The sequence below is a fragment of the Microtus oregoni genome, unplaced genomic scaffold (assembly GCF_018167655.1).
Source record: "Microtus oregoni isolate MIOR12 unplaced genomic scaffold, Mior012 000173F_ref0000288, whole genome shotgun sequence".
NCBI lineage: Eukaryota > Metazoa > Chordata > Mammalia > Rodentia > Cricetidae > Microtus > Microtus oregoni.
Genome location: NW_024544829.1, coordinates 422611 through 494365, shown reverse-complemented (window position 1 = coordinate 494365; position 71755 = coordinate 422611). Strand labels below are relative to the sequence as shown.

Here is a 71755-nt window from a genome sequence, read left to right as displayed (position 1 = left end):
TGAGAATTACTACAGAACAACATATTTACTATTTACCTACTAATGTTCTCACAAAAAAGACCACAAGAACTAAAAAGGTACTCTTTCCTCTAATTTCAAGATTACCCCTTTTATTTACTTATTATTTTTATTGACCTGCAACTCACTAGGTAGAACATGCTGGCCTTGAACTCAGATACCAAGATACCAGCCTGCTTCTGGCTCCCAGCTGTGCACCACTATGCCAGGTTAAAATTACTTAAAAAGAAATTTTACTGCCAGGCGGTGGTGGCGCACGCCTTTAATCCCAGCACTCGGGAGGCAGAGGCAGGCGGATCTCTGTGAGTTTGAGGCCAGCCTGGTCTACAGGAGCTAGTTCTAGGACATGCTTGATAGCTACTGCAAAACCCTGTCTCAAAAAAAAAATTACCTTTTGGTTTATTTGAGCCTGGTCTCTCTGTAGCCCTGGCTGTCCTGGAACTCATACTGTAGACCAGGCTGGCCTCAAACTCAAGAGATCCACCTGCCTCTGCCTCCCAAATGTTTGGTGTGCATCACTACACTCAGCTTTTCTTTTCCCCAGTGGAAAAAACTGATATAGAGGAGACAGATGGCTCAACAGTTAATAAGCACTTGGTGCTCTTGAAGAGGATCAGAGTTCAGTTCCCAGCAGCCACATGGTAGCTCACAGCCATCTCTAACTCCAGTTTCAGGGGACCAACACCCTCTTCTGGCCTCCATGGACACATGCATATTCGGAGACAAAATACCCTTAAGTATAAAATAAAAAAATCCAAAAAGTTTTAAAAATCAGATGAACTTAACTGTTGCAATTTACTAAGTAAACCTGTTATTATATAAAACACACTCCACCTTCACTAGAGAACTCTAAGTTTAGAGGTCAGACAGCTTCCAAAGACAAAAACAAATCTGTATCCAATACCTGACAACATGAAGAAACATTTTTTAACTGGGTGTAGTGGTGCAGACCTTCAGTTCCAGCACTCTGGGAGGCAGAGGCAAGGGAATCTCTAAGTTCGAGGCCAGCATGCTTAAGACAAGTGCGGGCTGATGAGCTGGCCCAGAGGGTAAAGGTGCTCACCACCATGTCTGAGTTCCATCCCAAGGAGCCACTAGACGGAAGGAGTCAAGCCCTGAAAAGTTGACTTGCTTCCACCTAGGTACTGTAGCACTCGTATATCCACACACAAAACAAACAAATACACAGCGCGACAATTCCAAGCCAGTGTACCTTTAAGACTCCTTTCAGAATACTACCACCAGCTACACCTCCCTTAAGGTCATCAACTTCACAGCCAGGTTTGTTGACATCAAATGACCTGATAACTAGAAAAAAAAAAATGAACACAAATTAAATCCATTTCTCTTTATTTTAGATTCAGAAGACACATTCTTTTAAAACTTAACTTTTCTTAAAAAAAATCTAGTATTATTGCTTTAATGCTTATTGAAGCCTTACTTGTGAGAGTAAAAAAATGGAAATAGGCCGGGCAGTGGTGGCGCACGCCTTTAATCCCAGCACTCGGGAGGCAGAGGCAGGCGGATCTCTGTGAGTTCAAGACCAGCCTGGTCTACAAGAGCTAGTTCCAGGACAGGCTCCAAAACCACAGAGAAACCCTGTCTCGAAAAAAACCAAAAACCAAAAACCAAAAAAAAAAAAAAAAAATTGAAATAGCCTGAAAGTACATTAAGAGCAAAAGTATTTATGTAATGAGCACAAAAGTCTTTTCTTTCTTTTTGGTGAGGGTCATCATCTCCTATGTCTCATAACTATTTACACAGCGTTTACAATAAATTAGCTATTATGACTTAAGGCATATACAGGACTGGGAGTGTAGATCAGTGGTAAGCCCTTGCCTTGTAGCAGCATCAAAAAAGTCAATCAAGTGCACAGGAGACTGTACATAGACACTCGCAGTACGCCACTTATCTTGTGCTTCTGAGAGGGTGTCTGACTTTGTAGCCCTGGCTGTCCTGGAACTCACTCTGAAGACCAGGCTAGCCTTGAACTCACAGATCCATTTGCCTCTGCCTCCCAAGAGCTGGGATTACAAGTGCACCACCATGCTTGGATTTTTATATATAGGATTTCTGTATTATATGACTTCTACCATACAAAATAACTTTTAAAAAATTATAAAAAGCAATTCTAAGGTCACCCAAGAGAACGTTCCCCAATAATCACACAAACAGCTCCAAATGAAGGCCTGGAAGGGCCCAAACCTGCTTTAAAAGTGTTCCTATATCTTTGAGCATTAACCACAGCCCAGTGAAATTGAACTTAGTGGTTTTTCAGTAATGGTACAATGTCATCATTTGTATGGAACTGTAATGCCCCAACATGATGTACTTCCCTAGAAACTACGGTATTATTCCATGTTGGCTACTTAAAATACCATATATAAAAGCACAAAGAATTTCTTTTGTACTCAAGGCTCTGTCACCCAGCAATATAAGACATTATTTCAAATAGGTTTTATGGATTTATCACCTCTGCAGAAAGAGAAAGTATTAATAAACAGCCTTGAAGGAGAAGCACTAATGTCGAAGAGTTCAGTTAAATGTGACTCCTGTCACTTACCAATGAGACGGGGCTCTGAAGTAAAGTCTCTTGGGGGCACCGGTATTTTCTTCACTATGTACTCACAGACAACTTCAATATTGTATTTCAGCTGAGCAGAGATTGGAATAATTGGCGCTCCTTCTGCCACTGTTCCTACATTAACAAATTTCAGAAAGAACAAAATCCTTGGGTCTTACAAAACTTGGTCTATACAGCTGCTGGATAAAGTAATTAGAGCTAACAGAGGAATAAGCATTCCCACACAAATGCCAGTCAGCAAGTAGAAAGTAGTCTATAGAAATATGACAATATTTATCTTTAACTCCCCAAAATGAATTCATTGTCCTCTAAGGGGACAACTGCTAAAATTCTATCAATGGGTATATTTAACAGAGGCAAATGCTATGTTTAAAGGAATAAAATATGAACACTTCGGGGAAGGAGCTCTTTACAAGCTCAAAGAATTCTAACATGCAATTAACCTTTCCATAAATGCCAAGAGTAAATTACAGACTCCTTGCTGATCAAAGACTGCCTGGCATATATCACATTTAAAAAAATTAATCATATGTCAGACAAACTGGTCAAAGAAATAGACCAAAATAATTAGATTTTAATCAAAATGAATTATTTTTTATGCTGAAATTAAGTTCCCAACATGAAAAGGCTAAAATAATTAAATGTCAACAGTAATATGCATCATGTCTTCTCTGAAAGTGAAACACGCCATGGTATTAGAGAAAGGAACCCTGCAAAAAGAGGCAGGGTCTCTCTATGCAGTCCTCGCTGGCCTGGAACCAGCTATACACACCAACAAGCTGCCCTTGAACTCAGAAGTCTGTGCACACCTGTGCCTCTAGGGTCCTGGGATTAAAGGCATGTGCCGTGAGGCCCAGAAGAAAGATTGTTTTTGAAATGTTTTTATTCATTTGTCACTAAGGATTGATTGGGAGGCAATGATGTGAACTCAGTACCCTGTGTATGCCAGATAGGCCCTCTACCATTGAGCGCTACTCTAAATCCTTGGGATTTAAAAAACTTAATCTGGTAGCACTTCCCAACTTCAGTTTTAATTTTGTACATTAAATTCAGAAATAGATATTTATAGTCTTATCAGGACACTGTATCAAATCACTAACTAGTAGCAGGTAGAAAAAAAGAGAACATTTATGATACCTAAATTGACTTTGTTTTAGATGATGTGCTATATTACCTTTCAAAGTGATCCTCTGATTTAAGTTATTATAGCTTCTTACCTTGTACAAATGCAAGAATCTGCTCATATTGTTCCTTAGCCTGACTTTCTTTTACCAGATCAATTTTATTCTGTAAGATCAAAATATGCTTGAGTTTCATGATTTCTATGGCAGCCAGGTGTTCAGAAGTCTGAGGCTGAGGGCATGATTCATTACCAGCTAGTTGACAGAGGATAAAAAAAGATACATAAGATTAACTAGAAATATCTAGACCATGCAATTTCAAAAATAGAAGATTGTTGGTTGTGAGGAGCTGGAGGGAGTGCAATCGGGCAATGACTTCTTAACAGGCATCACTTTTGTGATGATGAAATTCTGAATGTACTTCCATTCACTGAGTTGTCCCCTTTAAGTAATAAATGGAAAGCTTTATATTATGCACAAATTCTACCAACTTTGCTTTCACCCTTTATCTGCGCTTACTACAACCTCCCATTCTCGGTTCTAAGCAAGAAGTTTCCAATGAACAAATCTGGCTTCAAGAGCTCTTTTGTTTAGGCCTTCTAGCTCAGTCTAGTCTAGGTATGTTCTGGCACAGTCAAGCTCCTAGGAGGCTCAACCTCCTGAGATTAAGGTTATTCCTTAACCAAGAAGAGCACTGTGAAGACAAGCAACAGTGCTCACCATGCTAGCCATCACTTTGCCCAGCCTGTTCATGTGTCCTGTATTATATCCTCTCGCATGCCTAAAAGCACCATATCCATACCTATCAAATCTCTTATTAGCTCACATAAGGAGGCACAACTAACTTTGGAAACAGCCATGTTGTACTACATCACGGCAATTACTGTGAATAACAATCACACCTCTACATGAAGGAACAACACACAACATACATATATGCCTTTTTGGATATTGTCCGACTTCTCAGAAGCCATAACCCCAGGACTCTTTTGCTGAGTATTTTGGCTGTAGAAGGAAATGTCATTCTGGATGACACATTCCTAGTAATGCCTCACTTAGATAATGGACATAGCCTCCAAAGGATTTAGTTCTTCCTCACATAGTCTACCCAAATTAGTTCTTTATTGGTTTGTCCAGATCAGTTCTGATGATTTTACCTATCAACAGAAGAGCTGCATCCATCACTGCTGCGCCGTTCAACATTGTAGCCATCAAAATATCATGGCCAGGACAGTCAACAAAGGAAACATGCCTAACAGTTGAGAAACAACAATCAGCCTTAAAACCAATCAAAACTAAAAGCAAGGCCAGGTGGTGGTGGCGCACACCTTTACTCCCAGCTCACAACTGTCTGGAACACACAGTGAATCCGGCACCTTCCCACAGAGACACATGCAGCAAAACACCAACGCACACACACAAATTAAATAAATAAATAAATAAATAAATGCCAGGTGTTGGTGGCACACACCTTTAATCCCCGCACTAGGGAGACAGAAGTAAGAGGATCTTTGTGAATTTGAGGCCAATTTGGTCTACAGAGCAAGTTCCAGGGCTGGTTCCATAACTCCTAGGAAACCCTGTCTCACAAACAACAACAAAAACCACCACCACCACCAGCAACAACAAAATGATCACATTAAAGTATTTATCCTGATTATTGAGATTTCTTGACTTCTCCTCCATCTTAAATTTTGGGCCTGGGATGAAGATATGACTCTACCCCAATCTAAAATGGTCTTATGGACTTGCAATCCCCAAAGACATTAGTAACCAGATACCAGCACCCTCTGGTAAAAGACCAACATGTGTGATCATATTCAGAAAACTGTTGGGAAGCTCAGTGGTGGTGGTGCATGCCTTTAATCCCAGCACTCGGGAGGCACAGGCAGGCGGATCTCTGTGAGTTTGAGGCCAGCCTGGTCAATAAGAGAGTTCCAGGACAGGCTCCAAAAAGCTACAGAGAAACCCTGTCTCGAAAAACCAAAAAAGAAAGAAAAAAAACAGTTTGGAAACGAGTCTATTTATTTTAAAGAAGTAATTTCAAAACTGGCTTCATTCTTTCTAATCTAGCAAACAAATGACACTGTTGAAATTCAGTAAGCTGTATTTTCTCTCCCTTCCTTTTTTGCTTGTGCAATACTTGCCTTAAAAAAAAAAAGAATTAAAAAAAATTTATTTTTATTTTACGTGAGTAAGTGTTATTTCTGGTACCCCCAGAGGCCAGGAGAGGGTGTGGGATTTCCTGGAAGAGGTGTTGGAGATGGCTGTGAGCCACCAAGTAGATGCTGGGAATTGAACCTGGGTCCTCTGCAAGAGCAGCCAGTGCATTCAACAGCTGAACCCTCTCCAGCTCCCTCATGCAACTTTTCAGTTTGTAGAACTTTTTTCTAAGTATTTAAAATTAATTGAAAAAAATATTTCAATTGTCATCATTACATAAAATAACATGAAATAATAGAAAAACAATGAAACCATTCTGCAATTAAGTTTATAAAAGCACAAAACGGAGATTTAAAAAGCATAAAGTACCTTTTAACATAAAAGTTACCTGACTAATTTGAAGTTCCCTTTGGTCCCAGGAATGTCTGTGGGAAACTCATCCGGTGTACTACTGCCACATGACCTGTAACATTCTGGTCTAGGACAACTTGGGTCATCAAGTTTATAAATCTAAAAGTTTCAATGTAAAAGAGAAAAGAAAACTGGATTTGTTACCTATGCAACAACCAAAGTTAAATGGTTTCTAGTTTCATGGTCCATAGATCACCTTGGCATTGGCATATCCAAGCTTGATGGTAATGTTTCTTTCTAGTTCATTTTTGAATCTGACGGTGTGCACTCCAGAAATAGCCTTTACTACAGTGGACTTCCCATGAGCTACATGGCCAATTGTACCTATTGACAAAGCACAACAAAATTACCTTCTGCACGCAAGTACAAACATTTCTTCAAATAGCACTGAGTAGAAAACAAAAAAAAAAAACCCCGGCCAGGCGGTGGGGGCACATACCTTTAATCCCAGCACTCAGGAGGCAGAGGCAGGCGGATCTCTGTGGGTTTGAGGCCAGCCTGGTTTACAAAGTTAGTTCCAGGACAGCTAGGCTAACAACAAGAAACCCTGTCTTGGGGGGAGGGAGGAAGGAAACCAGAAAACTAAAAACGGTAACCATAGATATCAAAGTAAAACCAACAGTGATAGAGCTAGTGACATGGCTCAGCAGGTAAAAGCACTTGTCACAAAAGCCCCAAGGCCTGAGTCACCAGAATGGAGAGAAGTAGCTCCTGAAAGTTCTCCTGACTTCCACACATGTGCATGGGGACACGGACACGGACACACACAGACACACACTAATAATAATCACAATGGAGCCAGGCGATGGTGGCGCACGCCTTTAATCCCAGCACTCGGGAGGCAGAGGCAGGAGGATCTCTGTGAGTTCGAGACCAGCCTGGTCTACAGAGCTAGTTCCAGGACAGGAACCAAAACCACAGAGAAACCCTGTCTCGAAAAAACAAAACAAACAAACAAAAAAAATCACAATGGAAATAAAACTGTTTAACGAGAATTCAATTTTTCCCTATCTGCTCTTTCCTATTATAAATTTCTTCTCAGACTAATTTTAGTATATGTACTTGAGAGGAAGAAACAGGGTGGACAGTTTGAGGCTAGCCTGGACAATGTAGGAAGACCCTGCTATAAAACTTTAAGAAAGAAAAATACTCAAAATCTTGCTTATCAAGAGCCAGGGGCATGGTGGATCTCTGAGTTCAAGGCCTGCCTGGTCTACAGAGAGTTCCAAGACAGCCAGGGCTATAAAGAGAAACCCTGTCTCAAAAAACAAAACAAAAAAATCTTAACTATCAAGAAACATTGAAGCTTACCCAGTTAATATGACAAACTCCTGCACAACAAAAAAAGAACACACTCATAATCATAGTAATTCAGAAGTCTGAGGCAAGGGGATTGCCTTGAGTTAAGAGGTCAGCTTGGGCTATACAGTGACTATCAAGCTAGCCAGGGTTGCATAGCAAGTGTTAATCCCAATGGCGAGAATTAAACCACTACCACACTTGAGCCAAATTCAAAGCAAGCTTGCCTCTTATTGGGGTGCATCCAAGAGCTGGCCAGCAACTGCTCCAAAGTTGGTTAGAGAGCAGTCCTGCCAGGCGGTGGTGGCACATACCTTTAATCCCAGCACTTGGGAGACAGAAGCAGGTGGATCTGTGAGTTTGAAGTCAGCCTAGTCTACAAGAGCTAGTTCCAGGACAGCAAGGACTGTTACACAGAGAAAACCTGTCTCAAAAAAACCAAAAAAAGAACAGCCACGAATCCTCTTTTAAGGAGCAAAAATCCCGGAGTAGTTTTACAAAAGGGAGATAATGGGGCAGTAAGGAAATACAAATAAATAAATAAAAAATAAAAAAATTAAAAAAACCATGTGGTCACCCACCATGAGATTAGGAGGGGTCAAGGAGGGTCTGGATGGGTCAGGGTATTCTCAAAATAAATCAAGGCCATGGGTTGGGGAAGGTTAGGTTCTAGGAAACAGAGCTACAAAACTCTCACAGTGAACAGAAAGTTATTTTTAAAAACACATAATGGCTCCTGCCTTTAAAACAGAGTCAGGCAGGTTCCTCACAAGTCTGACTCCAAACTAAAAAAAAAAGGAAAAAACCAGACCACACCACATTTATACTCAAGCAATATGCCTCAACAGTTCTAGGTGCCAATTGGGGGGGGGAATTCTTCTTAATTATAGCCTATATATCAAATAAAACTTCTATAAACTGTCCTTGTATGACAACGCATTTTCACTTCAAACTTGTACTACCGTATGATTACACACTGCTGAGTACTAGTTTACTGTCGTAAACTTTTCATACATATATCTCCAAAAAAAAATGAAGTAACCCTTTGTTCACAAGGGGTCCACAGCTTTCTTTGTGTTACTGTCCTACTCAGGCCAACCTCTAAGGAAATGCCCACATTCTTCAAGTAACTTCAGAAAAGAAGACATTAAAATTACTTTTAAGTCAAGTGTCCGAGCTATCTTACCAATATTAATTGTAGCTTGTCTGCTGATAACTTCATGTGAAAGTGGTGTCAACTTGGTGACGTCCTGCAATGGAACAGTTCAAAACACAAAATCAATATAAACTAGAAAATCTTCCTTGACTTGATAGTCCCCAGACCTAACTCTGTCCTGTATAAGCAGCACTTTTCTCCTGCTGAAGTGCTTTGTCCCTTAATGGCTAAGATTGGGAACCTTAGGAGCCCTTCACTGTCGCAAGACAACACCGTTCACTAAGAGAGGTCTGGAGATAAGAGGCCATCTAATCCTGGGGCCTCAGCAAGTCCTCAAGGGTCCAGCACAGTGGGCAGTGTAATCCGGTTTCCAACTCTTTACAGACTTAATGACAATCTCGTGTAGGCCTCCAGCTTGATAGGTAGCCAAAAATAATCTTTAACTTCTGATCTTCCTATTGGAATCTCTTAAGTACTAGGAATTACTAGCGTGCGCTTATGCACTTCTGGAGATGGAACTCCGGGATTGGCGCCTGCTAAGTATGAACTCTACACAGGGAGATGCAACCCCATACTCCTTAATTATATTTATCATCAAAGCTTAGCCACACACTCTAGGAGTTCCAAGTCTCACAATCGTTCACCAGTTTGGGGACTAGGCAAGGTACTGGCGGCGGAAATGGCACGCCTTAGCCTTAGAGGGTCCAGCCTTAGGATGGCTCCTCTCTCCCGCGCTCCAGACACCAGGGCGGTGTCTCTTCGCCACGCCCTCCGAGAGTCCATGACCTCCCCCGAGCTCAGGGTGCATTCCCGCCGCAAATCGAGAACTCACCAATGTGGCGAGATCCTGTCGGGAAAGATGTGGCTGCCCGAGAGTCACTCCAACCTCACCCCCAGCCATCTTGCTCAGAGAGGAAGGAAACTGTTCGGCAACAGCCTGATTTAACGCAGGTCCCCTTGGGCGGAGCGAAGAAGGAGCGGCGGGAAGGTGGACTACGGCCCAGACCTGGTAAAAAAGATGGCAAATGCAGCACTGATCTCACTGCTTGGACTTTTCTGTTTGAATTTGCACAGGAACTACCCGCACCCTTACTCACAAACACGATACAATGTTTTGGAATGTATTCCTTGCAGTCCTGTTAGATTTTTTTGTGCAGGCAAAACTGAGGACAGCTCCAGGTTAGCGCACCTCCTGCTCCCCCCTCCTTGAGGGGAGGGTTATTAGTGCGACACAGCGCGCTGGACAGAGAAGCCATTTCCGTTTCCTTTTGGTGCCGGGCGGAAGAATTTCGCGGCATCTGGGTTTCTCGCCTGTGCTGTAAAGTCAGAAAGTGGAAATTTCTCTTTTATTTTATTTCATTAATTTATTCACTCGTTTTTTCCTATTTCTGTAACCTAATAAAGGAATATCAGCTTGGAATCCTCTTCCGCCTTGCTGGGGCTCTGGGTCCAGAGGATGACACCGCGTGGTGAGCTCGCCACGCTCAAGCCTCGTGGTCCCTAGGGAGCTCGGACAGAGCGCCCTCGCGCGGAGGCCTGGGGCTCAGGGGCGTACCGTTGGAGGGAAAAAGTCCCTCCCTTGTTCCTTGGGAGAAGTTTCTAGGGATGGTGAGGTGATGTTAGTCTCATCCGCATAAATTTAGCTTCTGGAAGCCAGCTGTCAAAAGAGCGTCCGCACTTTTTTTTTTTTAAGCTGAACCTAGGAAACCCTCTTTTTTTGCATCTGTATTTAAAATTTTAAATATCTTCGAGATCTTACTTTCATCGTCTGTTTAAAAAGAAATGATATTTTCTGTGAATGCTGGCGCCCACGTAATCTCTGCACTCGGGGAGGCAGAATCAGGAATTTATGAGCTCGAGGCCAACCTGTGTCATGTACAGAGACCCTGTCTTAAAAAAGGGAGGTGGGGGTGGGGTTAAGAACATAGTTTTGGCAGAAAGTGGTTTCCCTGGCATGTCTGATGCTCTAGGTTCACCACTAAAAAGAAAACGATCTTTTAAAATTCTCTCATTGTTTTTCTTTTGAGACAGGCAGGCTCTTATATATCCCAGCTGGTCATGAACTTGCTTTGAGTCACAGGATGACCTCGAACTTCTGCCTCTCCTGCCTTCTCCTCCTCAATACTGTGATTACAGACTTTGATGATGTGCCTGGTTCATTGGGTTTTGGGGATTGAACTGAGAACCTCATCCATGCTGGGTAAGCATTCTATTAACTGAGCTACACCCCCCAGCCCCATCTTGTTTTTTTTTGTTTTTGTTTTTTTTTTTTCGAGACAGAGTTTCTCTGTGTAGCTTTGGAGCTTGTCCTGGAACTCGTAGACCAGGCTGGTCTCGAACTCACAGAGACCCACCTGTCTCTGCCTCCCAAGTGCTGGGATTAAAGGCGTGTATCACCACTGTTATGGATTTGCTGCAGGTTGCTGTGGGGTCGAGACTACAGGGCAGGTCCACAAACTAAAGTGGCGGCTGGCTGGTCCTGGTGAGCAGTGTGGGCAGGCGGTGGGTGGGAGGCACAGATGCTATGAGTCTCCAGGACTGCTGGGGACTCGAAAGCAGCCAGGCCCAGAGACCACATGGCTGGGAAGGTGGCTGGTCTTCCGGCAACAACAGATAGGCAGCGGGTGGTAGACACAGAGATAGGCACATCGTGTAGAGTAAAGTTGGAAATTTATTAGGTGGGTTATGGAGGGAAAGGAAAAAGGGGGAAGGAGGGAAGAGAGAGGAGAAGAGTAGAGAGGGACAGAGAAGGGGGAGTGGAGGCGTGGGAGAGAGGGACAGGAAGGAGAACTCAGGCTGCAAGCAGAAAGGAAGACCAGCCGGCCTCAGGGGATGGGGGAGGGAGTGGGCGTGGCTTGTCTCTTAAAGAGACAGAACAGCCTTTACTACCACCGCCCAGCTCCCATTTTGCCATCTTGTATTCTGAACAAGTTTCTGTTTATAAACTCACCCTCCCTTATCTTTTTCCTTTTTTTTTTAGTCAGTGGCTATTTGTAACCCCAAATAACTTATTTTTTTTCTTTTTGGTTTTGGTTTTTCGAGACGTTTCTCTGTGTCGCTTTGGAGCTGTCCTGGAACTCGCTCTGTAGACCAGGCTGACCTCGAACTCACAGAGATCCTGCCCTGCCTCCCGAGTTCTGGGATTAAAGACGTGCGCCACCACCTCTCGGCCCAAATAAATTTTTTTAAGATTATTTATTTTGTTTATAGATCTGCCTGCACATTTGCCTAAATGCCAAAAGAGGGCACCAGATCTCATTATAGCCTATATGGTTGGAGAGATGGGTTAGCAGTTAAGAGCACTGGCTGCTCTTCCAGAGGTCCTGAGTTCAATTTCCAGCAACCATGCGGTGGCTCACAGCCATCTATAATAAGATATGGTGCCCTCTTCTGGCCTGCAGGCACACATGCAGGTAGAACTCTATATACATAATAAATAAATAAATCTTAAAGAGAGAAAAGGAGGAGGGAAGGAAGCACCACAGGGCAACCAGGCATGGTGCTGCATGCCTTTAATTCTAGCACTTGGACCATGCAGTTGAAAGCCTTTCTTGGTTAAGTAGAATTTGAGGGCAGCCTGGGCCACATGTAACCTGTCTCAAAAAGACCAAGCATGATGATTAAGTGTGAAAGCTCGGGGTAGAGTGCTCTCCTGGCATGCATGAAGCCCTGGATTCATTTCCCCGTGACAGCTGTGGTGACACTCCCCTTAAACCCAGCACTCAGGAGGCAGAAACAGGGAGATCTCTGAGTTCCAGATCCTGTCTCAAAAAAAAAAAAAAACAACCCAACCACAATCCTAGCACTCAGGAAGCAGGGGCAGACAAATCTCTGTGAGTTTGAGTCCAGCCTGGTCTACAGAGTTAGTTCTAAGCCAGCCAAGGCTAAACAGAGAGATCCTGTCTCAAAACAACAAAACAAACAACAACCAAACAGCAGAGCATAACATCTATTAATAAAATATTAAAACCCTTATTAAAAGGATGAAGCAGGCTGGGTGGTGGCGGCTCACACCTCTAATCTCAGAGCTCCCAGGGAGAAGCAGGCAGATCTCTATGAGTTCGAGGCTAGCCTGGTCTTCTGAGTGAGCTCCAGGATAGCTGAGGTTACCCAGGGGAACACTGTCTCGAAAACAAAAGGAAAAAAGAAGGCTGAAACAGGAGCACCACAGTCTTGAAATGAAATGTCCCCAACTAAACACTATTTTTGTTTTATGTGTATGGATGATTTTTCCCGCATGACCTTCTTACTACGTGCAAACCCAGTACCAGTGTTGTACAGAAGAGAGGGGGTCAGATCCCTTGAAACTGGAGTTTCAGTTGTATGCCGCACCAGCCACATGGGTGGGAAACCTGGGTCCTCTTCAAGAGCAGTAAGTGTTCTTAACTACTGAATTATCTATCACTCTGGCCCCACGGTTTTAATTTGCATTTTTCCTGGTTTTTCGAGACAGGGTTTCTCTGTAGCTTTAGAGCCTGACCTGGAACTAGCTCCTGTAGACCAGGCTGGTCTCGAACTCACAGAGATCCGCCTGCCCCTGCCTCCTGAGTGCTGGGATTAAAGGTGTGTGCCACCACCACCCGGCCGTCATCACACTTATATAGCAAGTACTTTTTACCGCTGGGCCATCTCCCCACCTTGGATCCTAACTTTTAATGTTTGTATATATACTTGTGAGTGTGGGTATAGGTCATGAAACTAGAAAAGAAACCACAAGGGAGAGAAAAGAGCTATTGAGGAAGGGAAGAGGAAAATAGGACCCATGTGGCATGCAAGTGAAAAAAGAAGCCACAGAGATGGAAGGGTACAAGGGACAAGGGCAGTGGATGGGGAAGAAGAGCAGGGAGGAGGATCAATAAGAGCAAAATATGTTTGAAAATACCATAATGGGCCTGTAAGATGGCTCAGCTGGTAAAGGAGCTTGCTGCCAAGCCTGACCACCTGAGTTCAATCCTCAGATCCCACACAGTAGAAGGAAAGAACTGACTCGCCCCAAGTTGTCCTTTGACCCCCCCCCACAGGCACACACAGACACATGCATGCAAACACACACTAAATACATACATGCATGCATACATACATACATACATACATACATAAACTAGAGCTGGAGAGATGAATTAGTAGTTAAGAGTACTTGCTGTTCTTCAAGAGGACCTGAGTTCAGTTCCAAGCACTCAAGTTGGGTGGTTCTCCCAAAAGTCCCATGTATACCTCCTGCTTAGCTATTGGTCAATTAGCTTTTTACCACAGAAATCACAGTAAATACATCTTCACACAGTGTATAAATATCCCACAACAGATCTCTATGAATTCCAGGCCAACCTGATCTATGAGTTCCAGGCTAGCCAAGGCCCCATGGTGAGACCTTGTCTTGGGCTGAGGATGTAGTTCAGTGGTAGAATGTGTGGTTAGTATGCCCCAAGGTTGTGGGTTTGATCTCTGGTGCCACATTTTTTGACACAGTTTTTTAAAGCATCCACATTGGCTAGAATCAGCCTATGAGAGAGAACATTTGAGTAAGTGTGCAATATAGTAGTGTTAACTATATACATATTGTTGTGCAACTGATTGATGAAACCTTTGCTTTTCCATCCTTCAAAACAGGAACTTTATACCCACGATTACAGGGCTTTCTTGTTTTCTGAGACAGGCTTTTGCTATGCTGTCCAGATTGGCCTGGAATTTGTTGTGCAGTCCAGCGTGGCCTTGGACTCGTGACCTTCTACCTCAGCCTCCCTAGGGCTGGAATTACAGGTACGTGCTCTCTCTCACACACAGCTTGCCTAGCTTTTTCCTCTTCCTCTCCTTTGTCTCTTCTCCCTCTTTCTCTAGGCTAGTGACTTAACCTAGAGCCTCGTGAGTGGCCAAGCACTCACTGGACCGCTAAGCTACACAGCCTCGGCCTGGTTGAGACTGGCTTGAATCTGTATATCAACTTGGGAAGAATTGGAATCTGACAGTATGGAGACTTCCAATTGCTTCTGGGATTTGCTTCACCCATGCTTAGCATTCTGTCATCTGTCACTAAGGCAGTACTCCCCACATCTCTAGGCAACATGAAGTCAGTGCTCCTGGAGGCCAAGTCTGAGCCCAGTGTTTATATATAAGTGATGTTGTGACTCTTTCTCTGTCCTGCCTACCAGCTCCCATATCACAACACAGAGACTTATTATTCATTATGAAAGCTCGGCAGAGAGTTTCGGCTTGTTTCTAACTAGCTCTTCTAGCTCAAATTAACCCGTTTCTGTTCATTTGCGTGCTGCCGTGTGGCTCATGGCGTGATACCTCATCTCCTACATGTCATGCCTCCTCTGCATCGCCTCGGAACTCTGCCTTCTTCTCAGAGGCCTCTGAACCTACAAATCCTACCTAGCTGTTGGGCATTCAGCTTTTTATTAAACCAATCACAGTGACATATCTTCACATATTGGAAAGGTACCCTGTTTTCTTCTAGTCAGCAACCCAATTCAAAGCTGAGGGGGCCAGAAATGTTTTAGGTTTTCTCTGCCCTGTAAACTACAAAGTTTGGTGTTGAGATAGTTATACAATCACTGGTTTTTAATTTTCTTTCTTCTTCTTCTTCTTCTTCTTCTTCTTCTTCTTCTTCTTCTTCTTCTTCTTCTTCTTCTTCTTCTTCTTCTTCTTCTTCATTTTGTTTGGTTTTTCGAGTCAGGGTTTCTCTGTAGCTTTGAATCCCGTCCTAGAACTAGCTTTGTAGACCAGGCTGGCCTTGAACTCTCAGAGATCCTCCTGCCTCTGCCTCCCGAGTGTTGGGAATAAAGACATGTGCCACTACCAGCCAACTGGCTTTTAGTTTGTTAAGCACTTATTTGTGCGTGTGTAAGTGTGTGTGGATGAGTGTGTGTAGCTCAGAGGAGACTTGGTAAGAGTTGGCTCACACTGTGAGTTTGAGGCCTGCCTGGTCTACAAACCTAGTTCCAGGACAGACTCCAAAAGCTACACAAAGAATACACAGAAACACTGTTTCGGAAAAACAAAAGACAAAAACAACAACAAAAACGAGTTGGCTCATTCCTTCTACCACTTGAATGCTGGGACTTTACCTCGGGTTTTCAGACTTGGAGGCAGGCACCTTTACACTCTGAGCATAAAAAGACCTACAGTCACTTTAAAAAAGAATTTAGTCACAGCCAGGCTTGGTGGTGCATGCCTTTATTCCCAGCAGAAGGATTTCTGTGAAATTAAAGCCAGCCTGGTCTACATTGTGAGTACCAGGTCAGTCAAAATTACATAATGAGATCTTGTCTTAGAAAAACAAAACAAAACAAACAACCCAGAATTTAGTTTCTGCTGTGCATGATGGCACATGCCTGCAATTCCAGCCCTTAGGAGGTGGAAGCAGGGTGACCACCAGTTCAAGGCCATTCTTGGCTATAGAGCAAGTTAAGAGCAGCCTGACCTACAGGATACTGTCTTAAAGCAAGTAATAAAATAGTAAAAAGAGGGTGATGGTAGCTGGAAAGACGGGTTAGTGGTTAAGAGCACTTGCTGCTCTTCCAGAACCCTCTTTGGTCCTCTCAGACCCACCTGGAATTCCAGCTCTGAGAATCCAGTGCCCTCTTCTGGCCTCTGTGGACACCCACACAGACATGACTGTTGCAGGATTTTGTTTAAAAACAACACATGACGTGTACAGAGTGCTCATAAATCACATAAATTAAAATGCAATCTTATAAAAAATAATTTTATTGGAACCAGGTTCAGTGGCACATACCTTTAATCCCAGCACTTAGGTGCCATATCCCCGCCTTTTACTCTATAAAGTGAGCTCCAGGATAGCCAAGGCTATGTAAAAACAAAAAAGCAAAAAGAAGCTTCTTTTTTTATTTATGTATTTCTGTGTGCACCTGCTTGTCTGTTCGTATGCATATGCATGCAATGCTCTCAGAGACCAGAAGAGGGCGACAGACTGTTTGGAACTATAGTTTCAGGAGGTCGTAAACTACCCAATGTGAGAGTTTAGAACTAAATTCAGGACTTCAGCAAGAGCAATAAGTGCTCTTAACCACTAAGTCAATCTCTCCAGCCCCAGTGAAAATAAACCTTTAACTTAAAAGGCAGAAGCAGGTGTCTGAGTTCAAAGCTAGCTTATCTACATAGTGAATCCAAGCTAGCTAGGGCCACACAGTGAGACCCTGTTTCAAAAATAAATCTTTAAAAAATGAAAAAAGAAGAATTTAGTTATAGGACCAAGAAATAAGCCAAGTTCCTGTATTCAATCTTATTTATTTTTTTGATTTTTTTTGTTTTGTTTTGTTTTTGGGGGGCAGGGTTTCTCTGGGTAGCTTTAGATGTCCTGGAACTAGCTCTTGTAGACCAGGCTAGCCTCGAACTCACAGAGATCCACCTTCCTCTGCCTCCCTAGTGCTGGGATTAAAGGCGCACGTCATCACCACCCGGCTCTTATTTGTATTCTTAACTACAGTCCCCAAACTCTTAAGTTTCAAAGAAATTTCTGGAGCCTTTTTACAGTTCACGGTGCAAAGATCATATAGCAACTCTTCATTGGTCCTGCTCAGCTTAACCCTGTCACTCTGTGAGTGTGTAGGTCAGAGGACAGCATGTTAGAGTTTCTCTCTTTCCACCATGTGGGCCCCAGGGAACAGATTCATGTTGTCAGGCTTAGTGGTAGGAACTTTTATCTGCTGAGCCATCTCTCTGGCCCTGTTTTGGCTTTCTGAGACGGGGACATTGTAGCTCAGGTGGGCTTGAATTGACTGTTTAGCTGAGGAGGACCTGGGATCCCTAATCTTCTTGCTTCAACCTCCCTAGTGCTGGAATTACAGGCTTTCACTGATATGTCCAGCTCATTCCTTTTAAATCTTTCCACTACTAGAAGACCTTGTCTATGATGATGTTTCAAAGTAAGAATATTCAGTTAACACAGCAATACTCATTGCATCTTCTGGTTTTTGTTTTTTGTTTTTGCTTTTTGTTTGTTTTTGTTTTTGTGATAGGGTTTCCCTGGCTGTTCGGGAACTCACTCCGTAGCCTAGACTGGCCTTGATCTTACAGAGATCTGCCTGTCTCTGCCTCCGGTGCGCTGGGGTTGAAGGTGTGTGCCACCACCGCACTGCTGGGTGTTTTCTTAATTGGTGATTGATGTGGTGGGCCCCACACACTGAGTGGTGCCACCCCTGGTGCTCCTGAGTGCTATAGGAAGGAAGGTTGGACAAGTCATGAGGAGCAAGCCAGTAAGCAGCATTCCCCTGTAGCCTCTGCTTCAGCTCCCTCCTCCAGGTTTCTGGTCTGGTGAGTTCCTGCCCCGACTTCCTGCGATGATCAGCTGTGATGTGGACGTGTAAACAAAATAAACTCTTTCCTCCAAAAGTTGGTTGGGTCATAGCAATATTACAACAGCAATAGAAACCCTACCTATGACGACAGTGGATGGTTCTGAGTGTAAGTGACATTTATGCCACCCTCTCTGTGGCTCGGCGCTTAGAAGAGTGGACAACCTGGAAGGAAAGGAAAGAGCCACGCATCTTCTGGGTATGGCACAATCAAAACCGTCTGTACCTCACGGCAGCTGTGACTAGGTACAATAGGCCTAAATAAAACTGAATATATCCCCAGTCTATTAGAGATTGGGGAGGAGTTCACAACCCCCTACCCCTTCCTACTGAACTCTTGGCTCCTAATGGACTCTGGGGGTGGGACAGTCATTGTCTTGAGTTCTGTATCCATTGATGAGCCCACCAGGCTCCAATGGATAATTCCAAAACCATTGCCGCATGGTCCTGGTGAAAATGGATCTCATTAAAAAATGACAAAACAACAACAAAACAATGATTTAATGTGGAGACTTGTGGGGGTGTATGATAAGAATTGGGGGTATGGGTTATTCATGCTGACTCAGGAAGTGGGGGCAGCTTTCCTGGCTGCACAGACCCCCTTTGTAGGCCCTGCCCCTGAAGACCTCCAGTTGCCAGGCTTCACTCCCAGACTCTGACAGCCCAGTCTGACCCATTGAGGTGTAAAACCGGCTAGCCCACTCCACTCCCGGGACCACCAGCTGCCAGACCCCACTCTTGAGGAGCTCCAAGGGCCCTGCCCCGCCCCTGAGAAGCTCCATGGCCTGACCCCGCCCCTGAGAGGCTCCAATGGCCTGACCCCGCCCCTAAGAAGCTCCAATGGCCCTGTCCTCACCCCTAAGAAGCTCCAATGGCCTGATCCAGCCCCTAAGAAGCTCCAAAGGCCTGATCCAGCCCCTAAGAAGCTCCAATGGCCTGACCCCGCCCCTAAGAAGCTCCAATGGCCTGACCCCGCCCCTAAGTAGCTCCAATGGCCTGACCCCGCCCCTGAGAAGCTCCAATGGCCTGACCCCGCCCCTGAGAAGCTCCATGGCCTGACCCCGCCCCTGAGAAGTTCCAATGGCCTGACCCCGCCCCTGAGAAGCTCCAATGGCCTGACCCCGCCCTAAGAAGCTCCAAGGGCCCTGCCCCGCCCCTAAGAAGCTCTAATGGGCTGACCCAGCCCCTAAGAAGCTCCAATGGCCCTGACCTCACCCCTAAGAAGCTCCAAGGGCCCTGCACTGCCCCTAAGAAGCTCTAATGGGCTGACCCAGACCCTGAGAAGCTCCAATGGCCCTGACCTCACCCCTAAGAAGCTCCAAGGGCCCTGCCCCGCCCCTGCGAAGCTCCATGGCCTGACCCCGCCCCTGAGAAGCTCCAATGGCCTGACCCCGCCCTAAGAAGCTCCAAGGGCCCTGCCCCGCCCCTAAGAAGCTCTAATGGGCTGACCCAGCCCCTAAGAAGCTCCAATGGCCCTGACCTCACCCCTAAGAAGCTCCAAGGGCCCTGCCCCGCCCCTGCGAAGCTCCATGGCCTGACCCCGCCCCTGAGAAGCTCCAATGGCCTGACCCCGCCCTAAGAAGCTCCAAGGGCCCTGCCCCGCCCCTAAGAAGCTCTAATGGGCTGACCCAGCCCCTAAGAAGCTCCAATGGCCCTGACCTCACCCCTAAGAAGCTCCAAGGGCCCTGCACAGCCCCTAAGAAGCTCTAATGGGCTGACCCAGCCCCTGAGAAGCTCCAATGGTCTGACCTCACCCCTGAGAAGCTCCAAGGGCCCTGCCCCGCCCCTGCGAAGCTCCATGGCCTGACCCCGCCCCTGAGAAGCTCCAATGGCCTGACCCCGCCCCTGAGAAGCTCCATGGCCTGACCCCGTCCCTGAGAAGCTCTAATGGGCTGACCCACCCCTGAGAAGCTCCAATGGCCTGACCTCACCCCTAAGAAGCTCCAATGGCCTGACCCCTCCCCTGAGAAGCTCCAATGGCCTGACCCCGCCCCTGAGAAGCTCCAATGGCCTGACCCCGCCCTAAGAAGCTCCAAGGGCCCTGCACCGCCCCTGAGAAACTCTAATGGGCTGACCCAGCCCCTAAGAAGCTCCAATGGCCTGACCCCGCCCTAAGAAGCTCCAATGGCCTGACCCCGCCCTAAGAAGCTCCAATGGCCTGACCCTGCCCTTAAGCTCTAATGGCCTGACCCCGCCCCTAAGAAGCTCCAATGGCCTGACCCCGCCCCTAAGAAGCTCCAAGGGCCTGACCCCGCCCCTAAGAAGCTCCATGGCCTGACCCCGCCCCTAAGAAGCTCCATGGCCTGACCCCGCCCCTGAGAAGCTCCAACAGCCAGGCCCCACCCCTAGGACCTCCAATAGCTAGGCCCCGCCCCTGAGTGGCTTCAACAGCTAGGCCCCGCCCCTGAGTGGCTTCAAGAGCTAGGCTCCGCCTCTGAGGAGTTCCAGCAGTCAGGCCCCGCCCCTAGGCCCTCCAATAGCTAGGCTCCGCCCCTGAGGAGGTCCAAGGCCAGGTCCAGCTCCCGAGAAGCTCCATTGACTAGGCTCCACCCCCAGACTTCTCTAACAGCATAACTTCCTTTTCCAAACCCTCTCCCCAAGGTAGGAGAGTGGCCAGGCGCAACCCTACAGAAAAAAATCCCACTAATCCCTGATCGTGCCTGGAGATCAAGCCACACTAATCCCACCAATCCCATGCCACCCTGGAAAGCTCCAACCCCCAAGAAACCCTATATAAGGCCTGCCTTCTGTTCAGTTCTCTGTTGCCTTGCACCTGAACCCAGGCAACCATCCACCCGAGTTTTTCCTCCTAGTAAATCTGTGTGTGAAGTTTATTGTGCAGTGTGATTTTCTGGTAATACTTGGCTCCCGACTGTCAGGATAGCTTTTTGTGGGGTGACTCACATAGGCTCTCCTGGTGCCTGTGCTCCCCCTTAGGGTCTGAGCCCCACTAGGACCCTCACCCTCACCTCTGGTCCACCCACAACAGACTCACCTTCCTGCTCACCAATTGCTTGGCACCCCATCCACAAGTGGCAATTTGTTCAATTCCCCCTTCTGTTGGTCATGTAAATGCTTCCCTGAGCCTGAGGAGGTGACCATTGAGTATCTGGCAGCCCTTTGGTACTCTTGGAACTGTGGTACCCCGCAGCCTTGGTCTTTAAGGCTATTTTGGGTCTCTTCACCTGACCCTGTCCCCTCTACCCTTGCAGCTGTAATCCTGCAGTTTCCTGTGCCCCTTCCTGCCCTCTTCTCCTGCCTTCCCTTCAGAGCTGCCCGTCATGATCCCACAACTCCTCTAGACCCTCATAGCTAGACATTTCCTTTCTATTTCCCAATCTTTTGTGTGAGGTTTGTTGTGTGACTTTGTGGTATTCCTTGGTTCCACACTGCCAGGATACCTTTCCCTTAGGAGCTGCACCGTTTGTATGGGTAGATTAAATAGGATGTCTGCTGTACATATATGAAATGATCAAAGAACAAACTTAATACATGTTAAAACAACAACAAGAGAGATGACATAGGTTACTGTTTGTGGCCTTTGAAAAAGCAAACTATTGTTACTCTCTTCTTCCCTTCTCTTGGCCTATATTTTCACCCTATTCAGTTATTAGTGGTTGTTGAAGAGCTTTCTGCTTTTTCTAGGTTTAGATGCAGCCTGTGGCTGCCTTATTTACTCTTTCTCTCCCCTCTCTTTCCTTCTGGTCTGGATTTATAGATCTCCCCCTTTGAGAAGCCTTGCTCAATCTTTCCAAGCCTGGGTTCTACCAGATTACCCCATGTCACCTCAAACTATTGCCCTGAGCCCAGCTTTGAATGTTTTGAACCCTGATGGCTATCTGTAGGGGCTGTGCTGTTAGTCTAAATACTGCTATGAGATAATTTGCTTCCTCAGTTTAAAGGGTGGAAATAAGCCTGGGGGTAACTCAGTGGTAGAGCCTTTACTTAGCCAGGCACCGGGTTCTGTCTCCAGCCTCTTCCCCATGTCCACTCCCCACCAAAAAAGAAAGGCTTAGGTGGGATATCAAGAGTAGACATTAAAAACATTTAGCATTTACATGATTTCAGGATAAGTCATGCTGAATTCTCTTTTTTGGTCATGTAAATTTAAATTTAATTCATTTTCCGTGGATAGCTCCTCATAGTTTTGAAATAATGCAATGTACAGTTTAGGCACCCTGTCTCTTGGGGTTACACAGATCCTGCTGAGTCATTCTGGTCATGTGGACTTAAGTTATTGATTTATTTTCCTTGAGTGGCTCCCAGGGTTGTTGCTAATACAATGTACACACTTGAAATGCCTCTCTTTGGGGAGTGGGTTACTTAGATCATGGTGAGCCATTCTGGCTTTGCAATTACTAACTTGTTTTGCTGGTGGAGAACCTATGTTCCTGAAAAACAGTAAGGTATGACCTTGCTAGGTATGACCTAGAGTGGTTTTTTGCCTTTGTACTCAGGATCCTTTCTACGTGTTTAAGGAATTACCCCATCTGAATCCTGGGGAGGGATTTGGGCTTCGTGATATGAGAGAATGAAGGGGAACAACGCAAAAATTCTTACTGAATAACCAGAGATTGACAGTAAGGGATGACAAGTGAGGAAAACCCTTGTGTAGACATCTCCAGAAGCCTTGACCTATTTAAAGAGATGGAAGTTTTGATGCAGTTCCCGTACAGTATTTACTTTTTCTGGAAAAGTGGGCCAGGTTCATGAATTAAAAGGTAGGCAGAGAGTTGGAAAAATTTGGAGAAATGAAGAGAGACCAGGAGGCCAGGGGAAATAGAAAAGAAGAGGAGCCAGTGCTAATGAAGGGTACCAGTCACAGCCAAGATGCTTAAACACCAAGCAGGACTCTTCCTTTATTCATATGCATCCCAATTTCCCATTAGTCATGCATCAGAAGAGCTCAAGGTATTCTTTTGTTTTCAGAGGTAGGGTCTAGCTGGTTCAATTTCTGCATCCTCTTTCCTTAGCCTTGTTAATTCTGGTACTGCAAGTACACACTACCACTGTGGGCTTTCAACTTCTTAAAACATAAAACAAAACAAAAAAGGAAGGGGACAAGGGGGGAATATAATATTGTCAATCCTTGTAATCCCCGAGTTATGATCGCCTTCAAATCCCAGCCCAAGTTTCTAGCATGTCTCAGGTCTGTCAGTCAGCCAGACATCAACAGACTGGGACATATGTATTGTATTCTTTTTTTTCAAAGATTTTATTTATTATGTATACAGTGTTCTGTATGCATGTACACCTGCAGGTCAGAAGAGGGCACCAGACCCCATTACAGATGGTTGTGAGCCACCATGTGTTTGCTGGGTCTTGAACTCAGGACCTCTGGAAGAGCAGACACTGCTCTTAACCTCTGAGCCATCTCTCCAGCCCCATGTATTGTATTCTTTTTTTAAAAATATTTATTTATTTATTATTTATACAATATTCTGTCTGTGTGTACGCCTGCAGGCCAGAAGAGGGCACCAGACCCCATTACAGATGGTTGTGAGCCACCAAGTGGTTGCTGGTGTATTGTATTCTTAACACTTAGGCTAGGGAGCTAAGAAAAGACAACAAAGGCAGGGCACTCATACTTGTGATCCTAAAACTTGGGAGGCACAGACGGCTTTTGGGGGCTCTTCCAGAATGAAGGAATTCCAGTTACTTTCCAGCGCGATGAGAAAAGTTGTCGTGGTTGCTTAAGGATGTTGTTTCAGGACTAGAGATATAGATCAATTGACAGAGCACTCGTGTAGCATGTATGAGGTCCCGGATTCAATCCCTCCCATCTGACGTGTGCTAGGCAAGTACTACACCAGGGGTTCTCAACTTGTGGGTTGCCATCTCTTTGGAGTTGCAAATATCCTGAATATCAGATATTTACATTACGATTCATAACAGTAGCAAAATTACAGTTATGAAGTGGCAACGAAATAATTTTATGGTTGGGGTCACCGCAAAATGAGGAGCTGTATTAAAGGGTCGCAGCATCACGAATGTTAAGAATCACAGTGCACTATACACTACTGTGAGGTGGGGGCAGGAGGATCAAGCCATCCTGGGATAGTTGAGAGACTATCTCAAAAAAAAAAAAAAAAAAAAAGGACCAGTGACAAAGACAAAGACAAGTCTCAGCAGGTAATGGCACTTGCTACCAAGTATTGCAACTTGAATTTGACAACCTAAATTCAATCCCCTGCATCCATATGATAGAAAGAGGAACCCACCTCACCCATCCCCTGCAAGCTGTCTGATCTCCACGGCTCCCTCTCCTACCAAATACAAGAATATAAATAAATAAAAGGATGTAGTTTCAATTACATACTGCACTTATGGCGGTGTTCTCAAAAGATTATAATGGAGCTGAAAAATCCCCACTACCTACTGATGTCTCAGTTATCCTAACAACTGTAGTGCAACACATTACTCCTTTTGTGGTTGATTCTGGAAGAAACGAACCATCATGCTGCCAGTCATATCAAACCATAGCACCTTCGAAAAAGCACACACACACACACACACACACACACGTGTGTGTGTGTGTGTGTGTGTGTGTGTATCAGATAAGGAATCTATCTATCTATCTATCTATCTATCTATCTATCTATCTATCTATCTATCTATCTATCAGATAAGGTCTCACTAGGTAATCCCTGGCTAGCCTAGAATTCATTATGTAGATGAAGCTGGCCTCACACTCACAACAATCTCTTGCCTCTGTCTCTCAAGTGCTGGAATTAAAGGCGCACACCGCCACATTAGGCCTCCATCTAGGTTTGCCTAACAGTGAAATTGCCTGCCTATTGATTTCTCAGAACACATCACTGTTGTTGAGCAATGCCTGGCTGTAATTGAAAACAGGAATTACTGCTGCAGGTGTCAGTTTATTTAGATAAGTTTATTTAGATAAGTTTATTTAGATAAGATAAAACTTAAATTTATTTTCCTTGGTGGAGGTAGAGGTAGGAGAAGCCAAAAAACTATCTGCAAAGGTCAGAAATGATCAATGGGTGCCTTAATTTTAAACTGGTAGTATAACCAGTGGCTTCCACTAAGTGTTTCTGTCATCTACGACTTCCTCACAGAGACCCATAATAAATTTACAAGAGTCCTCTGCTGTAGTTCCATATTCTTAAATCAAGAAAATGTGATATTTAAGGGTCATGACCTTAAATTCTATAGCAGACTTGTAAACACACACACACACACACACACACACACACACACACACGCACTCACACTTCGTTCTTGCCTATTTTGCCGCGAAAGAAATCCGCTTTTTTAGTCCGCACTTTTCTCCCTGTGGTGAAGTCATGCCATTTTCTATGAGTTTTTTCATGTCTGGGAAATGTATCTGTGAAATGTGTAATTAGTATGCAATAAACCGGGTGGAACTGTGACGCAACGACCCATTGCAAATTGCCTTATAGAAATGATGTCATTTAGTGTTGCTCTAGTCACTTTTATAACAGGTACTGTGGGCAAAGCTTCCCCTCATCCCATGGTGTGCAAGATGCGAAAAATGGAATTTTCCGGGTTTTCTAGCACTCAACTTGCGCACCCCATGTTCGCCGCAGCGCCTCAGGGCCCACCTCCCGGGCAGGCGAAGTGACACTGGTCGCTGGGAGAGGTGCACCGCCGATCCTCTATAGCCCCGACGGCGGTGCTCAGAAGAGACGTCTCATCGGTTCCGGACTGCAGCACCCCGCTACCTCTTTCCCTCGGAGCCCCTCCCAAGTTCCCGATACTGTGACAGGCCCGCCTCAGGGACGAGGCGCGCAGTGGGACAATCCTCCCACTACCCGGCTCCCACACCCCGCTCCCGCTCCGTGGCGCCGGAAGTGACGCGCGTTGGTTCGAAGATGGCGGCATTGGCGTTCGACCAGGGAGAAGGTAAACACCCGGCAGGCGGCGCGCTGGCCCCTACGGGGCACCCTCAGGGTTTCAGGAGACCTCTCTGGCCTCCTCTCGAAGCCGCGGCTTCCCGCTCCCGCCCACTCCCACGGAGAGGCCGGCTTCCGCGTCCTCGACCCCGTGGTCCGGGCCTCCTACCAGCAGCCCCGCCTCCCTGGGCGGGCCCCGGGCGGCTCCCGTGGCCCGCAGGGGGCGCGAGGCCCGGAGCGGCCCCTGGCTCGTGGCCCCGCTCGCCCCGCCCCTTTCCCGCCCCTTTCCCGCTTTCCTCCACCCCCGGCGTGGGTGATCCTGAGGCTCCGCGCGCTTCGGGGCAAAAACCCGGAGACACCGTCGCCGACTTCGCTCCTGCTAGCGTTTCTGCCGTTGCCTTCGACCCCCTCAGCTCTCTCCCGGTTCGTGGCCCTACGCGGGGTGCTCTTGCCGAACCCTGTTGGGGGGTTGCCGCGAGCCTCACCCCCCTCCCCTCCCCGGTAGCGGCAAGTCTGGGCCCCGGCCCCGACGCCAGCCGTGCGCCTCCCGCCTAGCCCAACTGTCTGGACTCGCTACTCAAGCGCTGTCTTCTTTCCTAGGACTGCTTCTGAGGGGACCTCGGGTTCGCACGCTCGCCCCGCGCCGGAGCGCCCCGGCGCGGCCAGGGAGCGGCCCCTTGTAGAGGTCTAGGGAGCCTCCCGAGGTCCGTGCCGGCGCCCGGCGTCCGACCCTCCCACCGTTCGGCCCACCGGCCCGCTTCTTCCTGATGCAGACTGCCGTCCACTAGAGGCTGGACAGGACCCCCGAGGTGCGTAGCCGCCCCTGGCCGCCGGCCTGCGGAGCCCGAGCTTTGCCCGCGGCCCCGAGGAAGGCACGGGCTCCGTGGCCCTCGCTGCACCGGCGGCGCTCAAACATTTCCTAAGACGCTGGGACCCGATTTGTCTTTGAGTTTACTTAAATTGTTTGAAATGTAAATTTTCTTTTTCCAGGGGAACAGAGAGAGAGGGAGAGACAGAAAGAGAGGAAAAAAAAAAGGAAGAAGCATAATTCAGCCATTTTTTGCAGCACAGCGCTGCAGGTACCATGGTTATTTTCCCCCTAACCGGTTCCTTCCCTTTAAAAATCCGAGTTGTGCCTGAAATAGAACTGTGCGGATTGTGAGGCAATAAAGCGTGGAATTGGAACGTCTGGGTGGCTGAGAAAATCCCGTGCAGAACCTCAGTTGCTTATCTGAAACGCAGTCAGTCCGAGCCACATCAGAAGGTAGTGAGGACTATATGAGGTCATGTATGTAAAAATAATCTATAGCTGCAAAGTGTCGTCGCAAAATGTAAGGTCATTTCTTTTTTTTTTAAGTACCCTTTGCTGGAGTGGTTAATGTGGCTAACTGTTGCTGCCTCTTAATTTCTATATTATAAGTAAATAAGTACGGAATAGCAAAACAGTGCTGTGATCGATGGCTGTTTAATAGGCACGTTGGCTGGCTTGCCGCCTACAAAATGCTAGCTGCTTCTTTAAAATAACGGTATTCTTTAATTCAGATCTCATGTCACTATAGGGCTTGGCATCTTTCTAGGCCTCTCAGGCCCTTTTCTGACTCAGAATATTTCTTATGTTTTTCAGAGTTTCTCTTTGCCATCTGATTTGCCGTTGTCATTTTAAAAGTGTATATGCTCTAATTGCAATGTTTGCTTTTCATGTCTAGGGAACAGGATGACTGAATGCTTCTACCCGTTTGAAAATTGTTTTTTGAAGAGCTTACAAATGCATACATATTTCTCCAATGCTTAATAGATCTAGAAATGTGTAATGAATCTCAACATTTTAGTTTTTAATGTAATATTTGTGTAATTAAATTCTATTTTCAATCACAACACTCAGTAGGTGCCTTGAGTCACAGTTTGTCAGTGGTAAAGGATGTTAATTAATGCTCTTTACTACTGGCTAATTTGGCAGAAAAATAAGCTAGTAATATTTGTGGTTTGAAAATATTTTGCTAGAGTTTCAAAACTGTAGGATGTTTTGACTTAAAATAGTCAATAAAAAGTGAAAGGATCATTTTGGAGTATATTATTTTTAGTTGGTAATAAGTGTTTTTTAATTCCCTAGTCTAATACCAGTTGTCTTTCACAGTATGCTTCTGTGTTTTGTAAAAAGACAGAATAATGTAAGGTGGGCAGGATTAATTTGGAAAAGGAGCAGCCAACTTTAAAGTGGCTGCTTTTATATTTTGGATTTATCCCTTGTCCTAAAGATAATTTTGACTGATCACGATGTTACCAAAAATTTCAGAGTTTGATCTCTGCCTTGTTGTGGGTTATTTAGGGATGAAATTGTGGAACCAAGACTGGCTTGACTGAATTCATGTGTGTTTAGAAGGGGGGAGTCCCAAACTTGTTTTAATGTGTTAAATTGACATTGTGCAATATAAATGAATAGTGAAATTTGTGTTAATAATTTCAAATTGGAATTTTTCTTTACTTAGGACAACTTATATCAACAAATAAAAATACATCATGACAAGTCGAGAGATGGGAGAAAGGAAAAAGTGCTATATTTTAGTACCTTTAACTTGAATCCCCCCCCCCCCCGATTTTGACCCCTCTCCCTATGATATTGGTGGCCCACCCTCAGGTTTGAGCTTTCAAATTGCAAATGTTTCATGACTGAATGTTAAGTTAGGACAATGAATCTTAGTCTGGGTTGGGGGCATGTTGTAGATTAATTTATTACCAGACATTTCTTTAGAACTAGAATACCATAGCTCCTTTGGGCTTTTTTAAAAACCGAAGAACAACGAAAGCTGGTCATTGGTGAGGGCTTGCAGTAATGGTAGTTAATTAGAAAGGTGTACAACTTGGAGAACTCGGGAGGACACTAGTTATGTAATATCATAACCTTAGGCCAGTAACTTGACCTCATATTTTGGATTTTTTTTCATCTTTAAATTGAGAGTGGTTATAGAACATGGAGATTTGTGAAGTAAATTTCTTCATAGATCAAGTATTTATTAAGCATTTACTATGTGATACACACTGTTCTAGGTGCTGGGGATTCAAGTTAGTAGTAATAGTTTTAACAATTTTTTTGTTTTGGATTTTTTTCCAGACAGTTTTTCACTGTAGCCCAGGTTTGCTTTAAAGTTAGGGTAATCCTCCTGCCTCAGCCTCCCATGTACTGGCATTATAGGCATGTGTAGCTAACTATATGTGGCACAAAACAAAATTATTTGAAGAGAAAATAAAACTATGGTGGCCCATTTCTGTAGTTTTAGTACTAGGAGGGGGAGGCAAGAGGATCAGTTGAGAGTCTTCTTCAGTAGAAGCAGCCTGGAATATGAGACCCTATCTTAAAATTTTTTACTTCAGCATTAAATATATATTAGGAAAAAAATAAAGCAGAGATGAAGATGTGGATTCTTTGGTTGATGGAATAGAGGGGTTTTGTTTTGTTTTTTTTTTTATTTTTTGGTTTTTCGAGACAGGGTTTCTCTGTGGCTTTGGAGCCTGTCCTGGAACTAGCTCTTGTAGACCAGGCTGGCCTCGAAGTCACAGAGATCCGCCTGCCTCTGCCTCCCGAGTGCTGGGATTAAAGGCGCGCGCCACCACCGCCTGGCCCGGGCCCTACATTTATTTATGTTTTAACCACTGAGCCATCTCTCCAGCCCCCATTTATTTATGTTTTGTTTGTTTGCTTTTTTTAGGATAGGGTCTCTGTGCTGTAATCTTGGCTGTAGACCAGGCTGGCCTTGAACCCACAGAGATCCTCCTGCCTCTGCCTCCTGAGTGCTGAAAAAAGGTACCACCAAGCCCACTGGTTCTGTTATTTTAAGAGGGATTTGGGACAAGGTCTCATTGAGACTGATCTAAAGGGAGTCATAGATACCTGGATAGAGTAATCCTAGGCAAAAAGGAACAAGTGAGGTGAGGCTAATTTTCTAGGAACAGCAGCAACAAAAGGAAGAGTAGAAGGAGCTTATTGTTGCCATTTTAGGAACCAATAGAAAGGCTCCCATAGGTCATTTTCCTTAGGTATACCTTGTATTGCTGTTGGCTCAAAAGTAGATGACCATGGGGCTAGAAAGATGGCTCAGTGATTAAGAGCACTAGTTGCTCTTCTAGAGGATTAGGGTTCAATTCCCAGCATCCACATGTTGGCTCACAACTAAATGTAATTCCAGTTCCAGGTCACCCTAGACTCTTCTGGCTTCCATGGCCACTAGGCACTCTCATGGTACACAGACATATATGCAGCCAAAACACCCATACCACAAAATGAAAAAAAAATTTAAATGACAAGGGGGCCAGGAATGGTTCCCCGGATCTTTAATTCAAGCATGAAGAAGGCAAAGGCAGGTAGATTTCTGAGTTCAAATCTCTCCAGGGCTACAAAGTGAAGCCCTGTCTCCAAATAAACAACCTTCTCCCAGTAAAAAAATAAGTAGATGGCCTTTTGTTTTTGTTTTGCTTTGTTTTTCTGAGATAGGGTCTCTACATAGCCCTAGCTGTCCTGGAACTCACTATGTAGACTAGGCTAGCCTCGAACTTACAGAGATCTGTTTGCCTCTGCCTGTAAGTACTGGGATTAAAGTGTGTACCAACACATGTGGCAGTAGATAACCTTTCAAGTTAGAATTTTTAAAATTTATTTTTTTGTCTGTGTCTTTGTGTATGTAGGAGTGTACATATGAAGGTCAGAGGACGATGCAGGAGTTGGTTCTCATCTTCCACCATTTAGTTCCCAAGAATTGATTGAATTTAGATAGTCGGTCTTGGGGGCAAGTGCCTTTACATATTGAGCCATCTCAGTAGACCAGAATTATAACTATTTTTGGAAGAGGGTGCTGAGGATTGAATTGCCCAGAGCCTCACATGTACCAGGCAAGTGCTCTTTGACTGAATGACGTTCTCGACCCAGAACTTTTAATTTTGGAATAATAAAGAGTGAAAAAGTAAAATATATTCTATTTTTTCCTTTTTTTTTCTTTCGAGACAGGGTTTCTCTGTAGCTTTGGAGCCTGGAACTAGCTCTTATAGACCAGGCTGGCCTTGAACTCAGAGATCCGCCTGCCTCTGCCTTCCAAGTGCTGGGATTAAAAGTGTGTGCCACCACTACCCAACTTTTTTCTTCTTTTTAATACTTGGAGGTAGAGGTTGAAGCTAGGGTTTTATGTGTTGGGCAAACACCATACCTTTAAATTATATCCTCAGCCCTTCATATTTTTTCTCTTTTTGTATATTCAAATGCACATGCCTATGAGCCACGGCAAGAATGTGAAGGTCAGAATACAACTTGTAGGAGTTGGTTCTCTCCTTCCACCACGCCTAGCCAGGGATCAAGCTCAGATCATCACACTTGGTAGCAGGCTCCTTTACTCACTGAGTCATATCACTGGCCATAAGATGTTTAAAAAATACATTTACTTATTTGCTTATTTATTTATTGTATGTGCATACATGTGCACAGGCTACACAGCATGAATGTGGAGGTTAGAGAACTACTTGTAGGAGTAGGTTCTCTATTACCTTTTCCCTGAGGTGGTACCCAGGTCATCAGGCTGCACCACCTGAGTAAGCTGCTTTCTCTCTTTAATATGAGATACCTAAAGTTCATCAGGCCGGGGGTATATCTCAGTGATAGAGCACTTACATCCCACAGTGAAGCCCTGGGCTCTTGTCTGCAAGCTGTGGGGGGGATCTAGCTGAATCATTGAAGCAAATAAGGTTAGATAGAAAAAGTATCTTTTGTTCTTGATTACTATCTTTGAATTTAGTTAATACTGCATCATGGACTTATAGAAAATCTGTATCATAAACTCAGGAGCTTCCAAAAGATTGTGTTAGTTATATAATTCTTGGGGAGAATGAAAATGCTAACAGTGCACGATTTGTGATTTCATGTTAAAATGCAGCTTTGAAGATTTGGGATTTTATTTCCCAATAGAGTCTTTTCCTAGAATTCTCACTGGATCCAATCTCTAAAGACCAGGGAAGCTGTTTTCCATGACATCACTCTTGGACTACTTCTTACAATAAGGAATAAGTAAAGAAAGGAGCATTAAAGATGAAAAATAGCATTGAAATTGTTGAGGTTTTTTTTTTTTCAGTTTTCTTATAATATAGAGTGACTAGATACTAAACATACCTGTAAACTGAAGTAATTTGGGTATTAGGTGCCATTCCTGAGGCTGGAGGACCAGATCTTTCTAAATTTGCAATTTAGTACTGAGTTAAAAGAATATTTTGATGAAGAGAGTTTCAGTATTAAACAAATAAGCAGTCTTTTCTCCCACATTCAGCTTGTGTTCTTTCCCAGCTTGAGTGGTTGTATATATTTGAGGATAAAAGGAATGCCTATTAGAGCTCAAAAAAATAAATTCCCCATTTCTAAATTTTCTTTTACCATCAGTGTACTGAGAAATGGCTCATTTGAGATTGTTGAATTAAAAATTATTGGCTAGATTATAGAAATTGTGTGAGATTTTATGATTTGGAAATCTTATCTTTTAAAAAATGCTAAGCTTTCATTTTCCTTTCAATATGGAAGTATGGCATTTCTTGCATAGGTGTCAATTTTGTTAGAACAATTTGATAGTGAAGGCAGTCTGGAATCATTTACATTTTTCATTGAGGGTAAACATTAACCTTTTGAGAGTCTAGCTTTTATACTGAACAGCTTACAGTTTTTTAGTTTTCAGGCAGCTTTGGGAGGAATGTGAAAACAATAAATGACTACTTATGTCTTAAACATGGAGGTTAGTTGATTTTGAAACATCTTCTATTTAGTTGTCTAGAATTTTGCCTTCAGATCAGAATGGTAGCCTTCTAACTAAAAGGGAAGCATTTAATTTCTATGCCTTTAATTTCCTTGCAATGTTACCCCCACCAGACTTCTTTCTTTACTGGTCACTAGAGAGTTTGAACTATTAGAAATTTTTGTGATATAAATAGCTTTAATAGTCTTCGAAGGCAGGTGTGTGTGTGGGTGTGGGTGTGGGTGTGGGTGTGGGTGTGGGTGTGTGTGTTTTGTGTGGTCACTTATCTCTTTATCGTCCCTTAATTGATACTTGAGATGTCCCATAGCCTCTTTATATCTCTCTCCTTTTTTGTTTTAATTTTTTATTTTCGAGACAGAATTTCTCCGTAGCTTTTGGTTCCTGTCCTGGAACTAGCTCTTCTAGACCAGGCTGGCCTCGAACTCACAGAGATCCGCCTGCCTCTGCCTGGATCCAGAGTGGTGGGATTAAAGGCGTGCGCCACCACTGCCCGGCCCTCTTTATATCTCTTAAAATTTATTTGGATTCTAAACAAGTTTGGTTTATGTGTATTGATTTTTGTAGAAACTGATACTATGGAATTTAAAAATATTTGTAATTCTTTTGAAAATTAGCCCTCTTAAAGTTATATAAATTATGTTTTTTTTTTGTTTGTTTTTTTCGAGACAGGGTTTCTCTATGGTTTTGGAGTCTGTCCTGGAGCTAGCTCTTGTAGACCAGGCTGGTCTCGAACTCACAGAGATCCGCCTGCCTCTGCTTCCCAAGTGCTGGGATTAAAGGCGTGCGCCACCACCGCCCGGCTTATAAATTATGGTTTTTAATGAAAAATGAGTATCCTCTAGAAAATTAAGATCTTGAAGTCAGGTGTAGTGGCTCATGCCGATAATCGCAGCACTTGGGAGATTGAAAAAGAATTGCTGAGTTCAAAGTCAGCCTAGTTCAAAGTCAGTCAGACTAGGTTGAATCCCTGTCTCAAAAAACAAAACAAAACAAAACAAAGATACTTGATAATTGGATTATTGCTGTCCATATTTTTCCAAATCTTTCTATAACATTTGGTTTTATAAAAAGTATGACAGGTATTTACTTTCTGTGCATTCTTCTTAAAAAAAAAAAAAACCTGAAAACCATAGAGGAAAGGTGAAAGAGATAACTTCTTGGGCATTGAATTTCAGAAATTCATGTGTGCTGCTAGGTTAAGTGTGTTACCTCTGAGCTACATATCCTATTTCTTAGAACTATTTTTTCTTAGCCCCAAAGCTTTTGAAATATTTTGAGAATAATTTTGACCTTGACAAGTTCTTTCAGGTGACTGTGACTCCAGATCTCTCTAGACCATATCATATGCCCAAAGACATGAATCAGTCTGTGTTGTCTCTCTCCCATCTCCCCCCGCCGGTGTGTATGTGTGTGCATATATATGGGTATGTACTGGGAATTGAATCCTGAATTCAGGGTCCTCAGTCACCGAGGTATGAACTACATCTTTAGCCTCTTGTAGCCTCTGCAGTGCCAAGTTGATACAGCAAGATACACTATACAGTATTTCCTTTCTAGTAGTATAAGCATGCCTTGTAATTTAGTCTAATTTAGGTTCATTCCTCTTTTGGAAAAAAAAATCTATTTTAAATTCTGAAGGCCAAGTATAGAATATGTACACATTGGGTTTATAAGCCATAATTTGCCCTGATCTGAAGATCCATTATGAGAGGTCAGGATATAGAGTTTCTGAACATTTAACATTTTACGTGTTAGTAATATTTTTTTCAAAAGTCCCTTACTGGATATTTCCCCAGTCCTCATTGATCATAGAATTAAATATTTGGGTTTTGTGCTATACATCTTAGAATTATTACTTCTTTCTAAAATTGGTATAATTATATAGAGAATTTTTATATAAGGTTTTGTATAGTTCCTTTTTAAAAGTCTTACTTTTGCTTTTCTTAGTTACTTGATTTACTTAAATATGTGTTTTTGTTTTATAGGTCTCTTTTTTTTTTGTTTGTGTTTAAACCTTGCCATTCTGTGCTTTTTTTCCCTTTGTAGTGTCCAGGGTATGAATTGTGAACAAGTTGGTTTTATTTCACGTGTTCATTTGTAAGTTTGGTTATTTGATGCCTTAAATGTTGATACTATAAAACCTTGCTGTTTAGTAGAATATGCTAGATACTAATGCATTTTAAAATTTTGTTAGCCATAGTTTTTTTTTATCACAAGAGAAACCGATAAAACTGTTTTTAATATATTTTATTCAATATAATAAGTATATCTAAGGTAAATAGCAAACTCAATATAAAAAGATTCTCTTACATTTTTTTTATATCCACTCTTTACTTCTATCATTGTTATATACCCTATCTTTTTTTTCTTTTTTGGTTTTTTTGAGACAGGGTTTCTTTGTGGCTTTGGAGCCTGTCCTGGAACTAGCTCTTCTAGACCAGGCTGGCCTCGAACTCACAGAGATCCGCCTGCCTCTGCCTGGATCCAGAGTGGTGGGATTAAAGGCGTGCGCCACCACTGCCTGGCCCTCTTTATATCTCTTAAAATTTTTTTGGATTCTAAACAAGTTTGGTTTATGTGTATTGATTTTTGTAGAAACTGATACTATGGAATTTAAAAATATTTGTAATTCTTTTGAAAATTAGCCCTCTTAAAGTTATATAATTTTTTTTTGTTTTGTTTTGTTTTTTTGTTTTTTTCGAGACAGGGTTTCTCTGTGGCTTTGGAGCCTGTCCTGGAACTAGCTCTGTAGACCAGGCTGGCCTCGAACTCACAGAGATCTGCCTGCCTCTGCCTCCCGAGTGCTGGGATTAAAGGCGTGCGCCACCACCGCCCGGCATACCCTATCTTTTTAACACTTAACTAGATGTGTGACCTCAAATAAAGTCTGTTCATCCATAAACCTTAGCGTCTTCATCTATTAAGTAAGTTACAGTTGGTCTGGGTTCTGAGAAGGTGGGCTATGGTTCAAAATGCTCTTGGTAGGGAGAAGAGAAGGTTTCTATGAGGTTAGCAGGATTAGATTTATTATTCAGCTACTAATAAAAGTGTCAAGTTTACTATTGGGCTTGAGTAGGCACCAAGAGAAAAAGGTGCAGTACTCATAGTATACTTTAGGTCCATGCACTATGGTAAGTGCTTTATGTGCATTAAAACATTTAATTCTCAGAGCATCCAATATTGTAGATTCTATTACTATTAGTATCCTCATTTTACAGATGAGGACATCAGACCACAGAGACGCTAAATAGTTTGCTCTAAGTGACAGAGCTAGTAGAAGAATAATCACAGTTTGATCTCTTGAGTGTGACTCTCGATCTAGACTTTGACTCGAGCTTTCATTGAGAGACTGTATGGTGTTATCAGTTCATCATGGAGTATTTTATGGTTTTCTGTTTCTATACATGCTTTCCATAAAAGTGTAAGTTACTGATCCTAATGCTGTTGGTCTTATTTGAAAAGTTCATTGAGTTTCCTAGGTGGAAAAAAACTAATGCATATGCCCCAGCTGTCAGAAATTACTTTAGAAGTTAATTTAGATCAGATAGACTTGATAAAAGTATTGGTGGAACTTTAAAAGTAGCTATAGTTTATTTATTCATTCATTTATTTTGTTTTTCAAGATCTGGCTTCTCTGTGTAGCCTTGGTTGTCCAAGAACTTGCTTTGTAAACCAGGCTGGCCTCGAACTCAGAGATCACCTCTGTCTCTAAGTCCTAAAATTAAAGGTGTGACCACCCCTGCCCAGCTTTAGTTTGTTGGGTTTTGGGTTTTGGTTTTGGATTTTCGAGACAGAGTCTCTCTGTAACAAATTTGGCTCTCCTGGAATTCTCTACATAGACCAGGCTGGCCTGAAACTCACAGAAATCCACCTGCCTCTGCCTCCCGAGTGCTGGAATTAAAGGCATGCGCCACCACTGCCTGGTTTAGCTTTAGTTTTAATATGTATGTAAGAGCATTGCATATCTATACAGTCATATAAAAAGCAGAAAAACAAATGGGAGTATTATGCCTCAAAAGTTCAGATATTGTCTAATGCTTTCATTTTTTACAGAGACAGAATGATAAGAAATCTTAAGTAACTAACAGGTATTTCTGTGCTAAGACTTACTTAGGACCCTTGGCTGTAAGTAGAAATCAGCCCAGGTAATAAAAAGTAAAACTTTATTTCAAGAACATAAAGATTCCTTTTAGATCTGGGGACTGGGAAAGCACTCTTTGTACTCTTGTCTAGGCCTTCTTTCTTAGTTGACTGCTTTTCAGTGATAATTAGGCTACAAGTGGATGCCCACGGCTGCTCTTTAACATGTTTTGATTCTAGTCATACATAGTCAATGTACACTCCTTTTTCCCTTTTTCCTGTCCCTTGCCTTTCCAGATTTCTTGACAAAGTGGTATTCATCTTGGTTCATATTTCTCAGGTGGGTCTGACCATGTGGGACTGGGGCTAGAACCAAAGTGAAGTTTACCTGCTAGGAATTCTACGTGGCTGGAGAGACAGCCGTGGGTGCTGGGAACCGAACTCTTAATATTTTTGGTTGTGAGCCTAGCCTTTAACAGCTGAGCCATCTCTCCAGCCCCTGCTAGGAATTCTAGACAGGCTTGGCAAGAAGGTACCCAGTACCCCAGCACTCGAGACAGGTAACCTGCTTATGTCTTCAGTGATTTTTTTTTCTTTTTTCTTTTTTACCAGGAAGTTTCCTATTGCTTCATTGCCATATGATATTTCTGCCGTAGTTAGCTGTTTTGATTACTTTCTTTAAAGAATTATTTATTTATTATGTACACAGTGTTCTGCCTGCACATATGCCTGCAGGTAAGAAGAGGGTACCAGATTTCATTACAGATGGTTGTGAGCCTTCATATGGTTGCTGGGAATTGAACTCAGGTAGGAAGAGCATACAGTACTCTTTGCTGAGCCATCTCTACAGTCTCCTTGATTCCTTTTTTTTGAGACAAAGTATCACACTATAGGCCAGAATGGTCTGCAACTTTCCAAGTAGCTGGGATTATAGGGGAAATCCACATGTGGGCCTGGATTACTTTTTAATATCTTTTCCAAGGGGACAATAAACTTGAGACAGGCCTGAAGTGCATAGCCTGACAAAACAAAAAATGCTCCCCAAAGAAAGTGTAATGCCTCTTATTTTTGGTGCATAGGGATTGAACCCAGGAAAGGGATTGACTCTGGGGCCTTGCACATACTGAGTCGTGTTGCAGTCTACATATCTACTTTAAAATTTTTCATTTTGAGACAGGCAGTGGTGACACACGCCTTTAATCCCAGCACTTGGGAGGCAGAGGCAGGCGGATCTCTGTGAACTTGAGGCCAGCCTGGTCTCAGAGCAAGTTCTAGGACTGGCTCCATAGCTATTGAGAAATACTGTCTCAAAAAAACCAAAACAAACATTTTCTTTTAGAGGCTGGAGAGGTGGTTCAGTGATTAAGAGCACTTGTTGCTCTTGCAGAAAGTTAAATTGATTCCTAAAACCCACATGGTGGATCACAAACATCTGTAACTTCAATTCCACCTATCTAGTGCCTTCTTCTGAACCAGCCATGTTCATGATGCACATACATATATTTGTGCAGGCACAACACTCATACACATAAAATAAATGAACCTTGAAAAAGGGTCTTTTTCCATTTAAATAATGTTTTTCATAAAGGTGAACATTTTTTGAAATCTTTTTATATAGTAGTAACTATTGCATACACTGGATCATTTTTTCCTTTCTTAATTTTTAAGCAGTGTTGAAGATTGATATTAGGACTTTGTGCATGGTAAGCAAGCACTGAACTCTAGCCTTTAAAGATGATCTCTCTGATAGGAAGTAAAATATATAATAATTTAGGCAATGCCAATAACAGAAACAGTCTAGCCATAGTATATGAATGGTAATGGCTTCTGTTGTTAAATTCTCATTGAATGTGACTGGTGTATATTGATGAAAGTGATATTTGGTAACCATAACCCTGAGAAAGTAAGGAAAGACCAGAATTTTCATCCAGCTTAATTTGTTATTGTGTTTTACTTGAAAATTAGTGTAGTGGTAGCCTTCTACTAATCAGTGATTGTCCAGACACTGTTTTCTTTGAGGTTACTTTTGTTCCTAGTATTTTATTTTTGTACATATACCTTCTATTACTTGAAACTTCTGGGCTAATAAACTTTTTTAAATGATTCAGAAAAGGTTAGCAGGGTTGCATATACCATTGAGCCCAGTACTTGGGAGGCAGAGGCAGGCAGGTCTCTGAGTTTGAGGCCATCTGGTCTACAGAGTGAGTTCTAGGACAACTAGAGCAATACAGAGAAAAACCTGTCTCAAAACAACAACAACAAATATATTCAGATAAGACAAAATTGATGAATTATATTAGTAAGTAGCCTAGGTTTGCCTTGAACCTTCTGTGGTAACTAGACAAAGCTCAAACTCTTGCCTCAGCCCTCTGAACGCTAGAATTATAAGTATGCACTTTACCTGCTCACTTTAATCTTTAATATGCAAATTAAAAGTTCTGATATTACATTGTCTAGAACACCCCCCTGCACACTTAAAAGATAGCCTTCTGGGGCTAGAGAAATGACTCAGTGATTAAGAGCAGTGCCTGCTCTTCCAAAGGTCCTGAGTTCAATTCCCAGCAACCACATGGTGGCTTGCAACCATCTGTAATGAGAGCTGGTGCCCTCCTCTGGCCTGCAGGAATACATGCAGGCCGAACACTATACAAATAATAAATAAATAAACATTTCATTTTTTAAAAAAAGGATAGCCTTCTGTTGTTCTATATTTTTCAAACAAAACTTCACATAAACTATTTTAGCCAGGCATGGTGCATACCTTTAATCCCCAGCTTTTGAGAGGCAGGAGGCTCTCTGCGACTTTGATGCCAGCCTGGTCTATGTAGCAAGCTTCAGGACAACTGAGGCTACAAAGAGACCCTGTCTCAAAAAGTTTTTGTAAAATTTTTGTTTGTTTTTGTTTTTTGAGACAGGGTTTCTCTGTAGCTTTGGAGCCTACAGGAGCTAGCTCTTGTAGACCAGGCTGGCCTCAAACTCACAGAAGAGATCTGCCTGCCTCTGCCTCCCAAGAGCTTGGATTAAAGGTGTGTGCTACCACTGCCCAGCTAAATATTTTTAAAGATTATTTTTGTCTGTTTTTAATTTTTGGATAAGGTCTTACTGCGTAGCCATGTTCAACCAGGAGGCAGAGGCAGGTTCAAGACTAGCCTGGTTTACATAATGAGATCCAGGCCAGCTAGGTCTGTATAGTAAGACCCTGCCTAAAAATAAAAATCTGGTTAAATTTGTGTAATTTTTAATTAATGGCATACTAAATAAATATTTTTATATTAATTTCATTTAGTGCATACTTTTGCTACCTTTGATTAGTGAATATTTAATGTGGTAGAATCAATAGGCCTTAAAGAGTTGAGCATAGAAGTCCATGCTTATAACCATAGCTCTCTGGGGAGGCTGAAACAAGAGAATTACTGTGAACTTAAGGCCAGTTTGGAGTACATAATGAGTTTCAGGCCAGTCTGGGCTATAAAGTATGACCTTGACTCAGAAAAAAAAAAAGACATGGGAGTTAGGGGGCACCTGCAATATGTCTTTTGATAAGATGGAAGATATAAAAGAAAAAAAAACGGAGTAGGGGAGGATAGGATTAGGATTCTGTTTTAGATATATTAATTTTGAAGTCACAAAATGATACCATCTCAAATAGAGTGTACAGAAGTGTCTGCTATGCAATTGGTTTATTTATTTATTTATTTATTTATTTTTTTAAATTTTTTTTTTTTTTTGTTTTTTCGAGACAGGGTTTCTCTGTGGTTTTGGAGCCTGTCCTGGAACTAGCTCTTGTAGACCAGGCTGGTCTCGAATTCACAGAGATCCGCCTGCCTCTGCCTCCCGAGTGCTGGGATTAAAGGCGTGCGCCACCACCGCCCGGCTGCAATTGGTTTATTATATGACAGAGTGGAGTAAGGATTGAGATACAGAAAGATTGTCAAGATATTGGTGAAAGTAGACCTTCAAAATCATAGGTTTAGGTGAGATTGTTTAGAAAGATACAGTGTTTAGATGAGAGAAATAGGGCAAGAGCTGATCTGCGGATGACACCAGTGCTCAAGGGGTTACTTTGAGAAAAATGACCCCATGAATGAGAATGAAGAATGAGTAGCATAGGAAGAGATTCAGAGTAATGTGCTACTGACAGCCATGAGCCAATGGCCTAAGTCATGCTGCAGAAGAATTTAGGAAAACAGAGACCAGGCAATTAGAGACTTTAAAGATTTTGTTAAAAGGTTTTTGTAAAAGCAGTGATACCTTTTGATCACAGTTATATTGCAAAATAGATTAGCAGTTAGTGGAACTGCCTGACACACCACCATGCCAAGAAAACCATTTTTAAATATTTTAATATATTATTCTTTCAGCCTTTTTTTTTTTTTTTATTTTCGAGATAGGGTTTCTCTGTAGTTTTTGGTGCCTGTCCAGACTGGCCTCAAACTCACAGAGATCCGCCTGCCTCTGCCTCCTGAATTCTGGGATTAAAGGCGTGCGCCACCACTGCCCGGCTTAGACTTTTTTTTTTCTTAAGAGTCAGGATCTGGTGTAACCAAGACTAGTTTTGAACTTGGTTTGTAGCTAAGGATGACTTTGAACTACTGGCCCTCCTCCTTTTGCTTCTGCTGAGATTACAGGTATATGTCACCATACCTAGTTCAGACTTTTTTCTTATTCACATTCTTTTGTTCCATGAGCTCAGGCTGGGTTCAATACTGATTAAACAGGTTAAAAAGTCAAGAAGCTAAAACAACATATTGAAGCAGTAGGAAATCTAATGATCATCTCCTCATGAAAGTGGGGGATTGGTGCCTTAGTGTGTCTTGAGCACTGCCTTTTCCTCCTTAACCATATCCAGCGTACAGAGAGGGTTCCTGATTGGCACATACATCCATATATAATGTGCCTGGCAAACTGGTGTTTTTCCTTTCAGTAAATAAAAGGGAAACTATGGTAATAGAACAGTGAAATTGGCAGGTGTTGTCTCTAGAAGGAGAAGATAGGGCAGGTGACAGGAGTCAGATATGTTGCCAATTGCTCCATTGGAAGGGATCTTGTTCAAAACACCCAAGCAGACGAAAAAATTGAGATTGGGTCCCAGCATTGTCACTTGGCAGTGTTTCAGAGCCTCAGATGTTGGCTGCTACATCTTTGAATATGTTCTTCAAGCCTGATGTGTAGGTAATGTTTCAGCAGATAGCTCAAACATATAATTATAAATCATGAGACATTCTAAACTGTTTTCAAAGTGGCTATATTGTGGGGGAATATGGTGTATATCTGTAATTCTCCAGAATACAGAGACAGGGTTTTTCTGTGTGACAGTCCTGGCTGTCCTGGAACTCCTTTGTAAACCTGACTGGCCTCAAACTCACAGAGACCCATCTGCCTCTGCCTCCTGAGTCCTGGGACAAAAGGTGTGCGATACCATGCCTGGCTTCATTTCTTAACTATGTGGAGAAGGATTTGGGAGTCTGAGACAGGAAGATATTATGAGTTCAAGGCCAGCCTGGACTGTAGAGTGAGACTCTTGAAACCCTGTCTCAAAATCACCCCTCCTCCAATGGATATAATATTCCAGAGGTTAGTCCATACCAGTTATGTTTAGTTTGGTAACATATTGTGATTGTGTATCAATACTCACCAGTGGGGAATGGCCATGGTGGCACACGCCTTTAATCCCAGCACTTGGGTGGCAGAGGCAGATGGATCTCTGTGAGTTCAAAGCCAGCTACAGAGTGAGTTCCAGGACAGGCTCCAAAGCTACACAGAGAAACCCTGTGTTGAAAAACAAAAAACAGGGACTGGAGAGATGGCTCAACAGTTAAGAGCACTGCCTACTGTTCCAGAGGTCCTGAGTTCAATTCCCAGCAACCACATGGTGGCTCACAACCATCTGTAGTAAGATTTGGTGTCCTCTTCTGGCCTGCAAAACACTGTATACATAATGAATAAATAAATCTTTAAAAAAAAGAAAACAAAAAACAAGCAAAATAAAAAAAGAAATAACTCTCCACAGACACTTAAGAGTAAAAGACAGATCAGTATGGTTTTTGTTTAGTGGGACAAAGAGGCAAGAAAAATGGAAGCCCTGACAGGAGTTGTTGATCTGGCATGGGAAAGTGTAAGATGCAAAAAGAGTGATAAAGTTAAGATATGATATGACAAGTGAAGAGGAAGAATTGCCTCTAGCTGTGGTGATAGAGGCTTATGATCCTATACTTGTAAAGCAAGATGTCTGAGTCTTTGTCTGTCTTGGGTTATTTGGTTTCTCTCTCTCTCTCTCTCTCTCTCTCTCTCTCTCTCTCTCTCTCTCTCTCTCTCTCTTTCTTTTCCTTTTTTCTTTTTTTTGAAACAGGGTTTCTCTGTGGCTTTTGGTTCCTGTCCTGGAACTAGCTCTTGTAGACCAGGCTGGTCTGGAACTCACAGAGATCCGCCTGCCTCTGCCTCGCAAGGGCTGGGACTAAAGTCGTGCACCACCATCACCTGGCCTTTTTTTCCCCCCTGAGATAGGGTTTCGCTGTGTAACAGCCCTAGCTGTCCTGGAACTAGCTCTTGTAGACCAGGCTGGTCTGGAACTCACAGAGATCCGCCTGCCTCTGCCTCCTGAGTACTGGGATTAAAGGCGCGCACCACTGCCTGCCTCCGGTTTCTTTCTTTAAAAGGAGCAGTGTTAATTAGGAAGTTGATAGTTTGGATTTCAGATGTGTACTAGTTCTGGATAAGGGCACATCTTAAGGATTTGCAATGGAATAAGGGAGGGTATATAGAAGTTAAGGAATATTTGGAGGAACTATGACTCAGTTTTTGTGTGGATTGTCTTTTATGAATGCTGAATGGGTACATATAACTCAGCGAGGTGCCAGTTATGTGGGAAAGTGATTGATCAAGAGGTGTGTAATAAGAGATAACAGAGGATGGATTTTTATATTATAAAAAAATTCTGAGTTTTATTTAGGAAAAGGATGGTAGGAAGTTAAGGAAAGGATTAAAAATATCTGTATGCCTTGGAAGAGTATTTTTAATAGGATGGGTGAAGGTGGGAATAGAAGCATGAAGTCTGGAAGGTGGGAATTTGAGGAAAAATATTTCAATAAGGATGGAGAAGGAACTTTGGACCAACATGTGCATGTAAGGAAGTTTATGTGTAATTCAAGGTTCTACAGGGCACAGTGGAAAGAATTGTAAAGGCATTTACGAATGTAGAAATCCTTAGAGAGGAAGCTAGGAGCTATGTGAGCATGCAAAGAAAAGAACAAGATAGAAGATGACATGAGGTGGATGCTAGTGGGAAGAAAATTACTTCAGTTCATAAGCAGAATCGACTAAATTTACTTTTTGCTTGGACCTAGTTTATTTTTCTTATATTTTTGTAATACTTGGAATTGAACCCAGGGCTTGCATATTAAATATGCACTCTACCTCTAAGCTATGCCTCTTGCCATAGATCGAATTTGGTTGTTTTTTTCTTGTGTTTTGAGACAAAGTCTCATTGTGTAGCTCTGGATAGTTTGGAAGTTGATGTGTAGGCATGACTGATCTTGAATTAAGATCCACCTGCCTCTACTTCCTTGAGTGTTGGGATTAAAGACATGCCTCCATGCCCAGCCTCTACCTCATATCTGATTTTAATTGTATCGTGTTAGCTTAATTTTTTCCCTCCCTCCCTCCCTCCCTCCCTCCCTCCCTCCCTCCCTCCCTCCCTCCCTTTCTTTGAGATTTCCTTTCCTCTGAGTAGCATCCCTAGCTGTCCTGGAACTCATTTTATAGGCCAGGTCTCACTCTGTAGCTGGCCTTGAACTCACAGAGATCCACCTGCCTCTGTCTGCCTTCCAAGTGCTGGGAATAAAGACATTCACCACCATGCCTGGGTTTATTTCTTAGCTATGTGGAAATTTGTTTCCTTTAAAAATTATATATTTTAGATATAAAAGCATTCATCTGTTTTTAAAATGAGGTTAATAAGGTAAGTATAGAAGAAAAATGTCTCTTAAAACTTACTACCTAGGTTCATCATTTTAGTATATGTTCTTCCAGACTTTTTCCTCATCTGAACAAATACATATATATTTTATTTTTGAAGCTATACTCAGTATATCGTGGTAGCAGCTAATAAACATCCTTTGTCAGAATAAGCAGATTTCTACCACCACTCTTATCTATTAAAGTAATCTACCATAAGACTGTACCATATTTATTTACTAATCTGTTGTCAGACTTGTTTTTGTTTTACATAGTATCTTGTTATGTACCCCTAGCTGGCCAGAACTTAATGCCTCTGTTTCCCGAGTGCCACATGTCCCACAAGTGTCAAGCTTTTGTGTATTTTTTGTTGACAAGGACGGTCTGTCTTTGTAGCTCAAGACAGGAGCTGGTCTGGAACTTGCTGTGTAACTCAGGCTGACTTTGAATTTTCAGCAAGCTTTGTTTATCACTCTCCCTCTGTTCTTCCTCTCCTTTCCCTTCTCCTTTTCTCCTTCCTTCATCATGCCCAGGCTGGCCTGGAACTCTGGATTTGAGTGATGTTTTTCTTCCAGCCTCTTGAGGAGCTATAACTGCAAATGCATGTTACTGTGCCAGATACTTTATAATAGTTTATTATAAATCCTAGGAAGAAGAATTTTATCTGTACAACTTGGCATGTTTATCTAATTACTTTCTTTGGGTGAATTTCTAGGAATTTTCAAGTTTGTTTTTTTTCTGGATATAATTTATTTTCTGTTTTTTTTTTTTTTTTTTTTTTTTTTTTTTTTTTTTTTTTGCTTTTCCTTAACTACATACTTGCATATGAAATCTTTTGTATTCCTAGTTTTGGAACATGTGTATATTTGATGGATTATGTAAAGTAAGTCAGATGGGTGTGTGTTGTTTGTAAGTTAATAGGTTACTGTTGCTTGATTGATTAATCTTTAGTAGAGTCTCTTCCCCAGGTAGGAACCCAAAAGTATTAGCTTGGAAGCTTTCATAGAAGATTGCCTTCTCTCTAAGGGTTTGTACACTTTTGAGACTGTTTCAGTAGACCTAAGATATTATAAAAACTGTTACAGCTCTTAATACCTTCTGAATGCATTGTCATGATTAATACCATTTTCTTTAATTACTTTTTTCCAGGTGATTCATGGCAGGGGACGTGGAAGGTTTCTGTTCTTCTCTCCATGACACCAGTGTCTCTGCTGGGTTCAGAGCACTGTATGAGGAGGGATTGCTTCTCGATGTCACTCTTGTTATTGAAGATCATCAGTTCCAGGCCCATAAAGCACTCTTGGCCACCCAAAGTGATTACTTCAGAATTATGTTCACTGCAGACATGAGGGAACGAGATCAGAACAAAATTCATTTAAAAGGTCTAACAGCTACCGGTTTCAGCCACGTTCTTCAGTTTATGTATTATGGAACTATAGAACTGAGTATGAATACTGTTCATGAAATCCTTCAGGCGGCAATGTATGTTCAGCTTATAGAAGTGGTGAAGTTCTGCTGTTCTTTCTTATTAGCCAAAATCTGCCTAGAAAATTGTGCAGAAATTATGAGACTCTTAGATGATTTCGGTGTTAACATCGAGGGAGTCAGGGAGAAGCTGGACGCTTTTCTGCTAGACAACTTTGTGCCACTCATGTCCAGGCCTGACTTCCTGTCCTATCTGAGCTTTGAGAAGCTCATGTCTTATCTGGATAATGATCATCTGAGCAGGTTTCCAGAAATTGAGCTATACGAGGCTGTGCAATCTTGGCTGAGACATGATAGACGACGATGGAGACATACAGATACCATCATTCAGAACATCAGGTTTTGTTTGATGACTCCATCCAGCATTTTTGAGAAGGTTGGTGCATTTGAAAACAGTAGACAGGACTCCTCATTTAGTTAAAGATGTTGTTATAGATGAGATTCCCAGAGTTGGTTAGGAGTCAAAGTAGTTTTATAAAAATATTTTATATATAAGAAGCTGACTTTATTATAGCTTATGTATTTAGTTGTTTTTAAAATACATTTTGTGAGTGAAGGGTGAACCAGGTAGGTAGTAGAATAGTTCCACTTTTGAAATACTTTTAAGGTTGGCTTACAATGTGATACAAATATTACAAATTTGCTTTAGCTTTTTATAATATAAACTGGGTTAAGATTTTTAAAGTTAATATAAATAATCCATGCTAGAATTGACATTGGGGGCAGTTACAATTCTACATGGTACATATACATTAAATGCATTTTGTTATTTAAAATGCAGTAAGGGCACATATAAATAGCTCTTGATGACCAATAGGCCACAGAGTGATTGTCTTCCATATTCTTACTTATTTCTGTTCCCCATTTCACTGTTGAATACTAACTAAATTTATCCCTGAAAATAGTATATATGCCTAAAAACATTTTGACATTTCCAAATTAGTAGACCATAAATCCTCTATGTATATTCATCAAGCATCCATGTGTACATTTTAGCATGTAAATAATTCTATTTTAAAATACTTTCTCTAAAACAGCCTTGGCCTTTTTTGTAAGCATCTTCATTTTTATATCAGAGTCTCACTTGTGATCCATTCTTGCCCAAAGGAGAGAGAGCAGCTTCAGTAATTGCTTAACTTAATTGGTTTCTAATCACTTGGTTACCTCTGGGGCTATGTTTACCTCTTGCATCTTTCCTTTCTAGAAAGCACACAAAACTTCTTTGACAGACACCCTTCATGTTAAAATACTCGGCTTTAGCTACTAACAGATCATGTGGAAAAATATAATCTCTGAAAAGGAACTTTGTTTATGCCATTTGAAAAATAAACAAATTCGTGCCTTTGAATAACACTCAGCAGACTGGCATGTTTTTCTTTTTTTCCCTTCTGAACTGCTATGAAATGTCATTATCTTTTTTTTTTTTTTTTCCGAGACAGGGTTTCTCTGTAGCTTTTTGGTTCCTGTCCTGGAACTAGCTCCTGTAGAAATGTTATTATCATTAATAGAGAATTTTATGGAATTTTATCTTTATTCTTAGAATGTATTAATATGGCAGAAATAATTGAAACTAAAGAATATACTTGTTTTTGTTCAGTAAAAACCAGCCCCACATCAACTATGTAAACCATTTGCTGCTTATGTTTTGATTTTTTTCTACCTTTACTATTGTTTTTATTGCTTTCTTTCCCTGGGGATTCATGTTTTGTCTTTATATATTAAATGAGGATGCTTTTTCACTACTAAAACAGAGCCCCCTACTCCCCGCATTTTAATTAGAGATTGAAGTAGAAAGTATTTCTGAAATAGAAAATAAAATTTCATCTCTTGTGGGACAGAATAATGGTTAACTGAGAGCAGTTAATGCTTTGTAAATGCTGAGCTGCTAGACTAGTCTGCATTTCAATGATCAGTTTTCAAAGTAGGCAATTGTTATCGTGGCTAAAATATAGTGTTGGGTAGGTTGTCTAGCAATTGAACTTGCTGATTTCCTTTTGCACCTATCGCATAACAATGGTTATCACCATTGGCTAAGTGTGTGGTTTTTTTTCATGATAAAAATATTATTAAGGCTTCTTTCTGAAATTACTTTCTTAGGTAAACTTAAGACCCAGTTGAGAAGAAATTTTTCATTTTTTTTGTAATACAAAAATCTTTCACTTGAATAATACTAGTAAGATTGCCTTAATAGTGTGTGAGATTTATTAAAACAATCTATGACTTTTTAAATGTTGAGATGCACTTCAATTATGCAGATTAGAGGCCTTATCTCTAGAAATATAACTCGAAAAACAAACTATTAGGGAGAATTTGGTTGGCAAATACATATTAGATATGGTTTGGCATGGTGGCATACACCTTTGATCCCAGCACTTAGGCAGAGGCCAGCTATAGAGAGACCCTGTCTCAAAACAAAGAATTTAGACATGTATTTTATATTTTAATCTCTTTGAAAATAGTATCCATGTATTTTTCTTGCAAGTCCCAAACAAGGCCTGTTTATTTGTTTTGTTTTGCTTTTTGGTTTTTCGAGATAGTTTCTCTGTGTAGCCCTGGATGTCCTGGAACTTACTCTGTAGATCAGGCTGGCCTCTAACTCACAGAGATTTACCTGCCTCTGCCTCACTCCTGAACGCTGGAATTAAAGGCGAGCGTCACCACTGCCCTGCTAAAGGCCATTTATTATTTTGGGTTTTTCGATACAGGGTTTCTCTATGGAGCTTTGGAGCCTGTCCTGGAACTCACTCTGTAGACCAGGCTGGCCTGGAACTCACAGAGATCTTCCTGCCTCTGCCTCCCCAGTGCTGGGATTAAAGACACACGCCACCACCTGCCTTGCTCAAGGCCTTTTTTTTCTTTATAAAAAGAGTTTAATTCTTTTTTTTATTAATTATTTATTAAAGATTTCTACCTCCTCCCCACCACCGCCTCCCATTTCCCTCCCCCTCCCCTGGTCAACTCCCCCTCCCTCGTCAGCCCAAAGAGCAATCAGGGTTCCCTGCCCTGTGGGAAGTCCAAGGACCACCCACCTCCTTCCAGGTCTAGTAAGGTGAGCATCCAAACTGCCTAGGCTCCCACAAAGCCAGTATGTGCAGTAGGATCAAAACCCAGTGCCATTGTTCTTGAGTTCTCATCAGCCCTCATTGTCCGCTGTGTTCAGCGAGTCCAGTTTTATTCCATGCTTTTTCAGACCTGGGCCAGCTGGCCTTCAAGGCCGTTTTTTTTTTTTTTTTTTTTTAAAAAAAACTCAAACATTGGTTATGTATACCTAGTCCTAGAGTGGGCATAAAAGTCTAAAGCTAAATCCATGCTGCTCCTTATTAGTAAGAGAGTCTCCAGGGACAAGGAGTATAACTATTTTTGATTTGTGGTTTTTACCCCATTTTCTGAAATTTATAAAAATGGATTTTTTTTCTTCAAGTAAGGCTTTTTACTCTATCCCAGGCTGGGCTTAAACATGTTATAGAACCCAGGTTGGCCTCACACTCAGGATAATCTTCCTGCCTCAGCCTTCTCAAGTACAGGAATTATATGCATGTACCACATCTGGCAGGAAGTGTTGGTATGGCCTTATTTTAGCTTTTATGTGTTTTAAATTTTCTGTTGTAAATTTTATAAAAAAGTTGAAAAAAATAGAATGATCACTCCAAAACAAACATAATATGTAAGTTAATAGCTGTTAACATATTTGTTAGATAGAGATTGTATAGTCTTTAGTATGTGTTCTTTTTTCCTTCCTGAACTGGCTCAATGAATGTTGTAGAGCCAGGCAGTGGTGGCACATGCCTTTAATCCCAGCACTTGGGAGGCAGAGGTAGGTAGATCTCTCAATTCAAGGCCATTATACCAGAACTACACAGAAACCAGGTTTCAAAAAAAAAAAAATAAAAGAATGTTGTAGGCATTGTGACCATTCATTCCTAACTGTTTCATGTATCATCTCCCAAGATTAAGGCTATCATCCTACATAACCAAAATACTATTGTTGTACCCAAGAGAATTAACAATATTTCTTTAGCATCATGTAACATCTAGGTCATTTTCTGTTAGTTCAAAGGTATCTTTTTTGGTTGCTTTTCATGAACTAAAATTTAATCAAGATTTGCACAGTATATTTGGTTGTCTTTGTTTTAATTTTTAATTGCCTCTCCCTTTCCTCATTTGTTTTAAGGATGTTCAAATATATGAAAAGTTGAATGAATGGTGTAATGAACACTTGTATCATGTGTAGCTGTTGCTTTTCTAGCTTTTGAAAATAACTTGTAACTTGTAATTATCAATATACCTCACTCTTAAATACTTAACTGTATTTCTCTGATGAGTAAGGATTTTTCTTATTTAAATACAATACTATTTTTACCTTAGGAGCAGTAACACTAAGGCCCATCATCAAATTGCTAATGCATATTCTAGTTTTTGCAGTTGCTTCCAAAATCTACTAGAATCCAGTGTTTTTGCATTGCTTTTTGGCCATCATGTATATCTAAGCTTTCTTAATCTACAGCAACCTCCACCTTTCTTTTCTTTTTCTTTTTTTCTTGAGAAAGACTAGAATGTGTTTCACATTCTGGATGTATTCTAGATGTGTCTGATTATTTCCTTGTGTTGTTAATTTAGTTTCTTTATACTCCTTGTTTCCTATTAACACAGCTACATTTTAGCATCTTGGTTTTTTTTTTATGAACAATTACAGGAAAATACTATAATGCCAGAGGAAAAACTTGGAAAACCATTTAGTTGTTCTGATTAGGCTTAGAAAATCATCATTTTTTTTTTGGTATTATGTTTCCAAGCAGCTCATATCTGTGACTAAAACCAAAACCAAAAATTTTATTCACTCTGTTCTGTATTCAGTTTCGTTTAGAGTAATAAAATTTTTTTCCTTAAAGAAAAAGTAGAATACTTTGGTTTATTGGAGTTAAAACTATATGAAGGGTTAAAATTGAAAGAGTCCTAATAAAGAAGTGAGCCTGAGATTTCGGTTTGTAGTATAAGCTTAGTATGCACTATATTCAGTCTCCAGCATGACCCAAATCAGGTGTAACTGACTTGAGTTCCACTGTTCAAAGATTAAGACAACAAAAAGTGGGATTGGAGAAATGACTCAGCAGTTAGGAGTACTGGGTGCTCTTCTAGAGGACCCGGTTCAATTCCCAGCACCCACATGGCAGCTCACTACTGTCTGTAGCTCCAGCTCCAGGGGCTCCATGACACCAGGGATGCACATGATGCACATAGATATGCATTCAGGCAAAATACCCATACCCATAAAATAAATCTTTTTGAAATGCAACAAAAAGGATGTTTATCTCAAATTTACTTTGGAACTAAGAATTTTAAACGTAGGACCTTAGTGGATACTAGCTAGCTAAGTGTTCTACTACTGAACTACATCCCTAGACTTAAATAATTTTAAGATTGATTACATATTGAAATTGCACTTTGGATATATTGAGTTAAATATATCAAAATAAAATTTGACCTTTTGTGCTTTTTAAAATGTGGATAGTAGGGCATGTAAAATTTTGCATCTTTTGGCTTTCATTTGTCATTTGGATTATATTTTTATAGTAGAGTGCTGCTCTAAAGTTAAGGAAGTGAGTTTTCATTAGCAACTCTGAATATACATATAGTAAACTAATTTTCTCATATTTAGACCCTTCTCCCTAAATTTTCATCCTTTGGTTATGGTTATATACAGTTAGCGTTAAACTCCCAGACCTAAAGATTTTAGTGTGTTTGATGAAGATTAACTGTTAATGAGTGTAGCATCTTTCTTTGTCAGGACCCTTTTTTTTCTATCATCAGGAAAATAAGCACCTATATAAAGCTTTGGGAAGAAACTTCTTCCTGGAGTAGTAGCTGTCAGATATAAGCGATGACATCTTAAGAAGCAAAAGAATGTTTCTCATTGAAGAAGAGCTCTACCTAATAGGATCTCAGGAATCTGAATAAGGCCTCTAGCTCTGTCCAAATCACTAGGATTATTAGGTTTATTCTACTGCCTTATCATTTCCTGTAATCCCTTCTGAATTTCTCTCAGCTCAGCACACTGCCTCAATTTATACTGAGTGCTCTGTGAAGTCACCCTTGGCCAAGGTTTCCAGATTTCCTGAGTTCCTCAAAGGCATCTCTACTGTTTATTGGAACACTGAAACAGACACGCGCACACCCCCCCCCACACATACACAGTGCTTTGTGCATATGCATGTGTGTGTTTGTCAGGTTGTGTTCACTAAGTGCTTTCTACATAGGTATAGAGTCCAAAAGTTATCCTCATTATATAGGTAAGAAAACAAGTTCAGAAAGGTAGGGATCTTATTCCAGAACAAGTGGCACTGTCCAGACTGGAATCCAGGTCTGCTTATTTCTCATGTCAGCATCTTTCTTAAAGCTGCTAGACTAATCAGAGCCCCTTGAGGTACATAATACATGCTGTTTACCTGTGATTCACCTTTAGTCATTTAGAAATTGTTAGTAGAATTGGGAAATTCTAAAGTGGTAGCATGAACAACACAAACCTAAGAAATTCATAACCCTGAAAGAATATAAGGTATGAAAACACATTTTTGTTATTACTGTTTAATCAAACCTCACAATTTCAGAGTCTTTTTTAAATTTAGATTTTTATGATGCTGGGTGGGGATTATACCCATGTCTTCACATATTTTAAGAAAGCACTTCACCACTGAGCTACATTCCAAGTTAAATCTTGTCTTTTTGAAACATAGTTGTTTAAGTTATGATTTGTTTTTGTGTCGAAGATTCTTAGTTTTGAAACTAGACTATAATTTCAATTTTTACTTAAGCAGTTATCTTTGGCATGCATTTTTACTAGCTTTGATGGCCTTTGCATCTGTTAACAAGGAATAAGGCCTGTTATCACAATGAATTTCAGTAGAGAGTTAAATCATTTAAATCATGCTCTTTGTTTTATTTTTGTTTTGTGATAGGGTCTCATTGGTAACCTAAGCTTGGCTGGAACTCACCATATAACCTAGGTTAGACTTGAATTTAAGACAGTTCTTCCACCTTAGATTCCTGAGTGCTACCATTATAGTTGTGCGGTTGTGAGCCATTGTACCTGGCTAGTCTTATTTGGTTTGTTTTTGTGTTTTTTTTTCTTTTTTCTTTTTGAAGCAGAATTTCTCTGTGTAACAGCCCTAGCTGTCCTGAAATTTGCTCTGCAGACTAGATTAGCCTCAAACTCAGAGATCCACCTGCCTGCCTCTACCTCCCAAGTGCTGAGATTAAAGGCATGCACCACCACTGTCTGGCTTAAAAAACAAGAAACAATATGGGTCTGTCAGATGGCTGAGCAGGTCAGGGCAGTGTAACCAAGCCTGACAACCTGAGTTCCATCCCTGGGACCTAAATGGTAGAAGGAGAGAACTGACTTCCAAAAGTTATCCTCTGACCTTCACACATGCCATGACTATACATGGCCACATATACATAAATAGATACAATAAATTATCCAGTAAATGCATATTTGGCAAAATACTTTACACAAAAGGCCTTATTTGTAACAATTTTTAAAATTATATATATAATATATAGTGTATATAGTGTTCTACCTGCATATATGCCTGCAGGCCAGAAGAGGGCACTAGATCTCTTTATAGATGGTTGTGAGCCACCATGTGGTTGCTGGGAATTGAACTCAGGTCCTCTAGAAGAGCAGACAATGCTCTTCTTAACCTCTGAGCCCCAACAAAATTGTTAAATTATTGATTAGAACACATTTGTTGATTTCTTTAATATAGTGACATAGCAGGAATGGTGGCTCCTGTAATTCTAGTACTTGGAAGGCTAAGATAGGAGGATGGCCTAAGTTTGAGGCCATCCTGAGCTACAGTGTACGTACGATCTTGTTTCAAAAACCCAGAAAATAAATAATAAAACATAGTCTAGTGGCATCAACATTTTTTTTTTTAATTTTGATGCTACTAGGAGGTAAGCCAGGGCCTCATACTTGCTAGGGAAATGTTTTTCCACTTAGCTACAATCTTGTCCATATTTTAACATCTTTGAACAGGAGCATCTTCATAAATCATAAATATGCATAAGGTAATGCTCAGCATGCTGTTGACCCTCTAGTAGATATTATATTAATATGAATTAGCTTCAAAATTATTAAGTCCTGTGAGGATAGAGAAACAAATTAGTTCTGTATTTAGGGTTTTATAGTTGATTTGATTGCCAGTTTATTAAGAAAGCAGACTATATAGTTATAGTCTGCTTTAAGTAAACCCATCATTCTTATTTCAGACACATTGTTTTATGAACTACCTCATGATATTCAGACTCTGTAGTGTGGTTTTTTTTCCCCCTTATTGGTTAAGCATAATTCTCTGTCTTACCTCAAAACTGGATTTATATAAAAATTATTTTTTTTCTGGTTAGAACACCCAAAGGCATCTACTCTACCACTGGGCTTTCTGATGAGTCCCTACAGTTTTTTTTAAGTGCAATGCTAATGTTTTTAGGAAGGAAAGGCCATAATGTGTGTCTGTTGTGTGTACAGAATTTAGAATAGTACTTTTTCTATCACTGAGAATATATTTGTACTTAATAAATGTTTATTTTGGGACTATTTACTTCTTTGGGCTGGCAAGATGGTTCCGTGGGTAAAGGTGCTTGCTGCCAAGCCTGATGACCTGAGTTCAATATCTGGGACGTACATGGTGGAAGGAGAGTGTTGTCCTCTGATCTTAATCCATACCCATGTATATGTAATATAATATTTACCACTTGGACAATTTTGATAGCTTAAAATACGTCTTTATTAGTGAAAATTCAAGTCAGTGAAAATAATATTTCAGAAAAGCTTTCTAGCACTTTGATATTTTAAGACAGGATCTCATCTAGCCCAGGATGGCTTAACTTTCTTGCCTCAGCTTTCTGAATGATGGGATTACAGGCTGGCGTCATAATGCTCACCTAGAGTTAATGGCTTTAAAAACTATGAAACTAAAAAACTAAAACCTTTAAACTGAGCCTTTAATCCCAGCACTCAGGAGGCAGAGGCAGGCAAATCTCTGAGTTTGAGGACAACTTGGTCTACACAGTTTGAGGACAGCCAGAGCTACATAAGACCTTATCTCAAAAACAACAGCAACAAATCCCAAAACAACAAAAACCTGCAAATGGTGGCATACTCCTTTAATCTCAGCACTAGGGAGGCAGAGGCAGGCAGATCTCTGAGCCTGGTCTACAGAGAGTTCCAGGACAGCCAGGGATACACAGAGAAACCCTGTCTCAAAACAGCAACAACAAAAACCAAACAATAAAATACCCCCCCCCCCAGCAAACCCCCTACATTTTGGTTTCTCGGAGAAATAGCTCAGTTGGTAAAGCACGAGGCTTCAAGTTTGATTCCTAGAACCCATGCAGGAAAATAGTCTGCCATGATGTTACACATTTATAATTTCAGCACAGAGGTGTTAGAGTCCTGGTGACCAGCCTAGCTAAATTTGCCAGTTTCAGGCCAGTGAGAAATCTTGTCAGAAAAACAGGTGAACACCAGAAGAATGACATCCAAGACTGACCTCTGTTGACCACATGCATATACACATACACACCTGAAAATCAAAGCTACATTTTAAAACAAGCCCAAAGCATTATGAAGTCACCTAGGAACTAGTAGAATTTATGGATGAGGGTTTGAGTATCTAAAGTATGCCTTAGAATATAGTGGCGTCAGTGTTCTTCACCAAACACTAATCCTCCACACAGTTTCTCCATCAGCATTCACAGTGGACTGTTAACATAGTTACTGTTCTTAATCTCATGCTTGTGGTATGATATTCTCATTAATTGAAGTACAGCCCATGGGTACAGTGTAGATCCTGTTATTATAGGTCTGCAATCCCTTCATGTATGTTTTTGGAACATGCTGTCTGATCCTGATACTTGTAATTTTAGCACTGTTTAGTCAAAACTTCTTGAAAAGACTTTGTTTATATCTAATTACTTCGGTTAGAGCTAGAATAAGTGGAAATTTCCTTGTAACCCTCACAGTTTTAGAAACATATGAGAAAAAGTGCTGTGTTTTTGACAGTAATATTTTGGGTATGTATTTGTATTATATGTGCACGTGTGTATTAAGTGTTTATGTATGTAGGGTGCTTGTACATGCAAAGAGAGGCTAGAGGAGGATGTTGGAAGTCTTCTGTCACTTTGCACCTTAGTTTTTGAGAAAGAGTTTCTCACTAAACCTAAAGCTTGTCGTTTTAGCAAAGTTGACTAGCCCTTGAGCTCCCGGTATCTGCTTTTCTCTGACCCCCAATTCTGGCCGGCCAGCTCCTGGGTGCTGGGGATTTGAATTCAGGTCCCTTGCTTTCACAGCAAGTGCTCTTTTACCCACAGAGCCATCTACCCAGCTCTGTAAACATATTTCTAAAGAAAGAAAATTAGACATTTGACCAGAACTTCTGGTAAGCTTGAGTTGTGTTGAAAAGTTTAAAATCCTCTTCAGCTATGAAATAGTATTTATGCAGATAGAACTCTAAATTGCTTAAATGAACAGTTAACTCATTTGCTCTTTGGAGTGAAAACAAAAATGGGTGGGTTTTCGTTTGGGAGCCAGGCCAGCATTAAACATACTCTCAGTTACTTTGGTCTCCTTTTTGCTAAACTTTCCTCTCAGACCCCATAGACTAAGATGCCCAGAATTAATGTATATGCAGGTTTTTTTCTAAAAAAGCAACCCACAGTGTTTTTTAGGCTTTGAAATCTGCTGTGTATACAGAGTACTTTTCCCCCTTACCTCTGACTTGGATTCAGTTTAGGCTGATAGTTTTTTCAAGAATGTCAGAAGCCTAGATGTTGACTGCTGTTAGAACCTTGATAAAGGCAGTCAGGATGTTAGGGGTTAGTTAGTATACAGGAACCTGTTGAAAACAGGAATTTGAAAGCTCAATCTTAAGCCAGGCATGGTGGTGCATACCTTTAATTTTATCGCTCAGGAAACAGAGGCAGGCAGATCTCTATGGGTGCTAGGCCAGCCAGGACAATATGGTAAGAACATGTTTTCAGAAAAAAAAAATAATTCAGTGTTCCCCTTTTTAATAAAAAAGAACAAAGTCAGGAGAATAAGGGCCTCTTTGCTGATGTGTAAGAGAAGTAACCCTTTTTAATAAGTGGGAGAGATAATAGAAAAACAGAAAATTAAAAGGATTAAAGGGAGCTGAATATGTAGAGAGCTTGCCCTAGCGTGGATTCATCTCCATCACTTTGAAAGAAAAAAGACTAAATGTTAGTTGGGCAGTGGTGACACATGCCTTGAATACCAGCACTTGGGAGGAATAAGTAGGTAGACCTCTGTGGTTCGAGGTCATTCTGGTCAACAGAGCGAGTTACAGGACAGTCAGGGCTGTTACACAGAGAAACCCTGTCTCGAAAAGCAACAAGAAAAACAAATGTCAGAATGACTGGAGAAAAGGTTAGGAGCAAGAAGGAACAGGGGGAATGTTTAGATTTGAGGCCTTGAAGTATTACTATTTTATTGTGTTTTCATGACAGGGTTTCTCTGTGCAGCCCTGTCCAGTCTGGAAATCAATCTGTAGACCATGTTGTCTCAAACTCAGATTCACTTGCCTTTGTCTCCAAGTTCTGGGTTTAAAGGTATGTGCCACCTCCTCCTGGCTTGAAGTCTTAATTTTTCAACTTATTACCTGAAAATGAACCACATTTCCGTAAGCACTATTCCATGACTTATTGAGAAATTATTTTTAAAATTAAACCTTTTATTTGGCTTGCTTGCTAAATACATTTATGAATAAAATATATAGTAGAGTATATCTCTGTAAATATAAAAAGATTCCTCATGAATTTTAGAACTTACTTGTGTTGCTTAAATAAAAATTTTCAACTTTATTTTTATTTCTTAACTTTCAGATCGTTTATCTTTAATAATCTGGAAGATTTTATATAGAGAGAGTTTTTCGAGACAGGGTTTCTCTGTAATTTTGGAGCCTGTCCTGGAACTAGCTCTTGCAGACCAGGCATAGAAATCTGCCCTTCTATGCCTCCTGATTGCTGGGATTAAAGGCGTGCGCCACCACTGCCCAGCTCAGTTATTCAAATATTAAGAATTATTTTAAAATAATTTCCTACTTTTACCATTTCTGACAATGCTCTGTCATACTGAAGTTGTAAGAAAATTAAGCTTTCTAAGCACATTTAGTTTGAATTTTTTATAAGTAATCTAGATATGGCTTAAAGCATGCTGGAACATGTGTACCCCCAAATGTTAGCACTGTACCATTTTAAGTAAGAGATTGGAGCATCAGCATAAAGCCCTGAAACCAATCCCTCTCTGATACCAAGAGCTGAGTAATCATAATATTACTACCAAAAGGATTGGCACCTAGTCTCTAAACTTATTTTTTATCACCGTATTTTTTAACAAAGGGGTTAATAAAAGCCATTTTGAATCTAGCTTTTTATTTTACATAAATCAGTATAAGCTTTAGTTCTGATGAATATTTTCTGCTTCTGAGGAGAAAGCTCAGGGCCTTATGAATGCTAGGCTAGGACTTGACCACACCCTTATCTCCCAAGCATGATTCCATAAAGACTTTGACATGGTAATTTTCCAATACAACACATGAAGACTGCCCCACATTTTCCTGACAACCAAAACTTTTATCAAACGAGCCAGGTGTAGTGCCACTTTCTAGCACCTGGGAAGCTGTGGTACAATAATTTCTGATAAGTTCAAAACCAGCCTAAGCTACATAGTGAGTTCCAGGCCAGCCAAGATTACATAGTATGACCTGTCTCATCGCTAACCACCACCAAAAACCCAAAATTAACCAGAATGCAGCTGTGGTTTCTAAAAGTAAGTATTTGTTTTAGCACAAGCCCCATGATAGTACTTTTAGTTTTAGGTATTTCTCTTGTGAAGATGGGATCATGGTAGAGAAGTGAGAATGAAGCTTACACTCATCATTCTGAAGCTTAAGTTAGCATTTTTGGATGTAGGAAGAGTCAGAAGTGTCTGCTCATGTAACTAGTGTTCCCTGTAAGGAAGAAAGTATCTAAAGGAATGTGGCTCAGCATCTCACACTGAAGGAAATATTAATATAGAAGATTTTTTTTGGTTTAGTGGAAATATGTTTGACATTAAAAAATTATTTCATGACTGAGGATAGTATAGTTCAGTAAAAGAGAACTTGCCTAGCGAGTGTGGCCTTGAGTTTGATCACTAGGACTATTCAAAACATGAAACAGCTTATAGTATCTTTGTTGTTTAAAAACCTAACTTTTAGACTCCAGCTAGCTTAATAGATATTTAAAATTTCAGATTTTGAGTTAAATCTAGTAGATTGTAGGGAAATGCCTGTTAATATTACAAGTTCATTTTACTTCTCAAAATTTAAGGTAGTATGAACAAGTTACCTTTAAAATTTGCTTATTTAAGCCTGGCAATGGCAGTGCACACACCTTTAATCCCGGCAGTCAGGAGTCAGAGGCAGGCATATCTGAGATTGAGACCAGCCTGATCTATAGAGTGAGACTATATAGTGAAACCCTGTCTCAAAAAAAATATGCTTGTTTAGCAAATGGATTGTATAACATTTTGAGAAACAGAATTTTTGCTCTGCTCTAGTTGCTGTTTTTAACATATTTAAGGAACCACTGTTAGAATTAATCCTGTGTCATATTTCTTCCTTCCCTAACTATATGCATATATGTGTGCACACAAGTTAAATTGAAAATGTTTGAGGAAGAAACGTCCAACTAATAATTCAGACCACTGTTTTTAAGAGATGATATGTATGTCCTAGGATTTTATTATAAAACAAAATGCCACTTTTATAACAAAATTCTTACTGTATGAAAGCAGGAAAAGTGATAATTTTTCCAAGTGTTAAAACAAGACAAGCTTTTTATATTTATGAAAGGAGAAGGAAAGTAACTCAAAACATGAAGATATGTCATTCTTTCTATATTTGTCTTTTGAGAGCACCTGATATACAGATGGCTAAGCTGTTACATGAAAGATGGATGATGCGAGAAATGCCTTTTTTATGAAAAGATGAGTCACATTTGTTTTTGGGCAGCTCTCTTCATGAATACACTTCAAAGGATTTCTTTCATATGGTTTTACCGCTATGCTTTTTTAAAAGTAGAGTGCATGTGTATATATAAAATCCCTTAGGCCAAGATTGAAATAAGTAATTGGTTGTGCTTATTGTTACTGTGCAATTTTAGAAAAAGCATAGCAGTTAGAAGCTCTGGGAAAAGAGCAAAGCAGATCTAGAACTTGCTTCAGCCAAAAGCAATTGGAATTAAATTTCTTTGGTTGGAAGGTCTTTGAATTAGCTGTTTCAAAAGGCATATATTCCAGTATTGGAGACTTAGGGGTAGAACAGTTTGATTGGGCTTGAACGTAGAATTGAAGTAAATTTTGTAAGCTCTTTAGAACCCAGGTTTCAAAAGAGCACAATAGAATGTATGGGGAAGAGGACAGTGAAACTAGAAGATTAGGTAGAAACTGCAAGACTGGAAAATGATTCCCAAAGCAGGTAAACTGGGCCAATTTGATGAGATCTGTAAGAAGCAGTGTTAGAATGTGGAAGGGGATGTCAGGTCATCTAGCCTAGTCTTCTGAGACACTGGAACCCCTATTTACTGTTCCTGCTGGTAGTCATTACCTCTAGTATCAGAGGACTTGTTGACTCCAGAGATCCAGTTGTCTCGATTTGGAGCAAATTAGGTACCTTTTAAAACTGATTATTCCAAAAAAAAGGCTATGACCCTTGTAAAAAATATATATTCTAACCCATATAAAATCAATTTGGGGTAGACCTCGGGAACTTGCTGGTAGTTGTGTATTGAACACATGTGGATCCCCCATATGTGCTTCCAACTATAAAATAGTTGATTTTTATTTAATAATATATGTACTGTTCTTTGGTTTTCCTCATTTAACATTTTGAACATCTGTCAGTACATTTTGGGTTCATTTCACATCATACACAATCATTAAAATGATGGTATATACCATAGTTCATTCAACTAATTATTTTTTCTTTGAGATAGGGTCTCTGGTTGGCCTGGAACTTAGGTTTATCTATAGCTCACATAGATCCATCTACTCTGCCCCCCAAGTTCTGGGATTAAAGGCGTGTGCCACCTGAGGTTTTTTCCTCTCTGTTGTTAATTTCAGTTTTTCTTCTAATTTTTACTTTAAGATGCTTTTTGTTTAATATCTGGTACTTTGTGAAGATTCAGCATTTTACTGCATTCTTACAGTTTCATTCCACTCTTCATAATACTTGCTCTATGAACTTGTTTCTTAGCATCTGAATTCCAGATAACTGCTACATCAGGTCACTTTCTCATTTCTCTCCTCAGGGTGTTGTACAGTTAAGGAGTTAGTGTTATACTTCACAGAACCTCCAAGCCTTCCTAAGCTTCCTTGCAAAGTTCCTGATTTTTTTTTTGGAAAAACTTGAGAGCTTCCTGTCTAGGATATGAAGGTTTCTCCTTCCTCAATCTCTGAACAAGGCTGCTTTCTGTAAAGTAGTGTTCTATTAGTATATTAGCAGTCATGTTTCAGTTAGGTCCAAAATAGGTTCCTCTGATTTCTGTCTCTCTCTACAGACTAACTTTTAATGTAACAGCTAATGAATTTTGTACATGGGCACATGACAGACACTAAATCCTTTGCACTTGGGCTATCTCAGTCATCTCCAAAATTAAGAAGCATAGGTGATATCCCAATAATAACAGATGAGGAAACAGGATTAAAGGTTCAAGGTTGGGGCTGGAAAGATGGTTGAATGGTTAGGAGCTCTGGCTGCTCTTCCAGAGGACCCAGGTTCAGTTCCCGTATAGCAGTTCATAACTGTCTGTAACTCCAGTTCCAGGGGATTCGACACCCTCAGACAGTCATACGTGTAGACCAAACACCAATGCACATTTAAAAAACAAAAGGTTCAAGGTTGTACAGCTGATGTGTTCCTGTCTGTCTGTCTGTCTGTCTGTCTGTCTGTCTGTCTGTCTGTCTGTCTATCTATCTATCTATCTATCTATCTATCTATCTATCTATCTATCTATCTATCTATCTATCTAATCTATCTATCTATCTATCTATCTATCTATCTATCTATCTATCTATCTATCTATCTATCTATCTATCTATCTATCTATCTATCTAATCTATCTAATCTATCTATCTAGTTTTTTCAAGACAGGATTTCTCTGTAGCTTTGGGGCCTGTCCGAGAACTCACCCTGTAGACCAGACTGGTCTTGAACTCACAGAGATCCACCTGCGTCTGCCTCGCAAGTGCTGGGATTAAAAGCGTGCACCACCATAGCCGAGCCATTTATTTTTTGCCCCAACCCACCCCCATCCACTTTGGGACCCATTTTTAAAATGGAAAGACTCCTTTTTACTTACAAATATGATACATGATAAAGAACCAAAAATATTCGTGAAATTCCAGAGGGAATCACTACTAATGTAAGTAAGCTTATATAAAAATGTATTTAGTTGGTATAGTGCCAGGGTACTGTTGTTCTTCAGAAAAATGAACAGAACATACTGAGGCTTTGGGATATAGCTCAGTTGGTAGGATGCTTGCCTGTCATTCAAGACCTGAGTTCAGTAATCAGTACCAATAAAATAACTGACTGATCCAGGTGATGATGGTGCGCACCTTTAATCCCAGCAGTTGGGAGGAGGCAGGAACAGGTGGGTCTCTGAATTCAAGGCCAGCCTGCCTGGTAAACAGAGTGAGTTCCAGGAATGTCAAGGTTACACAGGGAAACCCTGTCTTGAAAAACAATAATAAAATAAAAATAAACAACTGAATATTCTGTGAGCATCTTTCCATGTTAAATATGTGAACTAAAATGATAAAGGATTGGGTCTTTTTCATATTTTTCTTTTTGCAATCATTTGTTCATAGTTTTTATTTGCTGAATTCTTCTACACTTGTTTTAATAGAAAGAATTGAGCTGAATTTGTAATCATTGTCATCCCAGTAACTGATTTTTTTTTTTATTTCAAGACAGACTGGGCTGGAGAGATGGCTCAGAGGTTAAGAGCATTGCCTGCTCTTCCAAAGGTCCTGAGTTCAATTCCCAGCAACCACATGGTGGCTCACAACCATCTGTAATGGGGTCTGGTGCCCTCTTCTGGCCTGCAGACATACACACAGACAGAATATTGTATACATAATAAATAAATAAATATTTTTTTTAAAAAAGACAGACTTTCAGGTAGCCCAGGCTGCTTAAAATTTACTATGTAGTCAGAGATGGTCTTGTAGTTCTGGTCCCCATGTCTGTTTTCCAAGTGCTAAAATTACAAGCATGCACTAACACACCAGGCTATCAGTTTTTGCTAAGGACAGTTATAGTTTCTTTTCTTTGAGATGAGTCATTAGGTCCAATCACTTGCTAGGATTTTTATCTTTCTGGCTTTTTGATATAGGGTTTCTTTTTGTAGCTTTGGCCATTATGGAACTCACTCTATAGACCAGGCTAACCTCGAATTCACACAGAGATCCACCTGCCTCTGCCTCCCTAGCACTGGGATTAAAAATGTGCACCTCCACCACCACCTGGCTAGCTAGGTTTTTTATTAATGAACATATTATTAAAAAAATTTTCTATCCCTGAAGGGGAGCAGAGAAAAATGTGTAGTTCAATTTTAAAAAAAGCCATGTGAAGATGGAAAATACATTAAAAAAATTCTATTCAGCACTTGGGATGCAGAGGCAAGTGGATTTATGTGAGTTTGAGGACAGCCTGGTCTACAGAGTGAGTTCCAGAACAGCTATGGCTACACAGAGAAACCCTGTTTTGACAAAAACAAATTCTTTTTTTCTAAAGCAGAATGGAAGCTGTATTCCCAACATACTAGAAATAATAAGCACTTTAGAGTAAAATTGTCTTCAGATTCTGCATCTACCAGTTTAGTTATGTAAATAATTTGAGCGAGTAAGTCACATAATATCCTAAGCCTCAATTTTCTTAGCAGAAAATCAGGGATTGTTATTGTTCTCTTACAGGTGGAATAATTTTAACAAGATCTACACATATGAAGTGCCCAGCACAACTCTTGTTTACCATCTTCTGGAGTTAGAAAAGACATTTTGCCTTTACTAGTCTAGTGAAGCCCATGGAGGGAACCTCTATATCAAAGTGATGGTCTTATTTGCATAAATGAAGTGCCTGGAGTTACAAAGGACAACAATTATATTGAATACAGTTGAAACATTTAACTTTGTTATCTTTTTGGACTTACCTGGGAGAATTCATGACAGGATGGATTAATGAAAAACACCTAAGAAGAGAAGAGAGAAAGCTCATATACCTGCTTTTGACTTTTTCTTGAACTATCAGTTTGGATTTCCAACAGGCTTCTAGATATTTCCTCCTTCAGCACCCTGCCAGCAATTTTCCTGCCAGGGAAATAAATGCCTCTCCCAAAGCCTAGCTGCTTTTCTCATATCTATAATCCACCACTCATGTAATATCTTAAGTTTAAGTCCACAAATCACATTAAAGTTTTCGCTTTCCTACTCTGTCAAATTAATCATGGTCATCTGTAGAATTGTTTACATTGCTGAGGAAGGCACCCAGGTCCTTGCCTCATGGTAGGCAAGTACTCCACTACATCTCTAGCCCTCATCTTAGAATAGTGAATCCTTGTTATTGAAAACGGGATTTTTTTTCTCTGCTGATTTCCAACATCCTCTTTTACAAAGTATTTCTTGGCAAATTTAGGTATATATATATAATATATATTATATAACTTTTTTTTTCCTAGACAGGGTTTCTCTGTGTAACAGTCCTAGCTGTTCTGGAACTCACTCAGTAGACCAGACTGGCCTTGAACTCACAGAGATCCTCCTGCCTCTGCCTCCTAAATGCTAGGATTAAAGGGATTAAAAGCATGGACCACCACAGCCTGACTGATACATTCTTACACCTAAAGTGCTACTATACAGAGATGTGCTGTACTACTTCATACCTGTCAACTTGACCAATTTATGTATGCTTTAATTTTTATAAATATATCCTAAGTTCTTTGAGGAAATAAACCATTTTTTTTTTTTGAGAGAAGGTTTCTCTGTAGCTTTAGAGCCTGTCCTGGAACTTGCTTTGTAGATAAGGCTGGCTTTGAATTCACAGAAATCTGCCTGTCTCTGCCTCTTGAGTGCCGCTATTAAAGGCATGCACCACCACTGCCTGGCATAAACTACTTCTTACACTTACCTTTCTATCTCCTAGTAGTGCTTAGTATAGCTCTTAGAAGTACTTCCTAAGATCTTGATAGTAGTCATGTTAAAGTAGTTCTACTTCCAAAAACAAAGGAAAAGTTGACCTATTTTCTCCTGGTTTGTTATTTAATAGGATTTGTTGATGACATACTAAATCTTCATGTCAAAAACCTTCTGCGAATTCTGTATGTACATAAAATTTTCACTAACTCACTACCATAACTCTCCACATGATGCACTTGAGGTTGTTTCGTGGTATGTAATATCATTGGTTAAAAAAGCTACGGATGAGATCTTTTTCTAATATGAAGCCCTGTTTATGACCTGATCACCACCTGCAGCCTAGGGCCTAACATATAACAGTGTCTGATAATAGACTTTTTCATAAACCCTGTTCTGTTTAAAAATTAACTTATTCCTTAAAAAGAGATTGTTTACTTTTAAAGGCTTGGGGGAACATATATATGTAATTATAAATGCAAGTTACAGAAACAAATACAATGAAAAAGCTTTGTAGAAAACAAAGTAATTTTTCCAGGAAAAAAGTTTTAGCAAAGGAGTCTTAAAATATCTTGATCATAGTAGGCATTGATAGTTTGTTTAACATTTATGCTATATCTTTTGGTTAAATTCTTTTACTTGTATTCCTAGGTTAAGACATCAGAATTTTATAGATATTCTCGACAGCTACGCTATGAAGTTGACCAAGCATTGAATTACTTCCAGAACATTCACCAGCAGCCCTTGTTAGACATAAAATCAAGCCGTATTCGTTCTGCCAAACCACAAACTACAGTATTCCGAGGAATGATTGGACATAGCATGGTTAATAGTAAAATACTTCTTCTAAAGAAACCAAGGGTCTGGTGGGAACTGGAAGGCCCCCAAGTACCTCTGAGGCCAGACTGCCTTGCTATTGTCAATAATTTTGTATTCCTGTTAGGTGGAGAAGAACTAGGCCCAGATGGCGAATTCCATGCATCTTCAAAAGTGTTCAGGTATGATCCAAGACAAAATTCTTGGCTGCGCATGGCAGACATGTCTGTACCCCGTTCAGAATTTGCTGTTGGTGTTATTGGGAAATTTATTTATGCTGTAGCAGGCAGAACAAGAGATGAGACTTTCTACTCGACCGAAAGATATGATATCGTTAATGATAAATGGGAATTTGTAGATCCTTATCCAGTTAACAAATATGGACATGAGGGGACAGTACTCAATAACAAATTGTTTATCACTGGAGGAATCACTTCGTCTTCCACATCTAAACAAGTATGTGTGTTTGATCCCAGTAAAGAAGGGACCATAGAACAGCGGACCAGGAGAACTCAAGTAGTCACCAATTGCTGGGAAAATAAGAGCAAGATGAATTATGCCAGATGCTTTCACAAGATGATATCTTATAATGGCAAGCTTTATGTCTTCGGTGGTGTCTGTGTGATCTTGAGGGCCTCTTTTGAATCTCAGGGCTGCCCTTCCACAGAAGTGTACAACCCAGATACTGATCAGTGGACCATCTTGGCATCCATGCCAATTGGTAGAAGTGGCCATGGTGTGACTGTGCTCGACAAACAAATAATGGTCCTTGGAGGGCTTTGTTACAATGGTCATTACAGTGATTCCATTCTCACCTTTGACCCAGATGAAAACAAGTGGAAGGAAGACGAATATCCTCGAATGCCCTGCAAGCTGGATGGTTTACAAGTGTGCAACCTATATTTTCCAGACTATATAATGGATGAGGTTAGGCGTTGCAACTGATGTCATCTTTCTCCCTAAAAATTAAAAAGGCAAATAAAGCATTTGTAATAAAGTAGTTTAAAAGCATAAAGAAAAACCTCACCAGTTTTCCTATCAAAGCCATTGGTCTAATATTGTAAGTTTTCATTCTGTGCTAGCATCTTTTTCCTTTGAGTGACCTCAGACTCATGCAATAAGTTTATTTAAAGCACTAGCTCTTGAAACTACTTCCAAAAGCAGTTTATACTTCTCCACTTACCTGGGAAGTGTATTTTTCTGCTTTAAACATTTCTTCCAGATGTTAGTGTAAGATTTGTGCATCTTCTAAGAGAAGACCCAGTAAGTGTCACTGGATGTGATTTCAGTCTCTGTCTGTCTGAACTTGTTTTAGACATTGTTTTAGTCTGCTATATGTTTTGGTTTATTATTTAAAAGTTTAAAACTCTTGACCTTTTTGCATGGCTTTTGCTGAAAATGCAAAAATTTAAATTTTCTACAAAAGTTTTTTTATATCAGAACACTATTTCTAAGCTGCCTTCTCTTATCTGCATTGTGTTAGTGAAAGCATATCCATACTCGTGCACATCCTATAAATATATAAGGCATATCCCTTTTATGCGTGATTAGGATTCTATATTTTTAAGCTAGTGCACTTGCACACACAGTTCGCCATACTTGTTGAAATTTAGATGTAATGTCATTACTGTATTAATGTTTTTAGAAAGTTAAAATAACTGGAGTCCTCATTCACTATCAAAGTAGTCTATCTTCAGTCCATACTAGTTCAGTAAAATTTGAACTCATATTTCTGAAACATGTATGGATAAAAAACTTTTACATTTTGTTTTCAAAACTAAACATTAGTATTTTATATTAATGTATGTTTTTTTTCCTTGTTTGAAAATGTTTTTCTTCGCAGTCTGTTTAATCTTGGTTACCCTGTTTTAGTGAGAATCAGAGTGCTCTTTGTCAAGCTCTCAGCCTGCAGTGTGCAAGCACTTTTAAAGAAAAGTCAGGTACTACCCGACTCCTAAGTAAAAGCCTCGTAAAAGTAAGTGCAACTCCCATAGTTTCTATTCAGTAAGGCTGCTGCAGGTGGTGGATGTGGGGCGGCAACTCTTACACAGTTTGAGTCAGTTTTGACTGAGAGGTGAGAAAGGAGTTATGATGCATCTGCTTGATCACTTTGTACAAAATATTCAGTGGCACTAGAGAGATATGTTAACCCTCAGCGTCTTTTTGGTTTCTGGAAGCTACTAGCATGAAGGATAGTCACCCGAAAGTTTGAAATGAATCTTGAATAGCTGTTTTAATGGCGTTTATAATAAATAGTTTAGGATTAACTGCACATTTCAACTCTTCAAATGCAAAGGAACAAAATATAGCTGACAAAATTAAGAGTGATCCGTGTGAGTGGGTCATTCACATTGATGCCATTTTCTCATGAGCAGTCTGTATCTGATTAAATCTTACACTGGCATAGCCTGCCAGATCTCTGGATTTTGGTGCAATATTGCAATGCCTTCTATATGGCTGCTGTTGTATAAATTTTTCTAGTTACTTTGTTTTGTTTTATTTTTGCTGCTGGCACCATTGAACATAAAATGGAAGTGTGAAATAATGGAAATGTGAAGATTTTGGGTTTTTCTCCCCCCCCCCCCATGCTGCGAATCAGTGTGAATAAGGCCTGATTTTTCAAAACTGTAAAGCCAGGTATTTGAGTTTTAGAAAGTGTCAGGTACACTTTCTAAAGAAAACCTTTTTTTCTTTCAGGAATCAGAATAGTGGCTCCTTTTGTGTGTGATCCTTCCATTTTTATTAGGTGGCCTTTCATTTATTTCTGATTTCTGAAAATAAAATTGATATTTGAGTTTCCCTTAGAATGTGGGTAAAGGGTTTTTTATTTTAAAAATAAGTTTAATTATTTTGTTTTTTGAAACTATAGGTTAGCCATCTTTTTTTCTACTATACTTAGAAGTTTATTTGTGTGTCTTTAAAGAAAATGTCTTCATTATTTTTCTTGATATCTTTTGTTGGAAATGACCAAGAAGAGGATATCAGACAGGGTACCCCTATCAAAGGCTTTACACTCCAGTGGCAGTTCTCTTTAATTGCTTTGATACAACTTCATAGTCCTGTGTAGATCAGCATCTTCGTAAACAATTGAATAGTCTTGGTCTTCCATTTGGAATAAACAAGGCCAAGGTCAACGATTGTTTCAGAAAATTCATGATATCTTAACTTGAACTAATTCTGGGTTCAGCTTCACGTAAGTCATGTCTGACTATAATCTTAGTAGTAATCAGTTTTGAGCTTTAAGACTAGTTGCTATTGTTTGAGTTCTGAATGTATGAGGAAATCATAGTTCTAATTTAGATTATAAATCCACAAATAACTTACATTCCCTTTTAAAATTATGGTTTAATAGCTGCAAGAGATTTATTTTTGTTATACTAAACTATGAAAATTTTTTCATAGAATTTTTTCAAGCTTTTCTGTGCTTCATTTGGAACCACTTTGTCTATATGCATTGTATATGAACAAGACTGTCATTTTGAAAAACTCAGTAAGTGGTTTGAAACGATATGGTTTAACTGTTAGGATCTTTAAATGCGTCATCTTTCACTTTACATTTTAAATGGTAGACGTCACAAAAAATAGTAAATTTTCTTTAATTGCCTTTTAGTTGGCACCACTTATTTTCTTAAATGTCTTTGACCTAAGTTTTGATGTTAAAGAAAATTCTTGCACTACAGCCTTTTCATAGAATACAAGATTCTCGTGTTGAAGGTTTTGTATTGGAAGAAATGCTACTGGTTTCTAAAAGGCAAAGCATTATAGAATGATTAACTTTGTTTGCTAACTTTTTCTGTGTCCTCCTCATTGCTCTATCTTGTATGAGTGTTACTCTAATTGTGAAATACTTACTGAGCCCTTCTCGTATCTTTTTTAAAGCAGCACCTTTGGACACCTCATTCTGGGAAGCTTGCTTGAGTCACAATAAAGGACACACACACTTGTGTGGGGAAGAAGTGGTAAAATGGAGAGTTTTGTCTTAATTACATGAAACTAAGCTTTAAAATATTTTCTAACAAATTATTTGAGCTGCATAATGTAAGCATGTCGAACGTTTTGTGGGACTATTTTTCTATATGTGTATGTGGGTGTGGGTCATAACATTTCAGTTTATAATATAAGTTGTTATTTCAGTTTATAAGCTAGCTCTCAAAAGAAACTAGCTCTTTTGAGAATACATAATTTAAAGGTTTTAGATCGAAGTAAAACAACATAGACAATAGTGTAAAGTAGAAATATTTGAGGGCTATATGGCAGTGGAACTGCTAGTGCCAGTTTTCTTGTTTGCCTACCATGTTTTCAGTTTGTTGTTGTTGTTGTTTTTTTTTGGTATTCTAAACATTTTGTGAGGCCATCCATTTGTTTAATTGCATTTAGAGTCGGTTTGGGAATAAATATCTTCTAAAAAGAGATTTATCTTAAAAATTAAAGTCCTAAAAAATTAGTTTATTGAGAGTTTATTACTTCAGATACCCCATAGGCATGAACTGGAATAGATAATTCATGGAAATCCCATTCTTTTACTATATCAGTATAGCTCCCAATATTATATGTATAACATTGAGAATGCCATTAGCTTTGTTCCCTCTTAAAATTCTTGGGTTTTCTTTTGACTTCTTTGGGAACAACTGCATTAAAAGTTACTAATCAGTATATCAGTAAGGATTGGGTGTTTGCTTTCTGAAGGAATGTTCCTAAGAGGTGATCAGAAAGGTTCTTTTCTACCTAACTTGTTTATGCCCTTTACTCTTGGGCATAATTTGTCTATAAAAAATATTTTGACCTTTAGGTACCTTTGGGGCCAGTAGTCAAATAATCCTAGAGCCGATATTAAAATCTTAGGATAATTTAAGGCTTGCCTTTTATACCTGTTTTGAAAGCCTTTACATTTTTTGTCAGGTAATTTTTTCCCAAGCCGTGGATATAATCTATTCAACATGTTTATGCTATCCATTCTGTTTTTAAATTGAAAAAAAGTTAAAAGTGTTTATGAAGAAAAATTTAAATAAAATATTTTTAATCTTTAAAAGTATGTCTTTATCTGATTATTTAGTCTTTTATTTAATCCTTCACATTCAAGTCATTAATAACTTAATAAATAGTATACTTTGTTATTCTTCAATGTGCCAAGAAAACTGTGATTTCTACCAATGTTTTCAGCAGAAGATTCAAATGAGAACGTTAGAGTGAGATGATTTATATTCTTATATGCAATAGAAATGATATAACAAAGCCAAATTATTAAAGGTCTACTAACAAGACTTTTTCAGTTTTATAGAATAGAAATATGAGAACTGAGAAAAGGCATGTGATCCTCAACTTTAGTTGGTGAGCTTTATGTTTTCTCTGATATTTTTCTCATGGTTCTTTTTAAAAAATAATTTATTTATGTTATATATATTGGTGTTTTGCCTGCAAGTATATCTGTATGAGGGAATCAGATCCCC

At 40.5% G+C, this 71755-nt stretch overlaps 2 protein-coding genes across 6 annotated transcripts in view; one reads left to right on the top strand and one right to left on the bottom strand.

Annotated features, from left to right (window-relative positions):
- LOC121445304 (eukaryotic translation initiation factor 2 subunit 3, X-linked) overlaps nucleotides 1-9680 on the bottom strand; it is a 17403-nt gene extending 7723 nt beyond the window's left edge. Inside the window, exons 1-8 of the mRNA XM_041647362.1 lie at nucleotides 9585-9680; nucleotides 8783-8846; nucleotides 6494-6621; nucleotides 6275-6396; nucleotides 4881-4975; nucleotides 3820-3978; nucleotides 2582-2716; nucleotides 1232-1326 (exon numbers count right to left, since the gene is read on the bottom strand). Coding sequence (XP_041503296.1) covers nucleotides 1232-1326; nucleotides 2582-2716; nucleotides 3820-3978; nucleotides 4881-4975; nucleotides 6275-6396; nucleotides 6494-6621; nucleotides 8783-8846; nucleotides 9585-9653 — 867 coding nt within the window. The 5' untranslated portion in view covers nucleotides 9654-9680. The remainder of the gene's footprint in view (nucleotides 1-1231; nucleotides 1327-2581; nucleotides 2717-3819; nucleotides 3979-4880; nucleotides 4976-6274; nucleotides 6397-6493; nucleotides 6622-8782; nucleotides 8847-9584) is intronic.
- Nucleotides 9681-25900: 16220 nt separating this feature from the next.
- On the top strand, nucleotides 25901-71329 carry LOC121445308 (kelch-like protein 15). 5 transcript variants are annotated; one of them, XM_041647364.1, is made up of 4 exons: nucleotides 25901-25956; nucleotides 26547-26755; nucleotides 45905-46616; nucleotides 66144-71329. In XM_041647364.1, exons 3-4 carry the CDS (start codon nucleotides 45912-45914, stop codon nucleotides 67251-67253), a joined length of 1815 nt encoding a protein of 604 aa, XP_041503298.1. In that variant the 5' UTR covers nucleotides 25901-25956; nucleotides 26547-26755; nucleotides 45905-45911; the 3' UTR covers nucleotides 67254-71329. The 5 variants fall into 5 exon arrangements, with proteins under 5 accessions (XP_041503298.1, XP_041503303.1, XP_041503301.1 ...); XM_041647369.1 differs by lacking the exon at nucleotides 66144-71329 and adding an exon at nucleotides 64278-64538; XM_041647365.1 differs by lacking the exon at nucleotides 25901-25956 and adding an exon at nucleotides 26255-26369.
- Nucleotides 71330-71755: the final 426 nt, after the last annotated feature.

What these genes read in the sequence shown, in the direction of transcription:
- LOC121445308 (XM_041647364.1), top strand. Translation starts at nt 45,912, where the DNA reads ATGGCAGGGGACGTGGAAGGTTTCTGTTCTTCTCTCCATGACACCAGT. An exon ending in CATCCAGCATTTTTGAGAAG is followed by an intron (nt 46,617 to 66,143) that starts GTTGGTGCATTT and finishes TTGTATTCCTAG; the next exon opens with GTTAAGACATCAGAATTTTA.